Raw genomic sequence first — 72089 nt, forward strand, 5'->3', positions numbered from 1 at the left:
CTCAATCCAAGATAAAGCTGAAGAGAATGAAGAAGGCCAAGGCCACTATGACTCAGGTTCCTTCTAAATTTGAGAAGGATCCTGAGGACTCTATGCTGATATCAAAGTTAGCCCAATCCAAGAAGAGGCCAGCCGAGGCTGCAACTTCTAATGCCCTACCACTAAAGAAGCCGAGGTCCAATCGCCTAGAGGGTAGTAGCAGCTTCCCCCACAATCAGACCTGGGCGCCCGAGGTCATGGTTGGTGACTGACCTCTAACAGCCGGTGATAGCGCGATCGAAAACATAGAGGTTGGCGTTGCGCTATCAATGGCCGTGCTCTTTTCAGTTGACATGAATCATATGGTCGATCTTCATGAGTATAAGAACTTCAGCCTTATGATGTAGCACTCCGACTTGGTAAACTTCTTACTTATCCTTCAAAGCTTTCCAACACTTAGCCAAATTTTTACTAATATGTTCCGTTCCTTGCATGCCATCCAGCATGCACATTCGTATGCGGTCAAGACTGAGATGGTGAGGAAAGAGTTGGTAAAGAAAACCCAAGAAGCTGCCAAACTCCTTTCCTTACTAAACTATGCCGAGACCAACAATCGAAGTTTGCTGGATCAGGCCAAGGCTGCTCAAAACCAGGCCGAGGCTAAAGTCGAAGTGGCCAAGGCTAAAGCCGAAGTTACCGAGGCTACAGCTGAAGCTACCAAGGTTGACGTTGAGGCTACCAATACCAGGGCAGCAGACTCTAAGTCCAAGCTCAAGGAGGCCATCAAATCAAAGGAGGCCGAGGTCAAGGCAGCCAATGAAAAGGCATTTGAAGAAGGCCAAGTCGCCGTCCATGATCAATACAAAGAGCAAGTCAATCTAGCCTACAACAAAGACTACTACTTGGGCTGGGTGGTTGCTCTTAACAAACTGGTGGTGCCCTTTGACTCACCACTCAGAGATATTACTCAATTACAAGTTCCCTTCCCTCCTTCTCCATCTGAATCCAAGAAAAAAGGCAAAGAAGATGTCGAAACTGAAGAAGGGGTTGAGTTCGAGGTCACTACTGGGGCTAAATCCTCCACTCTGAATGATCAAGTCCTAGACTTGACTCAAGATGATGAGGACGGGGTTTCCAAAACTGTCTCTCCCAAAACAACTTCTGAGGCCAAGGTCGCTTTAGCTGAAAAGAGTCTAGATTAGACCCTCTTTGAAATCGATGCCGAGATTACGGCTAAAAAGTCTGCCCAGCCGTTGTCTGAGGTTGCAACAACTCTTACTGCCGAGGTCAAGTTGTCTGAGAAAAATACTAAAGATCTTAGTACTTAGGATTTTTCTTTTTTCTTTGTACTCTTTCCTTTGTAATCTTTTGTGCTTGACCAGTTTTTGCTTTTGGCCGATATGCCCTTGTGAATGAACAAGTTTATCTTTTATGAATACCAATCTTCCCTATTTCTTCTAAGTGTTGTATGTTTGTCTCTTTGTGCTTGATCCACCTTAACTGTTTTGTATGCTTCCATACTTAGGATATTTTTGCACTTCTCTTAAGTGCAACTTACTTATGTAATCATTTCAAGTTAGAACACCTCGGACCTGTATCACCATGATCCCATATTATCTCAGGTGCAACCTTAGTTGGTCACCTCGGACCAACATACCTCGGAATTTATTTTTTCCGTGATCTCGACTAGCTGGCACTTTATGAAAATTCTTTGAATAACTTTCAACGGGTGTTGTTTCCTTACTTGTACTTGATGTCTCTTGTCAAGACTTCACCCTTCCAACCCTTCCAAACTTGACAACTTGGTTGTTTATCTCGGGTAACAAGTACCTCGGGTATTCCCTTATCTGTTTACCTCGGTTGACTCCAGCTTGTAAAGTTTTCTAAAATTTTAACAAGTGTCAAGCCCATTCCTTATTCCTGCTCCCTACCCCCTAATATGAATCTAAGTACCACTTATGTTCACATTAAGCATGCATCTTTAATTTTTTCTGAAGTCTGATTCAAACAAATCATAGCCGAGGTTTTTTACCTCGATGTCTTTGTTAATTTGACTAGATCAAACTTAGTTCAACTCTGCCGTCATGGCAAGTCTAAGTTACTTATCATGTTTCATTATGAAACATTGCGAACTTAGTTCAACTCTACCATATGGCAAGTGTTAATTCAATTCTACCATGTGGCAAGTCTAAGTTACTCGTCATGTTTCATTCTGAAACATCGCTAACTTAGTTCAACTCTACCATATGGCAAATGTTAATTCAACTCTACCATATAGCAAGTCTAAATTACTCGTCATGTTTCATTCTGAAATATTGCCAACTTAGTTCAACTCTACCATATGGCAAGTGTTAATTCAACTCTACAATATGGCAAGTCTAAGTTACTCGTCATGTTCACCATGGGAACATCGCCATAAGACTGTCTTCTCTTCATCTGGGACATACATTGATGTCTGGTGGTAGCCTATCTATGTATCCAGGAAACTCATCCTTCCATGCCCTGAAGTGGCATATACTAATTGATCAATCTTGGGCACTGGAAAACTGTCCTTGGGGGTAAGCTTTATTCAGGCTGGTAAAGTCCACTTAAACCCTCCACTTGCCGTTCTTTTTTTTCACTACTACTGTGTTGGACAGCCAGGTAGGGTAGTTCACCTCCTGAATGGCCTGGGCTTCCAACAGCTTGTCCACTTCCTCCTCGACTACCTCCACATGTATCAATGTTGGCCTCTGTGCTCGCCGGATGACAGGTTTAGCCGACCTGTCCACATTGAGCCAATGACAAGTGACCTTGGGGTAGCTGACCTGTCGGCCTCTGTATGTTGTAGATGGATTTCATTGCTGCCATGGAGCAATTTTTCACTTGCACCTAATCCCCTCTAACCTCCTTAATCCTCTGTTCGGTTGGGAATCGCAACAGCTGGTACAGCATTGAGGGAACAACCCTCATTGCATGTAACCACAGTCTTCTCAAAATAATATTGTAGGGGGAGAGGGTGTTAATTATTGTAAACTTTGTGCTTACCTTCTTGGTGCCTATATGCACTTCCAAACTCGTGGCTCCTAGAGGCCATGTCGGCGTCCCATTGAATCCAACAATCAGGCTACCGGATTGTTTTAGATCATCTGGGTGAAGGCTGAGCTCCTTATAATATCTAACATACATGATGTCACAAGAACTGCCTTAATCAACCAATATGCACCTCACCTGACATTCTCCAATCTTCAATGTTATTACCAGGGCATCGTTGTGTGGATGCTGCACCATATCCAGGTCTGCCTTAGTAAAATAAACCATTGGTCCTTGGTACTCATTTGTCCTAGACTTCTTTTGCTGGAGCTGATACACGTGTTGTATGTGCCTTACTCTTTGGGTCTTCCCTCACACATCATTCTCATTAACCTTCGAGTGAATCACATTGATCACCCGAGATCTATCTGCTTGCTGTTGTGGCAGTGGTGGAAGTGGTGCTGTTAGTGCCTGGGGAAGCCTAGCATGCTGTCCTGACCTCATCTACTAGGTCTCTCAAGTGACCCTGTCTGACCAGATCCTCCAAGTGCGTCTTCAGAGCCCTGTACCCCTAAGTCAAGTGCCCATCCTCTTTATGGTAAGCACAGTGCTTCCCAATTCTCCTTCCCATAAACTTGCTAGAGATCTTCTCCGGCTCTCTGTAATACAGCTAGTTCCTGATCTTTTCCAGAACTTTGTAGATCAGGACCCTGAATACAGTGGTGATTGTCTATGCAGCCCTCAACCCTGTCTCCTACTTGTTTATACCGAAATTACCTCAACCTTGCTTCGGCAAGCCGCTTCTCTTCCCTTGCTTTGGTGTCTTCGTTCCTTGTGTGTCCTCTTCTGCTCTGGCATATTTTTGCCAACGATTTTCGAAGCGGGCATTCATCATTCAGGCTGTTCTTAAAAGATACGATCGACAGCTCCTAGTTGCAAGCTGGAATTCAGTTGAACACCTCGTAATATCTCTTAGCGTAAGCCCTCACCACTGCTGATGTTCAAAGCCAACAGAAAGTTTACCCTTAGTGGTTGCAACTTGTTCGTAACAAACCTAGCCACAAACATATCAGCCAGGCCTTCCCAACTCTTCACAGTTCCTCTCAGCAACTATGAAACTAATAAGATGCTATCTCACCAAAGGATAAAGGGAACACCTTGCACAACAGCTGCTCATTCCTGCTCCACAAAGCCATTGAATTTAAATACAAGCTGACACAAAAGTTCAGATTAGACTTACCGTCATAAATCTGGAACCTTAGCATGTGGAATCTCTTTGGGGCCTCAAACGAATCCAACTCTACTGAGAACGGCGTCTTCGGCTTGACGGGGGATGTGATCTCAGCGTTGTACTGCTTCCTCTGGAGGTAGTCTCTCAAATCCTTCTTCATTCGATTGGGAGCTCGGCTATCAACAGATTTCAACCATTTTAGCACGCTAGTCCCGGTGCAATTGTGCGTCCGTTTGGACTTCTCCTCATCCACTGCATCAAAACAAAGGCATTTCTCCTTGATGTGCCAAGGTTCTTTGACATAGGTCCCCTTGGTTCACGGTGTCTTTTGCGACTCACCTCTCACTAACTCTATTCACCCGACATCCCGTGACAGCCGGTGTGAATGTTCCTTTCCCTTTCTGTGTTGCGGAACTACTGGGATTGTCTTTTACCCCCCTTTCTAGGCATTGGTCTTGGCCGCTGGTGCCGGCTTGTCCTATAACGGGAATGGTGGTTGCATCACGTTGTTCTGTATCATGAAGTTGACAACCGACTGTAGGTCTGCCAACTTGTTTGACATTCCTTTCATCTTGCCATCCCTCTTCAGGCATCTATCCTTCCATATCCAGAGGCTGCTTTCGTTGTAATACTCATCTCAGCCACCCTTCTTCGGCACATTACCCTCTTTGCTGATGTCCTTCTCCCCAGGATTCAGATCCTGTGCTCCTTCATTACGATTTTCCTCCCCGACGTTAGGATCTACATGCTCACCACTTTCACTGTGGATTTCGTCCCCAATCTTTTCTTTCTGCCCGTTGTTGGCCATCTATTCTCATTAAGTTGCCACAGATAGTGCCAAATTGTGGGTGTTGATTTTTGGCCACACAATCAAACGGGAAACTCAGCTGGAGAGCATTGGCAGAATAGATTAAACCCAACAACCTGTAACAAGAAGATGAGAATACCGAGGTGATTCGTCCACTCGGGGGCACTCCGACGATCAAGTCAGTAATCTCTCAAAGATATCAATTCAAGTATTTAACTCACAAATTATTGCTAACAGTATATCACACATACCTGAGACCCATAGAGGTGCCCCATTTTTATAAACAACAGTGACTTGATCTCTTTAGAAGCCTCACTTCAGTAGACTTAGGCTCAATACTTATCCCTGGATCCTCAGCTGGATAGGGATAAACTCTTCTTGAGCTTTATCTTTATCCAGACTGAGATCATCCTTTTGTTCTAGGACTCTTGTTCCCTATCCACTTATCTCGGATTCCGGCATCTCCGTAGATAACCTCGGCCTAGTAGAGATTATGTCAACAACGTTACCAGGCCACGTGGCATCTCGACTGACACTTCGGCGTCACCTTGGCCACGTGCTGTTATTCACAAAATGCTTCCCCACACATAGGTATATATACATTACATATACAGTTATACATTACCAATGTAAATACTAATATAGCTAAATGAAATAGAATGAAAAAAACAAATTTTAAAATCGAATTAGCTTCATGGCTTTTAATGACAGTATTGGTAAATTTTATACAATCATGGTCATAGAATTGGGACCAAGTAAGTTCTAATAATATAAATGGTATGAATCAACACAAGTATTGGTGTGTTCATGATAGCTATTGGCTGTTGGATTTACTCCATATTGTAGATGCATTCTAATATACGATCATTTGTTATCAAAAACTTACAAAGTTTCAAACTACCTAAATTGCATAACTATCATTGGTGTGTATATAGATAAAATACTACATAATTATCATTAGTTTCTCTTCGACCTTGCTTAGAACCTTTTTGTAAAGTTCTGATTTCCTCACATCTTAATATTTTTGTGAATTTTCGGCCGACTTTTGGCATGTTTTTTTTATCCATATGCTTAGCATTAGCATATATAGATATGTGGAATTTCAAACTCATGGCCATGCTTAAACTACTGTTCTAACAACCTGCTTTTGTTGTTGATACAAGTACATTGGGCCTATTCAGAACACGGGAAATATATTACCCAACCTAGGGTTAATGAATTACTGATAAGAAAAAAGAAAATCGCATAAGAAGAAGAGTTTAAACTATTCCAACAGAAATTCAACCATCCTAAAATTCAAAGAAACATACCAGAAATATTCCACACCATATACAATTTTTTTTTTTTTGGATAAATTACCATACCATGTACGATACAATCTTGTGCACACCCAAGAATCTCAATTTTTCTTCGAATAAAACATATCTTTCACTTTCCACATATTCCATTGTCACGTATAACAATGGTTCATGAGCTAAATTAAATATTCTACCAAATCATCATAACATGTAAAATCTCTAAACATTTAAAATACATTTATTTTTGAAAGAATACATTTAACCCATTATGGGAGAACATATATAAACTTACTTTTAGAATTAGCACCAAATAGAGAAAAATAGAACAAATTAAACCTATTAAGAAAGAATTGACAAACAATCAGACACCCCCTTCCTGCAGTTATTTTTATTCATTCAACTTTTAACTGATTTCCATTTTTTCAATGGTCTTGATTAGTGGTGTGAGCGGGGTTAGGGTGGGTTGAGATGTTATCCAATCTCAGTTCAAGTTGTGCTGAAAGCTGTTCAGATCGCCTAAGTTCGAGTTGTAATTCAAGATTGTCTGTTTAAATCCGACCCAAGTTAAACTTGAATATTTTATTTCATTTTTTTCATACAAAATTGGTCTGAACACGTGATTGTTGTTATCCGATTGACTTGATATTTTATAAGAATGATGTACTTAATGAATTTTAAAATATGAATGGTTTGAATTATCGAAATGGACCAAAAAATAAGCCCAATAGGCCCGACAACAAGTCTTTAGTCCTTAATCGGACTGGAGAGAAACTCATTCGTTTTCCTAATAGGCACATTTTAAAAACAAAAGGACGTTTTTCAGAAAAATAAAAAGCAAAGAAATGTAAAAGTAAAAGGAAAAATTATAAAAATAAATAAAAAAAAATAAAAAACTCTAGGATCTGAGTCTAACAAAATAAATCCTGAATTCTCAATTTAAAGCATTTACCTATTTTTGTTAAGTAAAATCGGCAAAAAATAAGTATTTTTGTTATTAAAATCAATGTAGATATACCTATATCTAAAATACCCTTTTTTATTGAGTTTAATGGCTAAAATATCCATTTTTCAATCAATTTCACTTAAAAGAAATCTGCAAATTGTTTAAATTGAAAAAAAATAGTGTAAACTGACGAAATTAAAAAATCAAAACTTATTTTGTTAGAGGGATCAAACTCTTTTTTTTTTTTTTCTAAAATAAAATCAATTCAAATGGAAGGAAATATCATTCTGTCCCCCAAACTATTACGCGAAAGTCAATTTAAAATTGAGACTTATCATTATTTTAATTTTTCGCCTACAATCAAATGAAACTTGCTGACATGGTACCAAATTTTATTTGGAATTTCATTTTATCCCCCAAACTATACCTTAAAAATCAATTAGCCCCCCAAATATAAAAAAAAAAAATAATATTTAAATATTTAATAAATAATTTTTTTATCTCAATAATGAAAAAAATAAATTTTAAATAATATATTTTGCAAATATATATATATATATATATAATAGAAAAATCTGCATTTAGAATTTTCTATTTAAGTCTCAAATTATTTCAAGTCAATCATAAAGAAATTAATTGAGCCAAAAAACTCTTGGCTACTTTATGTGTGTGCGCGCGCGTCTAATTGTACCTAGTTTATTTCTCCAAATAAATTTCAATAGAATTGATCAACTAATAGTAATTTTAAAATTGAGTGGGTAAAAAAAAAAATTCAATTCAATTATTGTCTAAAGAATACTCAACATGACTAATACTTAATTTTTATTTAAAATTTAATTTATTTATTTTGAGATGAAAATTAATTAAATATTTAAATTTATTTTTTTAATATTTGTGGGGCTAATAGATTTTTAAGATGTAGTTTGGGGTAAAATAAAATTTTAAATGAAATTTGGTGTCACGTCAATAAGTTTTGTTTGATTGTAAATAGAAACAAATGGCATATGATAAATTAATCAAATTAAAATAATATGAAATCTATATGCTAAATTAATTTTCACATAATAATTTAAAGGACAAAATGATGTTTCGCTCTAAATGATTTACTTTTAAAATAACAACTGAAACGATGCCATGTAATAGTGCTGTTGTATAATAATGCAGTACTATAACGTACAGCAACATCCATCCCCTTAGAAAAAAAATATTGAAAGTTTTAAATTAATTGATGTATGACTCTCATGTAATGTGATGTTTTATAATAGTTTTAAAGGACGCCATCCATCCCCTTATATACACAATTAAAGAAGCTCCTGTACTAAATTTAATAAATTCCACAAAATGAGATATGCATTGAACCACAAAGTACCTACTTTTCCATGAGTAGTGGCAGGCCTAATATAATATAAATTGCTGACTTAAATGTATGATTTCTCAAGGTTCATATGATTCTAATATAATTTAGGTGATGACATATCTTTGATTAATTCTCAATTCTTTGAAAGGTCATCATAGTCTTGCGTATGCAGAGTTCATAGAATCCATATTGAATGTTAATATTTTTATACATTACTTAAAAAAATAAAATTAATTAAAATAAGTAATATTGTTGTTTTATATTTTAATCATTTATAAATGCATAAAGAAAACTACAGTTATAACATCAAAGAAAAATTGAACCAATTGTGCCACAATAAACATTATTATTCTTACATTTTTTGTTTCAAAATTAAACTAAGAGCTCTTTATTGAGATTTAATTAATTCTATTATATATATATATATATATATATTTCATATATGGATAAATAATTTCTATGTAGTATAATTAAATAAACAATCCAATATATTCACGAGTCAACAAGCAGCAATCTATTCAAATTCTAGAGATTTTAATTTTTAACTAAAGTTAACAAACAATTAAAGTAAAATTTAAAATGGGACAAAAGAATATCAAGACCTAAGGAGATTCAATTTCCAAAATGGTGAATTGAATTGAAGAGAAGTTTGGTAAAGTAAAATCATTGAGCCCTCCACTAATAAAAATATTTTATTTTGGGAATATTGTTAAAAGGACAAAAACAAATTTAATACTTTCAAACCCCCTAATAGATAGACTTATTGTTCAATAATTTTTATGATAATTAATGGCATTTTTTTTATCAAATACTATTAAAAAACGTCACCAATTGTTAATTTTTAGCAACAATTTAAAAATTTTGTCATAAAAAATGTCTTTAATTATAAGTTTTAGCCACAGTTTAAAAAAATCGTCACAAAAAAATTTCACTAATTTTTAACATCCAGCGATAGTTTAAAAAATTCGTCACAAAAGAAGTCATTAAATGTAAGTTTTAACGACAATTAATAAAAATCGTGATAAAAAAAAAAGTCATTAATTGTCAATTTTTAGGGACATGTAAAAAATCGTCACCAAAAAAATATTTTTAATGAAGATTTTACTATGACTTGTTTTCAATAAGACTTGATGAGAATTAAATCCAATTATTAAGACATTGATAATTTACCCTTGAAAAAAATTGTGTTAAATTTTATAAGAATTTTTTTTTCTAAATGGGGGCTGTGTTTTTTAGTCCAAATCTAGTGGGTCAAAGTGGCCGTTTTGCCGGCTTGCTCGTGAGCCGGCCATGCAATATACTTAGCATAAAAAGGCAGTTCACCAAAACACAGCCATACATTTTCTTTGCTCAATGGGGGCTTCCAAGCTTAAGGTTGAGCATGTCGTGGCTAGTTCACAATTTGCATATTCATCTAATACTCTTATCTTGTTTGACCATGTTCAACTCTGGCTTTACTGCTACTATATCCAGCTCCAGGCCAATGGGGAACGAGACCGACTGGCTTTCATTGCTGGCAATCAAGGCCAAAATAATTGAGGATCCACTGTATGTTTTGAGCTCCTGGAATGACTCTATCCACTTCTGTCAATGGCAGGGCGTTATGTGTAGCCGCAGGCATCAGAGGGTCACTGCCTTGGACTTACATTCCCGGGAACTGGTGGGATCGATATCACCACACCTCGGGAATTTAAGCTTTCTGAGGGAATTACTGATTCAGAACAATAGCTTTGGCGATGAAATTCCCCCAGAAATTGGCCGTTTGCCAAGGCTGCATATTTTGCAACTGAGCAACAATTTAATTGGTGGCCAAATTCCTATAAATATATCTCGTTGTGCTAACCTCATTTCCATCAATTTTTCTCACAATGGGTTGGTAGGAGAAGTTCCTGTGGAGCTGGGATCCTTGTCGAAGCTCGAAATAATAATTACAGAGGCCAACAATCTTAGAGGGAGTGTCTCTCATTTCGCGAATTTGTCATCTCTTCGCGACCTGTATTTAGATAACAACTACTTTGATGGCATCATTCCTGGCGGTTTTGATCGATTGAAGAATCTTCAGACACTAGCACTCGGCATAAACAGGTTGTCTGGCGTCATCCCTGCCTCACTGTTCAACCACTTTTCTCTCACAACTTTTGATGTCACTGTTAACCAAATTCAGGGAAGTCTTCCCTGGGACTTGGGAATCACTCTTCCCAATCTTGAACTCTTCGACATTAATGAAAATCAATTTACAGGGTCAATTCCGGTTTCAATATCGAATGCATCTAAACTCTATTCCCTAGAAATGGTTCAAAACAAACTTACTGGAAATGTTCCTAATTTATCGAGACTGCAAAACCTCGAGAGGCTACTCCTTGCAAACAATCAGCTTGGATCCGGGGTAGCTGATGACTTGAACTTTATCTCTTCTTTGATCAATGCCACCAATTTACATCGTTTGGAAGTGAACATCAACAATTTTGGCTGCAAGTTTCCAGAATACATTGGTAACCTCTCGAGAAACCTTGAATATTTGAATCTGGACCACAATCATATATTCGAAATCATTCCACCCGGGATACTAAATCTTGTTGGATTGCAGAGTTTGAATATGCAGTTTAACCAATTCACTGGTACTATTCCATGTGAGATTGGAATGCTTCAAAATCTACACAGATTGAATCTTGATGACAATTCATTGTCTGGTAACATTCCTTCTTCCCTAGGAAATCTGAGTTTCTTAAGTATACTTGCTTTATGAATCAATAATTTTCATGGAAGCATTCCTCCGAGCCTAGGGAATTGTAGTAATTTGCAAATTTTGATTCTTTCTCAAAACAACCTTACTGGTGCCATTCCAAAACAAGTTGTTTCTATCTCATCCTTATCTATATCGCTAGACCTATCCCAAAACCAATTGAGTGGTTTTCTTCCCACAGAAGTTGCAAATTTGATAAACCTTGGTTACTTGGATGTCTCGTACAACTTGTTATCCAGTGAAATTCCGAACACTCTAGGCAGCTGCACAAGCCTGGAAACACTGCATTTGGGGAACAACTTTTTCAACGGAACCATTCCTTCTTCTTTGAGTTTCTTGAGAGGCCTTGTAGAGTTGGGTCTCGCAAACAATAACTTGTGTGGTGAAATTCCTATGTACTTGGAGAACTTTATCTTGTTGCAAAATTTGAATTTGTCTTTTAATAATTTTGAAGGTGTAGTACCAACGCAAGGTGTATTCAGTAATGCAAGTGCAATATCAGTGGTGGGAAACGGTAAGCTCTGTGGGGGTGTAGCTGAATTGAAGCTACCTAAATGCAACTTGAAAGTGGATGAAAAGAGGAGATCAAATAGTGCCTTAGCTTTAGCACTCTCTATACCCTTTGGTTTTGTAGGACTAGCTCTCATGGGGTGTGTTCTATATCTTTGTTGGTTTAGAAAGAGAAGAAAAGATACTCCTTCATATTCATCAAAAAATTTACTCCCGAGGGTGTCTTACCAAACTCTTGTTAAAGCCACTGATGGCTTCTCATCATTCAATTTAATCGGTGTTGGTAGTTTCGGGTCTGTGTACAAAGGAGTTATTGATGGAAGAATTGTCGCTGTGAAGGTACTTAAAATTTTGCAACATAGAGCTTCGAAGAGTTTTGTATCAGAATGTGAGGCACTAAGAAACATCAGACATCGAAATCTTGTCAAGGTGCTAACGACATGTTCGACGATAGATTATCAGGGTCATGACTTCAAGGCCCTAGTTTATGAGTTCATGGTCAATGGGAACCTTGAAGAGTGGTTACATCAAAATTGCAATGAAGATTTGTCAATTGAAGAGTTTAAGAAGCTAAACCTTCTTCAAAGACTAAATATTATCATTGACGTTGCCTGTGCCCTGAATTATCTTCACAACCAGGCCTAATCCCTAATAGCCCACTGCGATCTTAAGCCAAGCAACATTCTTCTGGACAAAGATATGACTGGGCATGTTGGTGATTTTGGGTTAGCAAAATTCCTTGCTGACCATGCCACCGATGGCTTGTCTACAAATGAAACAAGCTCTATTGGCATAAGGGGAACAATAGGTTATACTGCTCCAGGTGAATATGCCTTCATTTATTCTTAATTGTTTTATGCATCAAAAAGTGTAAAGAAAATTGCACGTGTGATTTGGGCCACACATTATTTTTTCTGTGCACAGTTCTCTGACTTTTTCTGTTTGTGGAGCATTTTTGTCTTTTATATCTTATATTTTTTTTCTCCTTACAATTGCATTTTTGCTTGCAGAATATGGTATGGGATGTGAGGTCTCGGCATAGGGTGATATCTACAGTTTTGGCATCCTCGTGTTAGAAATGTTTACTGGGAAGAGACCCACTAATGAAATGTTTAAAGATGGGTTAAGCCTCCATGGCTTTGTGAAAGAGGCTTTGCCCTGCAGTGTATCACAGATTTCAGACCCAACACTTTTTAAGATCGAAGGGGAAGGAGAAGAAAGCTTCATAAGAGGTGAAAAGATTGTGAAGTGCTCGAGTTTGATACATGAAATTGGAGTCCTTTGTTCTTCAGAATTGCCTAGAGAAAGAATGGACATCAATGATGTTGCAGCTAACTTGCATTTCATCAAAGACACTCTTCTAGGATTTGAAATACATTGAAAGAGATGAATTTATGAGGGAATCAATTGGAATGTAATGCTTTTGTCCTAATAATCTCCCTCCCGGAAGAGATTACATGTTTAATAACAGCCTTACTTCCACATTGGTTGAGCCAACTCTACATTTGTACATTTAGTGAAAAGTAAAGTTACTTATTCAAAGAAAGTGTTAGAATTTGAAATGTGTTGATCTGATTTATTTTGGGTGTGATTCTCATTATATCAAATTTAAATGTACATCACAAATTCAAATCTTATATATGTTCCTTGCACGTGAATTTTTTTCCGTTCAAAATGTTAATAATACATGACGAAGGGAACGCATTTGTAACAAAATTCAAAGTATAGAGATCAAATAATTTAAATTAAAATTAGTAGGACCAAAATAAAATTTCACTTAAAATAGAGGGATCAATTGTATAAATTACCCCTTTTTTTTAACTACAATCCTTTTTTTTTGTTGGGGGGGGGGGGGGGGTAAGTAACTACAATCCTATTTTGATTTACCCTTGAACCCAAATCCCTAACCCTATATTGGTCTGGAGAAATCAATCTGTGAGTTCTTCATCTTCACACTTTTTTTTTTGTTTATCAAATTTTGATAATGGAAGACTATATTTGTTTTCTCTAATTTCTTTGCTATAATTTGTGAGCCTTAATTTATTTGAGGATATAATTGTTTGGCCCCAATTATCAGTTAGGGCAATAATTGTTCAAGTTACTTAGCACTGTTAATAATGGCTTTTCACTGTTTTGTTGCGCTCAGTTAGCCCTAATTATAGTTGTTGCCCTAATTTGTGTTGTGTTGTGTTGTTCTGTCCTTGAATTCAATTTATTGTTATATATGCTTATATGTGTAAATGCAATAAATCAATTCTAATTCTATGCTTGATACTATTTTTCATTGGTTTGGTGCTTCAATAGAAATCTCTAATCGTTGTTGTTCTCTAATTTATTAAAACATATTATTTGCGGATATCAATCATTGTGAATTTGTGTGGATTTTTTATTATATAGCCATGCCTCCTAGGAAGTATATTTTCAGATATTAAAAAGGAAAAAAGAAGCAAAAAGTAGAAAAATTCATTCAATCTTAATCGGGAGTGCTTACTAAATTTCTTGATAGCAAGAAACAAATAGAAGGGCCTCTCGAACTCCCTAGCCCGAACTCCTGAACACTAGTTTAAATGCACCTGCATTTGATTTTCACGGGTTCAATAGTAGCTTTCTCTTCTTATAAATATACATATACACCCTTATGTGAAACACACAAACTCATCTAAAAGGTAAATAAACTCAAATCACACAAGCACATTACATTATCTTTCACACATGGACTAAATAGGAAATAATCTGATAATAAAATTATTTATACACTTTGTGAGATATAGATTCCCAGTTTGAAGATAACATTACAAGCATAATCATCTTCCTTTTTGACGGAGTGTTTACCATTTATCACCACTTTGACAAGCATCAAGCTTCATTGTCCTGTAATTTAGTTACCAAAGAGCAAAAAAGAGGACAAAAATCAACTCAAAAATCAATTGAATAACATCTCAAAAAAATCCTCTTCAATGGAAGCATATCTTAGTCAACTCAAGACCATTTCAGATCAGTTGGCCCTTGCTTCTTTACCTACCAAATGAAGATCTAGTTCTCATTGCTCTCAATGGACTTCCTGTTAAGTACAATGCTTTGAAAACTACCATTTGTGCTCGAGTTGAACCTATCTCCAAAAAGAAGAAACATCGATTAAGAATGTCCCGAGAAGGCAAACAGCATGGTCATGGGAATGATGGAGGTGGATGGCAACCAGTGGTCCGTCGTCATGGTGGCAGGGGAGTGTGGAGCAGCAGGGCAGACGCAGCCATATACTTTGTTTTTGTGGATAATTTTCCAGAAGCTATGGAGACTAGAGGGTTATACAATATCTTCTCCAACTACGGGGTAGTCATGGATGCTTTTATTCCAAACAAGCGAAGAAAGATGACACGATCTCGTTTTGGCTTTGTACGTTACAATTGCTCTGTAGCAGCGGACATGGCAGTACAAAAAGCACATGGGCTTTGGTGTGATGACAGAGCATTGAAGGTCAAAATGGCGGAGTTTGAAAAGGTGTTTGGTCCGAAGTCCAGGTCGAGACAAGTACCACAGACAAGAATGGCTACAAATGACAGTCTCATGGTTACTACTGGATATCAAAGGACCAGGTCCTCTGCTGAGGCTGTGAGAGGAAGAGGTATCCAAACTGCTGCTATCCGAACTATTCATGCTGTTGAGGAAGGTAATGGTTGGTTGTACGAAAGCGTAGTAGCAAGATTAAAACCATCCTTATCAGTGGTTGAGTTTAAGGAGGAAATAGTAAGGCAAGGCTTTGGGGAGGTTAAGGTGAGACTGGGTGGGGGAAGAGATATGGTTCTAACCTTCACCTCAGTTGAAGATATGAACGTCAAATTTCAGGAAATGCAAGAGTGGCTTAACGCATGGTGTGAATCAGCTCATGTATGGCGGCATGGGCTGGTGCTTGAACAAGAATGACATGTCTGGCTAAGTTGTTATGGAGTTCCACTGAATTTGTGGAGTTTCTTTACATTTAGCAGCATTGGCAAGATCTGGGGTGCAGTGGATGCTATAGATGATGATACTCTTCGGCTCAACTCCTTTCACTGTGGTAAAGTGAGGATAGCCTGGAGTGCAAAGGTACACTATATCCTGTGCGAGTGTGTGAGGAACAAATTATAGTTTCTAAAACTTTGCAAGATCAATGTGTATGCCAATCTAATAAATGGAAGAATGGAGTGGGGTCACCTTCAGAGGCAAGTGCAGAGGCCCAGATCACGGACAAAAGCAGCAGGTATGAGGAAGAAGATGACGATGTGGAGGTCCAGATGGACAAGAAGTCAGATCTACGGGGTGATGTGGAGGTCCAGTTGGGCAAGAAGTCAGATTCACGGGGTGATGTGGCTGGAGTGGGTACTATTGTACCACCTATTCTTGCAGATGCACTGGACGGGGATGATAGACTGAGAGATGTCTCAGGGGTAGCTGAAACTGATATGATGAAGGAAATGTCAACGGAGGGTAGCGCACACGTAAATCAATTGGCAGAGGTAGGGACGAGCTGCAAGTAGTGTGATGATTGTGTCAGCCGTAGGGTAGATGGTGATGTATATACTCCTGGGTTCATTAGAAGTTTAAGTGGGTATGAAAGTAATAGGCCGGGTATTCACCTTGAAGTGGCTCTTGATGGGGCCCAAATGGCAGGTGGGTTGGTTGGGTCGGCCCAAAGAACTGAGGGGCTAGTTCAACTTGGTAAGTCTAACTTCCAAGACCCAATTACTTTTCCAGAGGGGCTTGATCAGTGTGTAAATCGTAACACAGTTGGTCCAAAGAGTTTTTTAGCCCATAATACAACAGCATCCGTCTGTCCAGCAAAGAAGGAAAAAATGAAAGGAAAAGCACTACCTGCTTCAACAAAACAGTTTCAGAAGCAGCAAATGAAAGGGAAATTTGATGTTTCCACGGGGTTGGGGGCATCTTCATTGAATTTGAGGAAAGGAGCAGTGTTCAGGTTAGCGGTAGCGGCCATCTCACTATCAATGGAAAGCGGAAATAATAGAGGAAGAAGATTATTGACAGAGGCGGAAACTTCAATTCAAATAGGCAAAGCCCTTGGCCTTGAGTGTGAATGCAAAGAAGAGGAGGTGCTTAGTAAATTGCATGATCTTGAAGCCCAAGACCAACAAAGAGCAAGGCCGGGTGAAGCGGATGCGAGTTAGATTAAAATGATCGGCTGGGTAGAGAGTTTTCATATGCTTATGAAGATACAATCCTGGAATGTGAGGGGAATTGGAAGGCCTGAAAAGAGGAGACAAATAAAGAAAAGTCTTGCAGAGAGAAAAGTGGATATTGTGCTACTACAAGAAACCAAGAAGGCAGTAGTTGATTCTACCTTGGTTAGGTCTATGTGGCCTGGGGATCAATTTGATTTCATGGCAGTAGATGCGATTGGTCAAGCTGGAGGGCTACTATGTATTTGGAACCCTGAGGTGTTTTTCCTGAAGGATTGCTGCAGTACCCAGAATTTCATCCTTTTATCAGGTACATTATTTTCCAGCTTTGATTGTGTAATTATTAACATCTATGGTTCTAACAAGGTGGCTAAAAGAAAAGAGACTTGGGATGTGTTAGTGAGGTTGAAATCCAATTTCTTGGGGCCATAGTGTATGGGGGGTGACTTCAATGAAATAAAGAACATCTCCGAAAGAATAGGGTGTTCGAGAAGGGATCGTGGGATGAGGGACTTTAATAATATGATTGAACAACTCGAGTTGATAGACATTCCTATGTTAGGGAGGAAGTTTACTTGGTACAATTCTCAAGCTAGGGAGAAATGGAGCAGAATTGATCGATTTCTTCTTAATTATGAGTGGGTGCAGAATTTTTCCTTCAAATTATGGGGGCTTCCTAGATTTTTGTCCGATCATTGTCCTATTATTCTGATGGAGGATGATAGGGATTGGGGCCCTAAGCCTTTTAGGTTCCTCAATGCCTGGCTTCTACATCCCAAATTTTTATCTTGTGTTCAACAAAGTTGGTCGGAATCTGCTGTGGATGGATGGGCAGGGTTTAAATGCCTTATGAAGTTTAAAGCACTGAAACAGGTCCTCAAACAGTGGAATGTTGCGGTGTTTGGGAAGATTGAATCAAAATTGAAAAGTGTAGAAGATGAGGCTCATGCTCTTGATTTGTTAGCTGAGGATCAACCATTACTTGATACAGAACTGTATAGAAGAAAGGAAGTGCGGGGTGAAGTGTGGAGGTTACATAAAATGTTGGAGTGGATTTGGTTACAAAAATCTCGAATGAATTGGGCATCTAAAGGGGATAAAAATACAAGGTTCTTCCATATTATGGCATGTAGCAGAAATAGTAGAAACTCTTTGTGTTCAATTGCTGTAAATGGTTCAATGTTAGAGGAGCCTTTGGCAATTAGGGAGGCCGTTAAGAATCATTTATGAAGCTTTTTTCAAAAAATTGGAAGGTCCGTCCCAAATTGTCTGGCCCTTTCAAGAACATAAGGGGTGCTCAAGTTGTGGCACAATTGGAGGCAGAGTTTACAGAGGAGGAGATTAAAAATGTTATCAAGTGTTGTGATGGTAATAAGGCACCTGGCCCTGATGGGTTTAATATGTCATTTTTCAAAAAGTGTTGGAAAATTGTGAGGGTTGATGTGCTAAATTTTATGAGCGATTTTCATCAGAATGCAAAGCTCGTTTGTGGGCTAAATAGCTCGTTTATAGCTCTGATCCCCAAAGTTTTAAGCCCTTCTTGTTTGAATGATTATAGGCCTATTAGCTTGATTGGCTCCTTGTATAAAATTGTTGCTAAAGTGCTAGCGAACAGAATGAAGCAGGTAATGCCCAAGATTATTGGTGAAGCTCAGTCAGCTTTTTTGGGGGGAAGAAATATATTAGATGGTATTTTGATAGCCAATGAAATAGTGGATGGTTGGAAAAGATCTAATAGAAAAGGCTTGGTGCTTAAATTGGATTTTGAAAAGGCTTATGACTCTATTAATTGGGAGTTTTTATTCGACATGTTAGCAAAGTTTGGATTTGGACCTCGTTGGTTACGATGGATGAAAACTTGTGTTTCCTCTGCTAAGATATCCGTTTTGGTGAATGGGTCACCAACATCTGAGTTTTGTCCACAAAGAGGCCTGAGGCAAGGAGACCCATTGTCACCATTCTTATTCAACATTGTAGCAGAAGGTCTTAATATTTTGCTGAACAGAGCTAGACAACTGGGTCTAATTCAAGGGGCTGGGGTGGGCTCTAGTGGGTTAAGAATCACGCCCTTGCAATTTGCGGATGATACGATTTTGTTCTGTAATGCGGATAAAGAGGAGGTGGGAAACATTAAAAGAATTCTAAGATGCTTTGAGATTGTATCAGGTCTGAGAATTAATTATCACAAGAGTGTCATCTGTGGGATTGGGGTAGATGAGGGATTGATGCTGGAGTTTGCTTCTTCATTAAATTGTCGCCACCATAAATTGCCTCTAAAATACTTGGGGCTTCCTTTGGGGGCTAATCCCAGTAGGAGGAGCACTTGGAAACCTGTTCTTGATAAGTTCAAACAAAAATTGTCCACATGGAAGAGAAGGTTGTTATCTTTTGCTGGGCGCTTAACTCTTATTAAATCGTTTATGTCTAATCTGCCCATCTATTATCTCTCACTGTTTAGAATCCCTGCTGGAGTGGCAAAGGAAATTGAGAGAATGCAATCTGCATTTCTTTGGGGTGGATCCGATCTTAGAAGGAAAATTCATATGGTCCGGTGGGAGGTGGTTTCTAAAAATAAGAAATTAGGTGGGTTAAGGTTGGGGAGGATAAAAAGTTTCAATCAATGTCTCTTGCTGAAATGGTGGTGGAGATTTGGTGTAGAGAATAAATCCCTTTGGAAGGAAGTGATTTGCTCCAAGTATGTGTCATTGGATGGAAGATGGACACCACAGTTAATAGGCAGAGAATCCAAGATCTGGTCGGATATTATTCAAGCTGTACTGTCCAATCCAGAGCTGCACCACTTTTATATTTCTAATTCTCAGATTGTTCTGGGGGATGGGAGGAGAGTTCGATTTTGGAGAGACAAGTGGGTGTGTAATGTATGCCTAATGGAGGAATTCCCAAGGCTCTTTTCCTTATCTAATGATAAAAATGGTGTGGTAAGAGTGTTTTTTGAAAAAAGGGAAGAGAATGGTGGCTGGAACATGGACTTCAGAAGACCTCTATTGGTATGGGAGGAGGAAGAAGTTAACAGACTTTTTCATTTGCTGAATTCTGCACCAATTCTGTGCAATTCCAGATCTGATGAGCTCATATGGGGTGCAGACCCATCTAATCTTTTCTCTGTTTCCTCAGTATATCTTTGGAGTGAATCACATCTGGGACCTATACTACCAGTGGCTGCTTCAATTTGGAATAATTTTGCTCCTCCAAAAGTTCAATGTTTTGGGTGGATGGCTTGGTTGGGTAAGATTAAAACTTCGAGTTTCCTCCATAGAATTGGAATTCTAACAGGGAATGTAAATCTGGTTTGTGTCTTCTGTCATAATGAGATTGAAACTGTGGAACATATTCTATTGTACTGTCATTTCGTTTGGTTGCTTTGGTCCAACATTGTCCGATGGTGGGGTGTGCAATGGGTGTTACCAGGTTCAGTGAATGGACTGTTGAATTGGTGGGATGGTTGTAGAATGAAGAAGCTGGAAAAGAAAATTTGGAAGGTTCTTCCTCTGGCTATCCTTTGGTCTACATGGAAGCATCGAAATGATTGCATCTTTAATGGCTCTCAACCAAACTTGGAAGACCTGTGTGAAATAGTGAAGGTTCGTGTAGCTATGTGGCTCAAAGCCTCACCAACTCAGGTGGAGCTTTCTATTAATGACCTGGTCTTTAACCTGCCACAGGTGAAGTTCTGCATTAGAAATGGAGGTTGAGTGAAAAAGTGTTTGTTTGGTTGGTTGGTTGTTGGTATGATTGGAGTTAGCTCCAAATAAAAATTGTGTATCATGCTGCTGCTGTAATATGCTTGATGCTGATCTGGGTTGAACAGAAGTGTCCTAGAGTCTAATATAGCAGGTGCTCCTTACTGAAGTGTTCAAGAATCTGCCTTGGACTATTGGGCATGTTGATCCTAATCTGCTGTAATGTAGAATGCTGCCTTGGTCTGCTGTTGTGTCCTACTGCCTAGCAGTCTTGCATTGCCGTGAGGTTATGTTCATCCTCTGCTGGTTAGCTGATATGGTTTGCTGATGGAAGCAAGGAAGAAGAGTTCATCCTCTGCTGGTTAGCTGATATGATATGGGCTGGTTATTTGATTACTTCTCTATCTCTCTTTGTCTTTGGTGTTTTGATTCTGAGAATGACTGCTGCTGGTGTCTACCAGATGATGTCTAGCAGCATAGCAGCATTGGTTTGGTGTTTTGTTCTGTCTCTCTCGTTGGTTCCTCACCAACTAGGGGGTGCTTGCAAATGATAGGATGGGCTTTGTGGTGCCAACCTAGTTGGGATCATTTAGCTCATTGTGATGCTCCTGCACTCCTATTTTCTTTATTGGTGTAATTTAATTTGTACCTTGTACTTGTTTTCATCAATAAAGTTTCTTTTTTGCTAATCAAAAAAAAAAAAAAAGAGCAAAAAAGAGGGCCTAAATATGAACTCATTCTAGATTGGTTTGGGGGTTAACATAATTCATGGAGTTCAAACACATAAAAGCATTATTAATTATTTAAATCACCATTAATCCAATTGAATCTTTTAGATTACCCACATAATGGCATAATGGACAATATTTTAATGCTAAACAAAGGGGAAAAAATGTAATGAATTTATTACAAAATGACATGACAAGGGTCGTGTATTATCTTCGACTTGAAGGCTAGCAATGAAAGGCGATTTGTCTCGTTACCACCAAAGGTACTAGCTGTAGTCGCTGCAGGGAGCATTCCAACATGTAGTAATGTCATGACCATGAGACATAACTGGAGCAGCTGGGAATTCATTCCTGAAATTTGAAATGTTATTTTTTAATTCTGTTTTGTATGCATAGTCAGCCTTAATTGGGTTGGTGACTAAACAACCTAAAGATTCCACAATGGCAGGGTTGTAATGCACGTGAATTAATTTGTCTTTTCTTTTTCTTTTTCTTTTTCTTTATTTTTTTTTTCTCTTCAATTTCACCAGAGTGGGGGATAACAAAATGGAAAATGTGCATTGTTTCCATTGCTCAACTTGCTTGCATAACTTGCCCACGATGTCCAGTCCTGGAATTGATAGCCCACCCTTTAGACTGTATGATGAGTGATAACATATTTTGTGGTTGCATAGAAGAAACTAATAATGCTTCCATCTATTTTTGGTGCATTAATTGCATATATACCTCTAACTCCAAAGTATGAGTTATTTGCTATTTTGGCATATTGAAACACTTTTTATACATTGGATGGTAGATTGACACAATTTAAAATTGAGGACCAAATTGAAACACTTTTATACATTGGAAATTAAATTGACACAATTTAGACATTGAGGACCAAAATGACATAAAGCTCGTACTTTAGGGACTAAAATTGACAAATCTATGAACCGCCAAGATATTGATTTGTGATTATGATTCAATTTGAAACAATGAACAACAATTCCAATCAAACAATCAACAACAAAATCGGGACAACGATTTAATGTGGAAAAAATCACAATTAGAGCACCTCCAATTATGATAAAAAAAATCAAAGGCCAAAGTCACAAAACAATCTACTAAGAAGACAAAAAAGAATTACAAACAAGAACTCTCAATTACCTAGCGAATTCACGCCCGAATTTAATCAAACCCGATGTGCCTCTTCCACCACCGTCTTCACATTGGAATTACTTTGCTCAACGTTGAATCCAAAACACTGATGTCGAATCCACGAGCCACTCTAGAATCCACCAAAGGTTTAGGCCCAAGTTTTCCGGAATCTATCGGTGAACCCATCTCTCTTTTTGTGAATGACAGAAGAAAAACAACGCTTGATGTTTGACAATATGTAATTCGTTGATCAATCAATCACCATCTATACATCAAGAAAACTCATATATAAACACCTTCCAATCTAGAACACTTTGTATTTTACTCATCTCTAAGAATCTGGACAAGTTCAACCCTAAAAACAATAAACGATGCACTTTATACTAAACAGAGTTGCGAATACCGCTCAAGTGCACATTTTGCCGCTCGAGCGGTGTGAGTAAAGGCGGTGCAAACATATACACCAATTGCTCGAGTGCAACATCTACCACTCAAGCAGTAAAACTTGCTTCTCAGAAGTTCAGAATACAGGTAGAGATACTGGATGATCTACTTCACCACTTGAGCGCACAAATGATCGCTCGAGCTGTCAAACAACTTTGACCCCGTCCTTCATCAGTGAAGTGGCAAATAAGAATGCTCAAGTCACGATACGGAATGTCAACACAAACTTCTCTAACACAGTCACGAGTCGGGTTGGATTCGCAACTAAATTCTCATAATTCACAGAAGCAATAGAGTGAATAAAAATACAACAATGGAGATTTGTCCAATGGAATTGTGCATTACAAAACCTAACAAAAACTATAATTAAATTACCTCTGATTATTATGACATTTTTGGGTACTGGCATTGTCATGAATTGCAGTAGGATCTTAATTAAGTTTTGGATGCTGACAAGAAATTTAGTTCCGAAGTGTAGTTCCTGTGTAATGCATTTATGCCGGTGCTTTGGTGGTAATTGTGACCTGGCTTCTTGCCAACTCCTATTGTTTTGTATTTTCTTAGGCTATTCTATGAAGTCTATTGACCTTTGTGGGGGTATATGTGATCCAATAAAAGCAATCTATTGACATTAGTGGGGGACATGTGAATTGAGTATATTGACTATAAAGAAAATTTCCTAACAAGTCTAATTTGGTCATGAAATTTCATTAAATGTATTATCACATGGACCATTTTTTTGAATATAGTGTTACTAGAATTCAATATAAATTTATATAATTTTTTTTTACTTATTTAATATTTTAAAAGGAAAATCTGTGATGCACACTTTTAAATTGGGGAGTTGATACTTTCATTGTTACAAGGATCTGCAGCTATACAAGATCTGAGTGTGTTTTCTTTGGAATGAATGGAAGTTTCAATTTTGCTCTTGGTGTTGTAATTTTAATGTTTTAGCCAAGGGTGGAGTGGACATGTGCCTAATGGCCTGCTAAGCTCACTCGAGTCTGCCCATGAATTATAGGACTTTGGATTATGATTTAGGCTCATGAGGTCAGGTTGGGAAAAATATTCTGGCCCAATTATGATATAGACCTGGGTTGGGAAGAGTGTTTCAAGCCAGCCCTATCCTACCAACAAATTATATATTATACGATATATTTTTAATGCCAAAGTATACAGATGGTAATGAGAAAAAAAAATAAAAAAATTACTAATTGTTCACATCAAACTTATTAAGGTTAAATGAACGGAAGAATTTCATTGTAATTTAACCTAAAGTATAAAAGGTGATTGTCACAATTAAAATTGAAAGGATCAAATCAAAATAAGATTTTGATTAAAAAATCGCTAAACATAATTAACCTGGTTTTTTTCATTAGATTTCGAGCAAAGATTTTATTTTAATTTTTAATTCTTTTTTTTTTTTTTTGAGTGTTTATGCAATTAACTAAAAAGTTCAAGATGGAGCCTGTGAGAGAAAAGGATTATCTTCACAGTAACCCATAACACACCCAAAAATCAATTAATTAATTAAAAATAATTTTTTTTAAAAAAAGACAATAATATTTATACTATAGTGAGAAACATGTAATCCCAAAGAGAAGCAACAGACATTTAACGACCAATTTTTATTATCGTGAGGATAGTCGATAAAAGGTCGTCTCGAAAAATAAAAATTAAGGTTTTTAGTGACAAAATTTTGAAAGTGCCACTAATAAATAGACTTTTAGAGACAAAATAATGTCGTCTCAAAATGGTTTATTTTTTGAGACAAAAAATTTGATCCCAAAAGAATAATAATTCATCACTAATGTTCAATTTTTATTGCTAAAAATATAATGACGACACTTTTCGCAATAAAAATATTTGGTCACAAAAAAATAATTTTGTCCCTCAATTTTGGTCTTTAAAACCTTAATTTTTTGTAGTGGGGTTCCAAGAAATTGCCAAAGGAATACATGGAAATCACTCAAAACAATGCTCACTTTTCCTCAGTTTGTCATTAATTTATGAAAAAGTCTAGAAATACATACACCAAATACAAAATCGGACAGAAGCATCTCTGAAAGTTAAATTGCATCATCACCTATGAAGTACGGGTACTTCGAAAAGTTGTCGTACTCGTACTGGGTACTAGTCTCTTCTTCTCCTCCTCGAAAGAGCATTGGATCTGCAACATCTGCCACTTGGTGAGGCAAAGCTAGCCTAACAAAGTTATGAAGGTTCAAACTATCTTTGAACATGTCATCAGTGGGTCTCTTTCCCGTGAACATTTCTAACAAGAGAATCCCATAGCTATACACATCTCCCTCTGTTGACTCCTTACTTCCCATAGCATAGTCTACAAGAAACAAATCATGCAATGAAATGGTCAAGACACTCAAATCCTTTTCTAAAAATCAGTTGTTTCATCGGAAAAGGCCATCAATGGTTTGAATTTTGAATAAGTTAACATCAACCTAAATTCTTATGAAGTAATCAACAAGTAATATTTTTTCCTTAAAAATCGAAAAACAGTAGTACGCTGTTATTTGTTTGACCAGATAAAGCACGCATCACAAACAAATTTCTCAGTATTAATTTGTCATACCAGTCAAATACCATCTCATGCCAATCCTAGGGGCCAATTTTAATAGAAACCACCAATACACATATTACTCACAGAACAATTAGGTTTTCAATTGTTTCAAATCGAAACAAGGACTAGCGAGAAAATGTCAAATGAAAAGTACGAGAATACTCCTAAGATAACTCTCCTTTTCCTCTCATTTGTTTTGGCATATGGGAATTGTATAGGCAATAGTAATCTTGTTCTTGTTATCTATTTCTCAAACTAATGCAAAAGAAAACACATTAGAAGTATTAAAAATGGAAGCAATTAATCAATTTTTTTAGGAAAGCAATTCTTCCACATCAAATAGTCATCATTCCGTGGCCTACTTTGATTGTGGTTGTAAGGCAAAATATAAGGAATTCCATTTTTTTCCCTCTACAGGTGTCGCAATTAAGATATCTGTGTGTGCCACTTAAATTCAATATGTGAAATACAAATTTATAATGGAATTCTCCTAAGAATGTAGAGGAAAAAGAGTATGAAAATTTAATCAATGAAAAGTGGGTGAAAGAATGTTTTCCTTGATTTGTGAGGAAGCTGTGAGTGGCTTCTAGTAAGAATCTTGCTTACCCAAAGTCACCTACATGGCCAGTCATGTCATTGTTCAGAAGAACATTGCTTGGCTTCAAACCACAGTGGACTATTGGTGTTGAGCATTGATGGTGAAGATAATCCAACGCACAAGCAACATCAATAGAAATATTTAATCTCTGATGAAGACTTAATTTCTTTGGTTCATTGTGCAATTCCTCTTCTCTGTTAACTGGATGCAACCACTCGTCCAGACTTCCATTTTCCATGAAATCATAAACTAGGGTCTTAAAATCATTACCTTGATAATCAACACCTGAACATGCAGTGAGTACCTTAACAAGGTTCCTATGTTTGATGTTCCTCAAGGCCTTACATTCGGCTATGAAACTTTTGGAAGCCCCATGACGTTGGAGGTTGAGTACCTTCACGGCAACAATTGTTGCACCATATTCAAGAGTTCCCCTATACACCGACCCAAAACTACCAACACCAATCAAATTTTCTAGAGAGAACCCACCAGTAGCATTGTTTGAAAAGACACTCTCAAGAGTGATTTTCTTAGTGAAACTGAAGAAAGATATTTTTTTGTCTTTCTATACCAACAAATATATAGAATGAACAACAAAAAAGAAAGCCCTAGAAGCCCACTACATATAGAAATTGCCAGTTTTGAAGCGAGAGTTAGTCTCTTCTTTTTGGACCGTATGGAGTTGCACACAGACAATTGCAATTCAGGAATACCTCCACAAAGTTTGCTATTTCCCTCAACTGAAATTGCACTTGCATTTGTGAAGATACCTTTTATTGGTACTGCACCCTCAAAATCATTGTTAGATAAATTCAAAATCTGCAAGAATTTAAAATTCTCAATACATTCTGGAATTCTTCCCGACAAATTGTTGCGAGAAAGATCTAACAATTGAATACCCCTCAAAAAATCCAAAGTAGAAGGAATGGTTCCTTGAAACAAGTTACCCTCCATAGATAGTATTTCCAATAATACACAGCTACCAAGAGTGTCAGGGATTTCACCATATAACATGTTCTCGCCAACATTTAAGTAACCAAGGTTCTTCAAATATCCAACTTCCACTAGAAGAGGACTTAACAAAGAGTTGTGAGGTAGGCCCAAATTTGATAATGAGGAGACTAATAACTGGTTGGGGTATTGGCCCAAATTAGATAAATTCAAAATCTGCAAGAGTTTAAAAGCCTGAAGATATTCTGGAATTCTTCCCAACAAATTGATGCGAGAGAGATCCAAAATTTGATTACTTCTCAAAGAAGTGAAAGTAGAAGGAATGGTTCCTTGAAACAAGTTACCCTCCATACATAGAGTGTTTCCAACATTACACAACTACAAGAGTACTAGGAATTGTTCGACAATCTTCATTGTAATTAAATTAATTAATTTTGTTTGTGTACTTAACAACAAAAAAAATACAAAAGAAATAAAGGAAAGGAAAGAAAAATGTTTGATTACAAAAATCAAACTAGAAATAGAATTAAATAAATAAAAAACAGATTTTATTTTGTTACCAAAACAAAATTAAAATCTGATTTAAATAAATAATAATAAAACAGAAAATAAATAAATAACTTACCTGATTAATATCTTGAATATTATTCTGATCAAGTCCAGTGTTTGACACTGTGTCCTTAAGACAGATTCGTCCTCTCCACGGTGCTTTCAGAATATGGACGTCTATCTCCCAAGATGAAATGATCAACAACAAATATATGCAACACTACAATATATTTGTACAACGAACACACTAAGTGTTTTATACTCTTTCTAACAAAAATTAAATGTAGCAAAATGAAGAATAAATTTGCAGAGGTGAAGTACGAAATTTCTCAATGAAACATAAAATAAGGGTTGTCCTATTTATAGATGGATTGGTGGCTGCAGGTTTTGAATTAAACAGGTGCAAACTTGTTTGGACAGGTATGAAACCTATTTGGTTTTGAATTAAACAGATTTAAATCTGTTGGGTTCAAAATTCAAACAGATAAAAACGGGAAGGGACCTGTTTGGGTGTACAGAAAAATCGGACCAGTTTATTTCCGGAATTAATTTGAATTCTGGATTTTATTTTGCAAAAAATAAAATTAAATTCAAATGTTTTTTACCCAAAAAGATAGGTATTGGGTTGGACAAGCCCAACCCAACCTCACACCACGCACTCGTGCCGAAGCCCAGCACGCCCGACCGGATGCAGTACGCGCGTGGTGATTTTTGAGTCCAATGGGTCTAGCCTATTTTGCCCATATCCTCCCTCTCTAAAACACTTGAGTACCCCTTGGGGCACACCCCAAGTTGCAATCCCATGCCTTATAAATCCATTCAAAACTTCCCACCAAATCAATATGGGACAAACCTTATTCAAACCTTTAAGGATTTTCCACCAAAACTCCATTTCCATGGAGCACACTTTGGCTTCAATTTCCCATTCACTCGGTAATGGTTTTGAGCAACCAAATATACCACGTGAATTACAACGCAACATAGAACGCGTTACTACTTTGACCCGCGAAAATCGACACACGGGGCCTACCTAAAAAATATACCAAACTTAGGAAAAAATTATGGTTTTACCCAGAATTTTCCAACCATTTCCAATAGGAATTTCACCAGGTAACATGTTCTCGGAAATATTCAAGTAAATAAGGGTCATCAAATTTCCAATTTCCACGAAAAGAGAACCTGTCAAAGAGTTTTGAGATAGTTCCAACTCTAAAAATCCCCGAAATATTAATTTGTGATTATATTTCAATTTAAAACAATAAATAACAATCTCAATCAAACAATTAAGACAAATCGGCACAACGATTTAATATGAAAAAAATCATAATTGGAGCACCTCCAATTACGATAAAAAATCATAGGCCAAAGCCACAAAACAATCCACTCAGAAGACAAAAACAGGAATTACACAAGAGTACTCTCAATTACCTAGTGAATCCACGCCCGAATTGAACCAGACCCAATGTGCCACTTCAACCACCGTCTTCACCTCGGAATTGTCTTACCCAACATTAAATCCACAATGCTGATGTCGAATCCACTACTATGAGCCACTCTAGAATCCATTAAAGCTTCAAACCCAAATTCGATAAAATCCACCGAATAACAACTCTCTCTTTTGTGAATAAAAGAAAACAAACAAACCCCTTGATAATGTTGGTACAAAGTTCACGGATCCATTGATCACTCTTAAATCATCAAATGGATCCTCTTAAATTGTCAGGGAAACACTCATAAAACACCCTCCAATATAAAACACTTTGTTTTTTCTTCCTCTCTTAAAATCTGGACACCACAAACCCTAAAACGAGCAAACAGCGCACTTTATAGTGAACTGGGTCGTGAAGACCGCTCGAGCGCACATTTCACCACTCAAGCGGTGCGAGTAAAGGCGGTGCAAAACATGACCACTCAAGTGCAACTTTCACCGCTCAAGTGGTAAAACTTTCTTCCTAGAAGTTTAGGCGCACTACAAAAGTACTGGATGATCCTTTTCTCCACTCGAGCAATCAAACAACCTCGAATGCATTTGCGTTGTCCCCTGGACCCCTGCGAGCTGATCGAGCAGCTCGATCCCCGTACATAGTCAGCGAAGTGGCAAACATGAAAGGATCAAGATCACAAACTTCTCTACATCAACACAATTTGGGTTGGATTCGCACCTAAACACTCGTAGCCTCATTGAAACAAAAGAGCAAATAAAATTACAACTAAAAGAAGTGTTGTCAAATAGGATTGCCAATTACAAAAATCTAACAAGACTAATAACTAGTTAGGGTAATGGCCCATTAAGGTTGTGCTGTGCAAGGCTTAGATGCAACAAATTTATGCAATTGCCTAGACTTGAAGGGATGCTACCTTGATGTGAGAACCCGAATATAAAAATTAAGTAAATAATTAAATAATAATAATATTACAATCTCAAATATTTTAGTGGTGAATCCTAAAGTGCAAATTAAATATTTGGAGGGTCTTTTAATTAATTTTTAAACTTAAAATAAATTTATGGTGAAAGTATTTAATTTAGAGACAAGATTTATTATTTTAAAAAAAAGAAAAAAAAAAGGGCAAGTTAGTAAGTATATTTTGTTATAATAATGGTTATATTTTATTTAAATTAATGGGTTAGAAAATATAATAATATAAAGAGGTAATAATTTAGAGCCTTTTGTTTAGATATATAATGTAACCCTAGGTTGCCTAATACAACATATAACAGTAGCAATAGCAGCCACGGGAGAGAGAGGTTGAGAGAAAAGAAAAAGAAAAAAAAGGGGTTGCAAACAAGGAAGAACTTTTGGGTGTGTGGTAAGAATTGGGATCCTCCCCTTGCACTCCCTCCTTGCAGGGCCTTCGAGCCCACTTTTAGGCCCAATTTTGATAATCCAAACCATTCATATTTTAAGATTTATTCAGTCTATCATACCTGTAAAAAATCACGTTGATCGGATATCAAAAAGTATGTGTTCGGAAAACTGTTTATTAAATTCTTTAAAAAAATAGTTTTTAGTTCGATTTTTCCGAACACATGCTTTCTGATATCCTATCAACTTGATTTTTTACAGATATGATATACTGAATAAATCTTAAAACATGAACGGTTCGAATTATCAAAATTGGGCCTAAAAGTGGGCCCGAAGGCCTTACAAGGAGGGAGTGCAAGGAGAGGATCTGTGCTCGTGTGGTAAGTCTCTATCTTTCTTCTTCTCTTTGTTTTTGTTCTTTATCTTTACTCTATTAGTATTTAGTTCATTGATGGAGAGGTTGTAGGTTTATGTATTTTGTATATATATATATATTGTTAAGAAATCTGAGGAGTTAAATTCATGTATAAAGAATGGGTGTAATTCTTAGTCCAAAAATTCTGCACAAAATCACAAACTTTAAAAATTAAGAAACTATATCAAATGGATGAATTTTAAATTGAAATTTTTACAGTAGATTAATTACATATTGAATTGCATATCCGAATTTTCTCATAATTTTTGGGAGTCAAAATCTATATTAACTGCTACGTTCAAATCTGTCCAGAAACTGGTTTTAAACAGTAAGTTCGAGAGTGTTGTTCGCTTTGGGTATAAATCCGAAAATTATCAAATTGGGGTCATTAGAACTGGTTATGAGTCTAGTTTCGTTCATTTTTGGCCTTGCGTTGATTGCTCATGTATACTAAGAGAACCATTAATTTCTTTAAAGTGCTGCAGAAAACAACTTGTTTAGATATAATTAATTGTAGATAATTATTTTGATAAGCAAATCAAGTGAAACCATTTGGGTTTGAAACTTAGGATATATTAGTTGATATCTTGAGGGTTTTAGAATTTTTCGAACAACGTGGCGTGGGTTTTTAATTTTCAAAGTTAGCGAATAGATTGAGAAAACTAGTTTAAAATTATGTTTTATCTTAAAGTTACTTTTAATTAAGTTTCGATTTGAACCCATGTCTTGGGTGATTTTAGACCTTGAAGAACATGAACTTAGGAAATATTTAAGAGTAACGGTGAGTTGGGTTGAGCCGTGTTAGTGCGCTTTAGTTTGGGTTTACTTAGTTCCTATTCTTTAGTATTTTTAAATTAGTAGTGACGTGTAGTTTTTATACTTGGTTCAGGGCACTAGTTGGACTTTCATACTCTATTCAAGGATTATATTATTTCGTTTTCAGGTGAGTAGTTTCATGCTACATATTTTTATAAATGTACCCCTACCCTGAACTGTTGGAAAATTAAATTGTTGTTTCAGAACTAAACTATTTTGATAAATTATTATATTATCAATGGAATCAAATTATTTCCGAAACATGTGTGAACTTGGCATACTGTAAACTATTTGTTCTGGTCTCATGTTTATAATGATGAACTGCCATGTTTTGCGAAACTGATGTGTATTGATTATTGGGACCATCTGTGTATTTTAGTCCAGGGAAATTATTCCACTATGTGTGGTGACTCTGGCCACTAGGGAACAGATCTGGGTTGGGCCGTGATGACTCTAGTGCTCAACGATTGTAAGGAAAATACCTAGGTTAAGCTAGGTGACCTTCGATCGGATCGTCTTCGAGAAAAGGCCCAGGTTGCCACCCTGAGGATGACTCTTAGTTCGATATTGGATCCAACGGGCTTATAGCCTTGAGAACTGTGTGGCATATTACTTGTTATTTTCTTGGTACCTAGAAAATTATTGGTGTTCAAGTTGTAATATGTTTTAAGTGGAAAATGTCGTTTATCATGTTCTTGAGAGACATGAGTTTTTAACTGTTGAACTGTGAAACCTTGTTTTTGAAACAGATTGTCTTCACCAAACTGTATGTTAATCTAGTTTATGTGATATATATCTTATTTTGGAATTGAACCCTGTTTTCAAAACTGTATTTACTATCCATGTTGCTAGTCATTGAGCTATCAGCTGACTTAGTTGTTTACTATTTCCAGGTGTTAGAAGGACTTAGAGTGGACTCATGACATAGCGGGGACTCGATTTGTAACAACCCTCACTTCAACTTAGCCATACTTGCATACATTTATGTATGATCTTGTTTTGTTATGTGCATTTGCAAATCCTGTCTTGTTTTGCTTGAGTGTTGCTGCATGCCTTATTCTTGCCTGGTGTGTTGCCGAGGTCATCTTAAGCCTAGACACCTTGGAACCTTTTCACACTTAGAACTATCTTGGAACCACTTCTGTTGGCCTCCATCTTCACCCTGGCATATTGGCCGAGATGTCATCACCTAGGCCGAGGTATGCGTCACCTAGGCCGAGATGTCATCATCTAGGCCGAGGTGTGCGTCACCTAGGCCGAGATGTGCATCATCTAGGCCGAGATGTTATTATCTAGGTGGTCTAGATCCTTGATCCTTGCACTTAGTGATATTGTTCCTGGAATGGTATGACCTAGGCCGAGGTGTGGCATATCTAGGCCAAGATGTGGCACAGCTTAGTCAAGTGTTGTCCTTCCAAGCCGATGTCGTTGTCACCCTACTTGCCGAAGCTTTGCCCTTAGCTGAGATCATCACTTGCCAGAGTGCTCTTGCCGTCCAGCTTGTTGAATACACTTTGTCATGGTCTTGTCTTGTCAGTCAGTCACCTTTTTTAGTAGAGCCAATCAGCCGATGCCACGTGTCCCAGCAGAGGGTTAAGTCAGTGACTGTCGAGAAAACATATCAATTTTGTATCAAATCTTGTCTTCTAGAGAGAGAGAGAGACTCTAGGAAGAAGAATGAGAAGCTTTTGAGTGAGAGAGTGGACCTCCAAGCTTGACCGTGGGAGTTTGAACCGTTAGATCCTAGTTTTGAGGTTAGAATCTTAAACTACTCTTGTTGTTCTTATTGATCGTCTAGCTGCATTACATGATCAAACCTGTTCTGCATGCCTTGCATCGATTTAAAGTTGGTTTAGTAAGAGAAGATAGTGTTCATGTGTTCTCGAAGAAAAGTCTTGTTTTGATCCGAAAGTTTGTATCAAGAACCATGTTTTTGTGTTTGTTCTCACAAGATCTTTGAGTATGGGTACCCAGGTCCATGTTTTCGAACTCATAGCACGAGATCTCAAACTTTGTAGTAACAAGTTATGATTTTAGCATGCATGTTCTTCATCTTCATCTTCTCCATCTTCATGTTCTTTAAAGGGAAACCCAGATTTTTCTAACTTCGCTTTTGAATGTGGCCGTCGGGACCACACCTCGGCGAGAAGGTGTGCGACCTCGGCCAAGACCTGGTTGATGCCCAGCATATTTTTCCCCGAGATGAAAAACAGTGTTTTGTTTTGATTTAACTTGGTTTTGATGAACGCCGAGATCATTCGGTTGCATGTGAATCTTGTTTGGAAGTACGTTCAATAGACTTTGTCGTGTGTTTATAGGACTTGGACTTTTGCCTTGACCTCGACGTTTGAAGAACTATGTGAGTGGTATTTTTAATAAAGCTATGTTATCAATGTTTTGATGAGCTTTGCTTTGCTTTGTTTTGAAAAGTATTTGTTAAGCATGAATGATTGTCCCTATTTTGTATATCAAGTATTATCTTGTTTTGATGACATTCTCAGAAAGTCCTTAGTGCCAGGGGACTATAATGCAACTGCACATCTTGTTTTGAGATTCCTTAGTGCCAGGGGACTATAATGCAACTGCACATCTTGTTTTAAGAGTCCTTTGTTCCAGGGGACTATAATGCAACTGCACCAATGTTCGAGATATCTCCCTTGCTTTGTCTTGTTTTGCCACTGACGGTTTACCGCGTGGGTTTGTTTGTCCGGAATGTCATCATTTGTAATATGTTGATGCTAGTAAGCACCCCTTGAAGCTTTGAAGATTTACTAGATGGACGGGGTCCATCCCTTGTTATATAAATTTTTGATATGTATCGTTTTGAAAAGACTTCGGCTATTATTCATGCAAAGCCTTTATTATTTATATCATTCACTAAGTATCCAAGCTCACCCTCTCTATATATATGTAGGTGATGAGCAAGAAGGCGGTGACGCCTAGATGTGATTCGCGAGCTTGTTTTGGATTTTTGTTATGTCGGCTTGACTTGTATTCATGTCGGCAGTCTTGAAAATTATGCTTCTCGACTTGTAATACTTGTATTTTGCACACGTCGGCTTGAGAAGCCTTTTGATCAAGATGTAATAAGTACTTTACTTCATTTGTACTAACTTGTAACCCTTGTGAAGATGTTTGCCATTTCATTTGACTTACGCACAGCTCTTATGGACTAATCTGATTTGTATGTATTGCTTCTGCACTTGTGAGCCCCATATATTTATACTCTGTTGTGTGTGGATTTTGAAAATTGGCCTTCGGTAATCTTGGATTACTGGCCATCACGGCACCATCCTACTAGGGGCGGTTTGGAGTCGTGACAGAATGGTATCAGAGCACAAGTTCCTTAGTATACGTTATTCACACACTTTGAGTCCTAAAGAGCATAGAATTTCCCCTTAGAAGGATGTTAGGATTGCATCATATTGTTTGCTGTTTGAATAAGGTGTGCATCGTCTCGGCATGCTTAATTGTTACTTGCCTACGTGTTTATTTGTTCATTTTGTTTTAAAGTCTCATTTTGCATACTCATAGCGTCATGAGGAGAGGTAGACCTCCAGTTGGTCGAGATCAGTCCGAGGACAGATTAGACAGACTGGAAAGGTTAGTTGAAGGTTTGGCCCACGAGTTAAGGCAGACAAGACAGCAGTACGCTAGCGCTACTTCAACTCAGGTAGAGCAGACAAACGGCCGAAATGCAGTTCCGCCTCCACCTCCTCCAGTACCACAAGTGCTCCCACAGCCAGCCTTATATGGGGACGACACGATAGCCTTGATTAGAGAGTTCAAGAAAATGAAGCCACCGAGATTCCAAGGGGGTATAGAGCCGATGAAAGCCGAAGCGTGGGTTTTGGAAATGGAGAAGCTGTTCGAGATCTTTCCCAGCACCGACACCCAGAAGGTGACATTGGCAGCCTTTACCCTAGATGACGACGCTCGCAGATGGTGGATGATGGTTCGAGAAGGCAATCCAGACTTGACCTGGACCCGATTTTTGGAGTTGTTTTACACCAAGAATTTTCCCCTAAGTGTTCGAGATCGCAAGACTACCGAATTTCAGACTTTGACGCAAGGCAGAAGAACAGTGGCTGAATATGACCGTGCCTTTACCGAGTTGGCGAGGTATGCACCCCACATGGTCAACGATGAATATATGAAGGCTAAGAAGTTTGAAAGTAGGCTGCGTGGACTGATACAAGACCGAGTTAACATGCTCAACATGCCGACTTACGCCGGAGTATTGGACAAAGCCATTCTGGCCGAAGCTAACTTGAATAGATACCAGAGTTCGGGAGAGAGCCAGAGGAAGAGACAGAATTATGACAATCGCCGAGCACAATTTGGTACGAAGAAGAAAGCGAATGTTGGCAGTTCGAGCAACCCAAGGTAGGAAAGTGGTACTAAGCCGACATGTTCTAGTTGTGGGAAGCCACATTTCGGGGTCTGTCGTCGGGCGTCTGGAGCCTGTTATGAGTGTGGTGAAATAGGTCATTATGTGAGGGATTGTCCTAAAACAAAGGCTAATGATAGTAAGAAGGATGAGAATACCTCGGGTTCCGTACAGAAAGGTAACGTGGGGAAAGGACAAATGAGGCAAGGCAGAGTCTTTGCACTAGTACCAGGAGACACTCAGAATGCTGAGACAGTGGTGTCAGGTATACTCCCAATTTGCTATCAAAATGCATATATATTGATTGATTCGGGTTCTACGCATTCATTCGTTTCTGCTAAGTTTGCCGAGAAGATTAATTGGAAACTAGAACCCCTTGATTATGTGTTATCTGTATCTACTCCATCTGGGAGATCTATGAATGTTGCATCCATCTATCGAGCATGTGTTATTGTGATTGGGAATGTTGAATTGTTAGCTGATTTAATGCCATTGGACATAACTCATTTTGATGTTATATTGGGGATGGATTGGTTAGTGACAAATCACGCATCCATAAATTGTGTTTCTAAAAGTGTCACGTTAAAACCCTCAAACCTAGCCGAGGTCACGTTTCAGGGTAAGGGAGTAGTATCCCCACCTTACTTAATCTCGTCCATGAAAGCCTATAGGTTGATCCAAAAAGGGTGTCAAGGTTATTTGTGTAGTGTACTAAGTAATCTGAATGGAAGTGTTGAGTTAGCCGACGTCCCAATTGTTAATGAATTCCCCGACGTCTTTCCAAATGATTTGCCTGGTCACTTAGTTGATAGAGAGGTAGAATTTACTGTTGACGTCATGCCGGGAACCCAGCCCATCTCTAAAACACCCTATAGGATGGCCCCCGCCGAGCTTAAGGAATTGAAACTCCAACTTCAAGAGTTGCTAGATAAGGGTTTTATTAGGCCGAGCACTTCACCTTGGGGAGCATCCGTCTTGTTTGTTAAGAAGAAGGATGGTACACTTCGTCTTTGTATTGATTACCGAGAACTGAATAAGGTAACCATTAAGAATAAGTACCTGTTACCGAGGATAGATGATTTATTTGATTAGTTACAAAGAGCACGAGTCTTTTCCAAAATTAACCTTAGGTCGGGTTATCATCAGCTTAAGGTTAAAGCCAAGGATGTTGAGAAGATCGCTTTTCGGACGAGGTATGGCCACTACGAGTTTTTAGTAATGCCTTTTGGAGTGACCAATGCCCCTGCGGCATTTATGGATTTGATGAACAGAGTCTTTAAGCCATATCTAGATGAGTTTGTGGTTGTCTTCATCGATGATATATTGATCTACTCTAAGAGTAAAACTGAACACGAGGATCATTTGAGACTTACCTTACGGACGTTGAGGGATCGGAAATTGTTTGTTAAGTTTAACAAGTGTGAGTTTTGGCTTTCCACTATTTCATTTTTGGGCCATGTAATTGATAACGATGGTATTTCGGTCGATCCTAGTAAAATTGAAGCCGTTGTGAATTGGCCGAGGCCGACTAATGTGTCCGAGATTCGTAGTTTTCTGGGATTGGCAGGTTATTACAGAAAGTTCGTGAAGGATTTCTCAAGGATTGCAATTCTGTTGACACAACTGACTAAGAAGGGAGCGGCTTACGAATGGACTGAGGATAGGGAAGCGGCTTTCCAGGAGTTGAAGACGAGGTTAGTCACAGCACCATTCTTGTACTGCCATCAGGTAATGAAGAGTTTCAAGTTTGTAGTGATGCTTCGCATAAGGGTTTGGGTTGTGTATTGTTAGGTTTTATTTCTTGGCAATCCCGTTTGACAAAACTCCTTTGAGTTGTAATTTTATTCGCATTTTTATTTCAGTGAGGCTATGAGTTGTTAGATGCGAATCCAACCCGAATCAAGCATTTCAGAGAAGTTTGTGATGATAAAGCTTTCAAGATTGCCACTTCGCTGATTATGACGGGGATCGAGCTGCCCGGTCAGCTCGCGGGGGTCCAGGGGGCAGCGCCCCTTGGCGGGTCCGGGGCAGCGCCACGGCGGGGTTGAGGGGCAGCGCCCCCGAAGCAAAATGCAAAAATGCATTCAAAGTTGCCTGTCCGATCATTTTCCAGTTTTTCCATTTTTTGGCCTTTCCGCTCGAGCGGGGCATCGGGCGCTCGAGCGGGGATTGGAAGCTCTCAGCATCTCTGCAGTCGCCTGTAAAAATACTGGAAGGTGTGATTTTACGCTCGAGCGGATTCTCCTACGCTCGAGCGCATCTCAGTTTGTTCGCACGCAGTTTTTGGTCAGTCCGCTCGAGCGGGCTGTGTTGAGCTCGAGCGGAGATCGCGGGACAGATTCTATAAATTCGCGTGTTGGGTCAGATTTTAGGATAACTGCTCCAGATCTTCTTTTTGGTTTCTAGGGTTTATATCTGGGGATACTTTGGGAGTTTTCTTTGATGTTTTTATTGAGTATTCAACTCATGATCTAAAGAGAGTACATCAAAGGTTTGTTTGTTATACACAAAAGAGAGAGTTATTCTTCAGTTGTGGATTCTGAAGAATTCGAGCCTGAAGCTTTGGTGGAATCCGGAGTGGCTCATCAGAAAGACAATTCCGTGGTGAAGATGGGGTTGGAAGAGGCACATAGAGGTTGGTTCAATTAGGCGTTGTGGATTCGCTAGGTAATTGAGAGTATACCTGTGTAATTCCTTTAATTCTTCTTAGTGGATTGTCTTGTGGCTGTTGCCCGTGGTTTTTTGATCACAGTTGGAGGTGTCCAATTGTGGTTTTTTCCACGTTAAATCGCTGTGTCTCTTTGTCTTGATTGTTTGATTGTTTGATTGGGATTGTTATATTCTGCTTAAAATTGATACATAATCACAAATCAACATCTAGGGGATTTCTAGATTTTTCATGTATTAATGAAAAAAGGTAAGGTCATAGCATATGCATCTCGTTAGTTGAAGCCACACGAAAAGAATTATCCTACCCATGATTTAGAACTAGCGGCCGTGGTATTTGCTTTAAAGATTTGGCATCACTACTTGTATGGAGCTTCTTGTTAGGTTTTTACAGACCATAAGAGTTTGAAGTACTTGTTCACTCAGAAAGAATTGAATATGTGACAGAGAAGATGGCTTGAGTTGTTGAAAGACTACGACATGCAAATTCAATATCACCCAGGTAAAGCTAACATCGTAGCCGACGCTTTGAGCAGAAATATGGTTCGAACTTTGGCATGTCTAACCACGACCTCAGTGGAGCCGACTATTGTTGAGGAAGTAAAGACAAGACAGATGGAGGATGAATTCTTCAAGAAGGTAGCTGATGAGATTATCACAAAGCCGAGATTAGGGTACACCATAGAAAATCAAGTGCTCAAGTTTGAAGGAAGATTGTGTGTGGCCGACATCCCAGAGTTGAAAAGAAAAATTTTGCAGGAAGCTCATGGTTCCAAGTTTGCTGTTCACCCAGGGACACCAAGATGTATCAAGATGTGAAGTAGACGTCTTGGTGGCCGAATATGAAAGGAGAAATAGCCGAGTTCGTGTCCCAGTGTCTGTATTGTCAACAAGTGAAAGCAGAACATCAAAGGCCAGCAGGACTTCTTCAACCTTTGCCGATTCCTGAATAGAAATGGGAACACATCTCCATGGACTTTGTGGTTGGTTTGCCGAAGACGCAAAAGGGTATGGATTTGATTTGGGTCATCGTGGATAGACTAACTAAGTCAGCGCACTTCTTGCCTGTTAAGACCACCTTCAACGCCGATAAACTTGCTTTGTTGTATACGAATGAGATTGTCAGACTTCATGGAGTGCCGATGTCAATTGTGTCGGATCGAGATCCGAAGTTTGTTTCCAGATTTTGGCAGAGCCTACAAAGAGCTTTTGGAGCCGAGTTGAGGCTTAGCACAGCTTTTCATCCCCAGACTGATGGGCGAACAGAGAGGACGATTCAGACACTTGAAGATATGCTTAGGCTATGTGTATTGGACCTCCAAGGAAGTTGGGGAGTGCATTTGCCATTGGTGGAATTTACCTACAACAACAGTTATCAAGCTAGCATTTGCATGGCGCCGTATGAAGCATTGTATGGAAGGAAGTGCAGGTCGCCGATATGTTGGACCGAGGTAGGAGACAAAGCTCTGCTTGGTCCCGAGTTAATTCAGGTAACAATCGAGAAGATTAAGCTCGTTCAGCAAAGAATCAAAACCGCTCAGAGTTGACAGAAGAGTTATGCCGATCAGAGAAGAGACTTGGAATTTGAAGTCGGGGACCATGTATTCCTGAAGATTTCGCCGATGAAAGGAGTTACAAGATTTGGGAAGAAGGATAAGTTAGCACCCCGTTACATTGGGCCTTTTGAAGTTCTTGAGAAAGTTAATCTCGCTGCCTACAGACTTGCTTTGCTGCCAGAATTGAGCCAAGTCCATAATGTGTTTCATATTTCGATGTTGAGGAAGTATATTCGAGATCCACTGCATGTGATCGACTATTTTGGGATTGTAATTAATGAGGGTTTAGGCTACTAGGAGAAGCCGATACGGATTATCGATAGGCAGGTGAAACAATTGAGAAGTAAGTCGATACCAATGGTGAAAGTTGACTGGAATGAGCATTACGGTGAGGATGCTACATGGGAAATGGAAGAGGAAATGAAAGTCCGACATCTAGAATTGTTTTTGGAACAAGGTAACTCAAGTTTGGGGACCAAACTTCTTTGAGGGGGGTAGGATGTAACAACCCTCACTTCAACTTAGTCATACTTGCATACATTTATGTATGATCTTGTTTTGTTATGTGCATTTGCAAATCCTGTCTTGTTTTGCTTGAGTGTTGCTGCATGCCTTATTCTTGCCTGGTGTGTTGCCAAGGTCATCTTAAGCCTAGACACCTTGGAACCTTTCCACACTTAGAACTATCTTGGAACCACTTCTGTTGGCCTCCATCTTCACCCTAGCATATTGACCGAGATGTCATCATCTAGGCCAAGGTGTGCGTCACCTAGGCCGAGATGTGCATCATCTAGGCCGAGATGTTATTATCTAGGTGGTCTAGACCCTTGATCCTTGCACTTAGTGATTTTGTTCCTGGAATGGTATGACCTAGGCCGAGGTGTGGCACATCTAGGCCAAGGTGTGGCACAGCTTAGTCAAGTGTTATCCTTCCAAGCCGATGTCGTTGTCACCCTACTTGCCGAAGCTTTGCCCTTAGCCGAGATCATCACTTGCCGGAGTGCTCTTGCCATCCAGCTTGTTGAATACACTTTGTCATGGTCTTGTCTTCTCAGTCAGTCACCTTTTTGAGTAGAGCCAATCAGTCGATGCCACGTGTCCCAGCAGAGGGTTAAGCCAGTGACTGTCGAGAAAACATATCATTTTTGTATCAAATCTTGTCTTCTAGAGAGAGAGAGACTCTAGAAAGAAGAAGGTGAAGCTTTTGAGTGAAAGAGTGGACCTCCAAGCTTGACCGTGGGAGCTTGAGCCGTTAGATCCTAGTTTCGAGGTTAAAATCTTAAACTACTCTTGTTGTTCTTATTGATCGTCTAGTTGCATTGCATGATCGAACCTGTTTTGCATGCCTTGCATCGATTTAAAGTTGGTTTAGTAAGAGAAGATAGTGTTCATGTGTTCTCGAAGAAAAGTCTTGTTTTGATCCGAAAGTTTGTATCAAGAACCATGTTTTTGTGTTTGTTCTCACAAGATCTTTGAGTATGGGTACCCAGGTCCATGTTTTCGAACTCATAGCACGAGATCTCAGACTTTGTAGTAACAAGTTATGATTTTAGCATGCATGTTCTTCATCTTCATCTTCTCCATCTTCATGTTCTTTAAAGGGAAACCTAGATTTTCGCGACTTCGCTTTTGAATGTGGCCGTCGGGACCACACCTTGGCGAGAAGGTGTGGGACCTCGGCCAAGACCTGGTTGATGCCCAGCATATTTTTCCCTGAGATGAAAAACAGTGTTTTGTTTTGATTTAACTTGGTTTTGATGAACGCCGAGATCATTCGGTTACATGTGAATCTTGTTTGGAAGTACGTTCAATAGACTTTGCCGTGTGTTTGTAGGACTCGGACTTTTGCCTTGACCCCGACGTTTGAAGAACTATGTGAGTGGTATTTTTAATAAAGCTATGTTATCAATGTTTTGATGAGCTTTGCTTTGCTTTGTTTTGAAAAGTATTTGTTAAGCATGAATGATTGTCCATATTTTGTATATCAAGTATTATCTTGTTTTGATAACATTCTCGGAAAGTCCTTAGTGCCAGGGGACTATAATGTAACTGCACATCTTGTTTTGAGAGTCCTTAGTGCCAGGGGACTATAATGCGACTGCACCATTGTTCGAGATATCTCCCTTGCTTTGTCTTGTTTTGCCACTGACGGTTTACCGCGTGGGTTTGTTTGTCCGGAATGCCATCATTTGTAATATGTTGATGCTAGTAAGCACCCCTTGAAGCTTTGAAGATTTACTAGATGGACGGGGTCAATCCCTTGTTATATAAAGTTTTGATATGTATCGTTTTGAAAAGACTTCGGCTATTATTCATGCAAACCCTTTATTATTTATATCATTTACTGAGTATCCAAGCTCACCCTCTCTATATATATGTAGGTGATGAGAAAGAAGGCGGTGACGCCTAGATGTGATTCGCGAGCTTGTTTTGGATTTTTGTTATGTCGGCTTGACTTGTATTCATGTCGGCAGTCTTGAAAATTATACTTCTCAACTTGTAATACTTGTATTTTGCACACGTCGACTTGAGAAGCCTTTTGATCAAGATGTAATAAGTACTTTACTTCATTTGTACTAAGTTGTAACCCTTGTGAAGATGTTTGCCATTTCATTTGACTTACGCACAGCTCTTATGGACTAATCTGATTTGTATGTATTGCTTCCGCACTTGTGAGCCCCATATATTTATACTCTGTTGTGTGTGGATTTTGAAAATTGGCCTTCGGTAATCTTGGATTACTGGCCATCACGGCACCATCCTACTAGGGGCGGTTTGGGGTCGTGACACGATTGCATGGACCTCTAGGACATTCATTTATTTTAGAGTGTTTTGTCAAGTTTGTGCATATTTATTTCTTTTATTTTTATTGGGGTTCATTTAGGATTATTTTGATATGTGGGCTGTTTATATTTCATAAGTTTGGATGGTTTTGATTACGGTTGATTTTGCCGTTTATAATTGTGGTATGTCACTGGATTGAGTTTTGGTTATTTATTATTGGACTATTGTTTAGTTGTTCAATGTGATTATGGATTCATATTTAGGCTTACGTGTGCCTTGGGCTAAGGCCCTGTGGGCCCCGGCCAATCATACCCGTGTTTGGGGTGTGACACATGAAGATTGTTTTGACTCAAATCAAGTAAATTTTGCAAATTTAAATTTCCTAGAGAGGATGGGATTAATCCCGATAGTTCATTTTCGTTGAAAGCCAACCTTTGAAGCTTCAAAATATCACATGGTATATTACCTGTAAATTGATTCTCATACAACCATAAACTTTCCAAGTTGATGAGATTTCCTATCCCAGATGGAATGCTATCTAATATCTTATTTTGATTAAAATACATGTTTTGAAGATTAGTTGACAGGTTGCCAATGGTTTCAATCAGCATTCCTCCAAAATTGTTACAGCGAAGATCAATTTCCACTAAACTAGTGGGATTGATCAAAGAGTACAAAAAGTCCAAGTCATCGCTATGACCGCTCCCAAGATTATTGAATGCAACTACAAACCACCAAAGTTTATGCAGCTTGTCCAATGCTGCAATAAGCTCATTCCATCCTATTTCAAGATTGAAAAGATTTGAATTATTGGCTATTGAAACTGGAATGGATCCCGTAAATTGATTATAGTCGATACTTAACCTTCAAAACTGTGGAGCTACAAAGAGTTTCATGGCAGAGTGTGAAACTTTGAGAAATATTTGACACCGAAACTTGGTCAGGATCATAACTTCTTTTTCTAGTGTTGATTTTCAAGGAAATGAGTTTAAACCTTCAGTTTATGAGTTCATGCCTAATGGGAGTCTAGAGGGATGGCTGCATTCAAGTCCAGAAACTAATAATGGGTAAAATGAGCACCGGAGACTCAACCTTCTAGAAAGAATAAACATTGCCATAGATGTGGCTTGTGCACTTGATTATCTTCATCATCAATGCCATACACTAATCATTCATTGTGAGTTGAAGCCGAGTAATATCCTTCTTGATCATGAAATGGTTGCCTTTGTTGGAGATTTTGGCCTAGCTAGATTTTTCCCAGAGCTTACCATTCCTAATCAAAGCAGTTTGATTGGAATAAGGGGATCCATTGGATATGTACCTCCAAGTAACAACTTCTCTTTTCCGTTCTTTTGCTTTGACATATGCCTATTCTAGGATTAAAATTTAAAGTTTCAAACAAAATATAAGTTAGCTATCATTGAAGGAATGTTAAATGGGTTTTGATCCATCCATCTCTCAAGTTGGAGAATTTGGCTCGGTTACCTTAAGGCCTGGTCCATAGTCAACCGTTAGTCATAACAGTAATGGCTATGTTTTCCATTGCCAAAACTGGGAATATGTATAATGTACTGCTTTCATATTATTATTATGACATTATCATATGCCAGATTTGATTGTTCCTTTTTTTTCTTTTATATTATGTTTGTTTTTAGGCAAACAAATCGTGAGGGGTTTTCAATGTGAATTATTTTAATGGCAGAGTATGGTCTTAGAAGTGAGATGTCAACTTATGGAGATGTCTACAGTTATGGGATCCTATTATTGGAGATAGTAATAGGGAAGAGACCCACTGATAGCATGTTTGAGGAAGGCCTTAATCTTCATAGCTTTGCTAGGATGGCCTTGCCTGACCATGTGATGGAGATTGCGGACCCGGTACTCCAAGAGAATGACAAAGAAGAGGAAGGAGCAATAGCAGCAGATACTGCTGTTGCTGCCAGTACTTGGGAATCAATTCAAGTGAACAATGGTGACAGAATGGTGAATGTCTAATTTCCATGCTCCATACTGGAGTGGCATGCTCTACAGAGTTTCCACAAGGTCGAATGAGCATTAGTAATATCCTCCATGAACTTCATTTGGTCAAGAACAAACTCCTTCAAGATGAACTTTCAACAAGGTACGAAATTGAAAAGGTCTTGCTCAATATTTTTAGCTTCTTTCTTCTATAGAATTACGCCTATAGTTCTATCGCATTGGCTTTGATTTTCCATGATTTGTCCTTGTTAACAGGAAGCCGCAAAGATAATTGGACAATGGTGGGAGCAAGCACGGCATGTTTTCTATTGTGAGATTTCAAATTAGTTTGTCCTTTCCCAGTCAAATAGAATTCATGACTATTGACCAAAATAGTATGACAATGACAGTTTTCAAAATCTAATCCATTTTGATTGACTTTTTGCTTTAAGTTAATAAAATCAACACTTGTCATGTCATTTTGTAGTAAATTGATTACATTTTTTTTCATTGTATAGTGTTACTCTAAAAATATTGGCTACCATGCCCTTTTGTGGGTATTCTAAGAGATTCAATTTGATTAATGGTGATTTAAATGATTAATAATGCTTTTAGGTGTTTGAACTGCATGAATTATGTTAACCGCCAAACCAATCTAGAATGAGTTTATATTTATGCCCTTAACATCTCATTTTTGCTCTTTGGTAACTAAATTTCAGGACAATATGAAGCTTTATGCTTGTCAAAGCTGTGTGAAATGGTAAACACTTGGTCAAAAAGGAAGAGGATTATGCCTGTACTTTTAACTTCAAACTGGGAACCTATATGTCACAAAGTGTATACATAATTTGATTATCAGATTATTTCCAATTTAGTCCATGTGAGAATGATAATGTAATATACTTGTGTGATTCAAGTTTATTTACCTTTTAATTGTTACCCAATAATATGAGTTTGTTTGTTTCACAAAGTGTATATATATTTGAAAAAAGAAAACTACTATTGAATCCATGAAAATGAAATGCAGGTGTATTCAAACTGGTGTCAAGGACTCAGGGCCGGCTTTGAGTTTTAAGGGGTCCTAGGCAAACTGTTAAGAGAGGCCCTTCTATTTGTTTCTTGCTTTCAATAAATTTAGCAAGCACTCTCAATTGAGATTGAATAATTTTTTTTACTTTTTGCTTCTTTTTCTTTTTTCCAATCCGAAAATATACTTCCTAGGAGGAATAGCTATATAATAAAAAAAATCCACACAAATTCACAATGACTGATATCTGCAAATAATATGTTTTCATAAATTAGAGCAGAACAAAAATTAGAGATTTCCATTGAAGCACCAAACCAATGGAAAAATAGCAACAAGTATAGAATTAAAATTGATTTATTGCATACCCATATAAGCACATGGACAAAACAACACTAATTAGGGCAACAACCATAATTGTGGCTAATTGAGGGCAACAACTACAACAGTGAAAATCCATTATTAACAGTGCTAAGTAACTTAAACAATTATAGCCCTAACTGATAATTAGGGCCAAACAATTATATCCAACAATAAATTAAGGATCACAAATTATGGCAAAGAAATTAGAGAAAACAACCGTAGTCTTTCATTATTATAATTTGATAAACAAATACAGAGAATGAAGACAAAGAACTCACAGATTAATTTCGCCGGACCAATACATGGTTAGGGATTTGTGTTGATGGGTAAATCAAAATAGAATTGTAGTTTTAAAAAAAAGGGTAATTTATAGAATTGATCCCTCTATTTTGAGCGAAATTTTATGTTGGTCCTACAAATTTTAATTTAAATAATTTGATCTCTATACTTTGAATTTTGTTACAACGTGATCCCTCTATCATGTATTATTAACATTTTGAACCGGAAAAAAAAAAATCACGTGCAAAGAACATATATAAATTTTGAATTTGTGATGTACATTTAAATTTGATGTAATGAGAATCACACCCAAAATAAATCCGATCAACACATTTCAAATTCTAACACTTTCTTTGAATAAGTAACATTCCTTTTCACTAAATGTACCAAACATAGAGTTGGCTCAACCAATGTAGAAGTAAGGCTGTTATTAAACATGTAATCTCTTCCAGAAAGGAGATTATTAAGACAAAAGCATGACATTCCAATTGATTCCCTCATAAATTCATCTCTAGGCAGAACCTAGAAGAGTGTCTTTGATGAAATGCAATTTAGCTGCAACATCATTAATGTTTGTTCTTTCTCCAGGCAGTTCTGAAGAACAATTGACTCCAATTTCAAGTATCATACTCAACCACTCCATAGTCTTTTCACTCATTATGAAGTTCTCTTCTTCTTCTCCTTCGGTCTGAAAAAGTATTGGGTCTAAAATCTCCAATACACTGCCAGGCAAAGCCTATTTCACAAAGCTGTGGAGGCTTAAACCATCTTTAAACATTTCATCGGTGGGTCTCTTCCCAGTAAGCATTTCTAACAGAAGGATGCCAAAACTGTAGATATCACCGTATGCCGAGACCTCACTTCCCATACCATATTCTGCAAGTGAAATGCATTTGTAAGGGAAAAAAATATATATTGGATATAAAAGACGGAAATGCTCCATAAAAAGCCAGAGAACTGTGCACAAAAAAAAAAATAAATAAATAATGTGTGGCCCAAATCACCCGTGCAATTTGCTATACACCTTTTGGTGCATGAAACAATTAAGAATAAATGAAATCATATTCACCTGGAGCAGTATAACCTATTGTTCCCCTTACGCCAACAGAGCTTGTTTCATTTGCAGACAAGTCATGGGTGGCATGGTCTGCAAGGAATTTTGCTAACCCAAAATCACCAACATGCCCCAACATATCTTTGTCCAGAATGTTGGGATCTGGAATCCCGCCCAAGACCTTGTAGAAATTATTCCATGCATAAAAACACACCCACACTCAAGGAGACACAATATTTAACGTGGTTCGGCCTCAATGCCTACGTCCACGGGAGAGTAGCCGGTTATCACTATAACAATGGAGATATTACAGAAAGATTACAATAGAGGAGGAGCTCACACTCTCCTCACTCACCCACTCACCCGTCTCCCTCGCTCACACCGAGGGAGACGGTCTCTCCGCCTCACATATCTCACTCTCTGTGGCTTGCTCTGCTCTCTCTCTCAAACCCTCCTCTTAGCCTCCATTTATACTCAATCAGAATGGAGATGGAGAGGCTGGCCTTGCATATGGCCAGCTATCTTGTGTGCTGGCTTCACATGGCCAGCTCATGCAGCACATGGAGGATCACCCCTCACATGGGGTGATGATATTCCACAAATCACCCCCTCAACCCATGTGAGGTGATCCACAACACACATTGCTACTAATCTTGTCACGCCCAAATTCAACATAGTTTGTATCTCCTCATTGAGACGCTGCATCCCTTGAAAGCTAGAGATAATACACCAAAGATACAAGAGGAGGAGGGAATCCTACATCCTCAACTCAACTCACACCACTCTCTGATTTGGAGAGAACCGCTGCTCCTATCTCCTACAGATCTCTTCCACGCTTCCTGTCTCGGATGTCTTCAGCATAGTCTGCATCTCCTCACTGAGATGCTTACACTCCCTGAAGCTGGAGATAATACACCAGAGATATAAGAGGAGGAGGGAATCCTACATCCTCAACTCAACTCACACCACTCTCTGATTTGGAGAGAGCCTCTACTCCTATCTCCCACAGAGATGAGATTCTTGGTTAGATCTAGTACATACCGTACATCTTCAAGAATTCTGATTGTTCCATCATGGATCTTCAGTTTAATTGTTCCAATCCCCTTTGTCTAGCAAGCTTGGTCGTTGCCCATCAGCACAACTCCTCCATCGAACTCTTGTAAGCTCGAGAACCACTGCTTGTTAGGACACATATGGAATGAACATCCGGAATCTATTATCCATTCATCCGACTGGCCATATGATGAAACTGTGAAGGCTCCTCCTTCATCATTATCTCCATCTCGTGCAATATTCACCTTCTCTTCTGTCTTGTCTTTATTTGGACAATCTTTTGCCCAATGTCCCTTCTCACGACAAGCTGCACACTCGTCTTTTGCAAGACGTCTTTTGTCTGAAGGTTTCCCCCTGGATTTTGAGCGAGACTTTCCTCGCCCTGTATTTCTTCTGTTATTTGTTCTGCCTCTGACTGTTAATGCCTCGGATGTTGAGTCCCTGTTTGCAGTCTTATCTTTCCTTCTGAACTCATTGTTCACCAAGGCGTTTGCAACATCAATATACTTGATCTTCTCTTTACCGTACAATAAAGTAGTAGTGAGATGATCATACGAGTCAGGCAAGGAATTTAACAATAACAGTGCTTTGTCTTCATCACCAACTTGATCATCCAAATTCTTCAAATCCGTAATAATTTTGTTGAAGTTATTTAGGTGTTCGTTCATCGAAATACCTTTAATGTAGTCGAAACGAAACAACCTCTTCCTCAAGTAGAGCCAGTTCTCAATGCTCTTTGTCATGAACTTATCTTCCAGCGCCTTCCAAAGCTTCTTCGCAATATCATATTCTGTAAAGGCATACTTCTCCTCTTTTGCAAGGCAAAGTCGGATGGAACTGCAGGCCAGGAGATTCACCTTCTCCCATTCTATCTCGTCCAGGTCATCTGGTTTGTCTCCCAGAGTGAAGTGCAGGTTCATTTGGACAAGCATATCCTTAACTTCGCATCTCCACATGCCGAAGTTGCTGTTTCCATCGAACTTCTCTACCTCGAACTTGGCATGGGACACCGGGGTCCAATGCCTAGAAGTGCTTGGACTGGCTGAATTACTTACGGACTCGGTTGATCTAGATTCTGCCATTTTTTTAGAAACTTCAATTCAAAAAATTGACCGTACAGATGTGTCCGGAATACTCCAAATAGTTGGGAAGCACTATTGGATCGTAAAAAACGGACTCCGAATGGCTCCGATATGGCAAAAACACTTTGGACGGGTCAGATCTGCAGAATCTGGTGCGCTGAGAAGCACCGGATAATTTCTCCGGTTTGGCTGGTGTCTGGCTGACGTCAGCGGCTCGGTCAGCAGCTCGGTCAGCGGCTCAGGCGTGGTCAACGCGGCTCCGGCTCAACAGCTCGGCTTCGATCGGTTGATGACGTCGGCTGGCGTGGGCGCGTGCGGCGCGTGTCTACGCGTGAACGCACGTGTCGTCTACTTCTGAAAGCGCGTGCGGCGCGTGCGTGAGACTGGGCCGACGCGCCGATTCTCTTCACGGCGCGTGGGGGCTCGTGCAGCGACTGGGCCTCACGCGCCAACTTCCAGAGGCGCGTGAGAGCGCGTCCGGCCTCCGTTGGGCTCTGTTTTTGCTGTTCTGGACTCCTCTCGGGGAGTTCTTCCTCCTGGTATGGTCAAAAGTGGATTTTGAGCACTTCAAAATCTGGGCACTTTCGGGAAAAATTCAATTTTTCGCAACCCGAGCTCTGATACCAAGACCTTGTAGAAATTATTCCATGCATAAAAACACACCCACACTCAAGGAGACACAATATTTAACGTGGTTCGGCCTCAATGCCTACGTCCACGGGAGAGTAGCCGGTTATCACTATAACAATGGAGATATTACAGAAAGATTACAATAGAGGAGGAGCTCACACTCTCCTCACTCACCCACTCACCCGTCTCCTTCGCTCACACCGAGGGAGACGGTCTCTCTGCCTCACATATCTCACTCTCTGTGGCTTGCTCTGCTCTCTCTCTCAAACCCTCCCCTTAGCCTCCATTTATACTCAATCAAAATGGAGATGGAGAGGCTGGCCTTGCATATGGCCAGCTATCTTGTGTGCTGGCTTCACATGGCCAGCTCATGCAGCACATGGAGGATCACCCCTCACATGGGGTGATGATATTCCACACAGAAGAATGTTGCTTGGCTTAAGATCGCAGTGGACTATTGGGGTTTGGCCCTGGTTGTGAAGATAATTCAGGGCACACGCAACATCAATGATAATATTTAGTCTCTGAAGAAGGTTTAGCTTCTTAAACTCTTCATTTGACAAATCTTCATTGCAATTTGGATGTAACCACTCTTCAAGGCTCCCATTGACCATGAACTCATAAACCAGGGCCTTGAAGTCATGACCCTGATAATCTATCGTCGAACATGCCGTTAGCACCTTGACAAGATTCTGATGTCTAATGTTTCTTAATGCCTCACATTCAAATACAAAACTCTTCGAAGCTCCATGTCGCAAAAGGTTAATTACCTTCACAGCGAAAATTCTTCCATCAATAACTCCTCTGTACACAGACCCAAAACTACCAACACCAATTAAATTGAATGATGAGAAGCCATCAGTGGCTTTAACAAGAGTTTGGTAAGACACCCTCAAGAGTAAATTTTTTGATGAATCTGAAGGAGTATCTTTTCTTCTCTTTCTAAACCAACAAAGATATAGAACATACCCCACGAGAGCTAGTCCTACAAAACCAAAGGGTATAGAGAGTGCTAAAGTTAAGACACTATTTGATCTCCTCTTTTCATCCACTTTCAAGTTGCATTTAGGTAGCTTCAATTCAGCTACACCCCCACAGAGCTTACTGTTTCCCACCACTGATATTGCACTTGCATTACTGAATACACCTTGTATTGGTACTACACCTTCAAAATTATTGAAAGACAGATTCAAATTTTGCAACAAGGTGAAGCTCTCCAAGTACATAGGAATTTCACCAGACAAGTTATTGCTTGCGAGACCCAACTCTACAAGGCCTCTCAAGAAACTCAAAGAAGAAGGAATGGTTCCGTTGAAAAAGTTGTTCCCCAAATGCAGTGTTTCTAGTCTTGTGCAGCTGCCTAGAGTGCTCGGAATTTCACCGGATAACAAGTTGTACGAGACATCCAAGTAACCAAGGTTTATCAAATTTGCAACTTCCGTGGGAAGAAAACCGCTCAATTGGTTTTGGGACAGGTCTAGCGATATAGATAAGGATGAGATAGAAACAACTTGTTTTGGTATGGCACCAGTAAGGTTGTTTTGAGAAAGAAGCAACATTTGCAAATTACTACAATTCCCTAGGCTCGGAGGAATGCTTCCATGAAATTTATTGACTCCTAAAAAAAGTTTACTTAACAAACTTAGATTTCTTAGGGAGGATGGAATGTTACCAGACAATGAATTGTAACCAAGCTTCAATTCATGTAAATTTTGAAGCTTTCCAATCCCACTTGGGATGTTACCGGTGAGTTGGTTAAACTGCATATCCAAACTCTGTAAGCCAACAAGATTTACAATTCCAGTTGGAATGCTTCCAAATATCTGATTGTTGTCTAGATACAAAACTTGAAGATTACTCGAGAGATTACCGATGGACTCTGGCAACTTGCAGCCAAAATAGTTAATGTTCACGCCCAAAAATTGTAAATTGGTGGCATTGATCAAAGAAGAGATAAAGTTCAAGTCTTCAGCTTCCTCAGATCCAAGTTGATTGTCTGTAAGGATTAGCCAATTGAGCTTTTGGAGCCCTGCTAAATTAGGAACCTTTCCAGTAAATTCGTTTTGAACCATTTCTAGGCGGAGGAGTTTAGATGCATTCGATATTGAAACTGGAATTGATCCAGTAAAATGGTTAATACCAATGTTGAAGTTTTTCAAGACTGGGAAGAGTGATGCCCAAGTCCCAGGGAAGACTTCCCTGAATTTGGTTCATAATGACATCAATCATTATGAGAGAAAAGTGGTTGAAGAGCGAAGGAGGGATGGTGCCAGACAAGTTGTTTGCGCCGAGTGCAAGCCGCTGAAGATTCTTCAATCGACCGAAACCATCAGGAATGCTGCCATGAAAGTGGTTGTAGCATAAAGACAATCCGCGAAGAGATGACAAATTCGCAAAAGGAGAGATACTCCCTGTAAGATTGTTCTTGTGTATTTTTACTATCACGAGCTTTGACAAGGATCCGAGCTCCACAGGAACTTCTCCAACCAGCCCATTCTCAGAAACATTGAGGAAAATATGGTTAGCGCAACGAGATATATTTACAGTAATTCGGCCACCAATTGAGTTGTTGTTCAGCTGCAAAATCTGCAGCCTTGACAAACGGCCAATTTCTGGGGGAATTTCATTGCCAAAGCTATTGTTCTGAAGCAGTAATTCCCTCAGAAAGCTTAAATTCCCAAGGTGTGGTGATATCGATCCCACCAGTTCCCGGGACTGTAAGTCCATGGCGGTGACCCTCTGTTGCCTGTGGCCACACGTAACGCCTTGCCATTGGCAGAAGTGGATAGAGTCATTCCAGGAGCTCAAAACATGCAGTGGATCCTCAACTATTTTGGCCTTAGTTGCTAGCAATGAAAGTCGGTCCGACTTGTTCCCCATTAGCCAGGAGCTGGATGTGGTAACAGTAAAGCCGGAGTTGAGAATGCTCAAACAACATAAGAGTACTAGATGAATATGCAAATTGTGTACTAGCCATGACATGCTCAAGCTTACGCTTGGAAGCCCCATTGAGCAAAGAAATGTATGGCTGTGTTTTGGTGAATTATTTTTTTTTTTTGCCAAGTATATTTCATGGCCGGCTCATGAGCATGCCGGCAAAACGGTCACTTTGACCCGCTAGATTTGGACTTTAAAAAAAGAACCATTTAGAAAAAAAAAAAAAAAAAATTCTTATAAAATTTAACCCAGTTTTTTTTTTTTTTTTTTAAGTTTTTTTTATTAGACCTCAATTAAATAGAGAGCCCAACACTAAACTCATAAAGAAAAGAGTTAATTACCTAAAAGTCCTGTTTACAAATGTTATGATAGCTAAAATTTTATTTAAGATTTTTTGAACCAATAAATCCTATTTAGTAAAATTAGAAATATTATCCGTTTTTCTAAAATTTTAATACCGGAACATTATCAATTTTGCATAGTAATGTTTCAGATAATTGTTTCACTAACTGATGAAAAAATAAAGAGAATGAGATTAAACATTTTTGTCATTGTACTTATTGGTTTGATTCAATTATACAATAAAATCAAGAATATTATCAATTTTTTTTTCAATTTTAAAATTGCGAACATTATCAGTTTTTTCATTTTTAAACTTTTTTTTTTAAGTTTTGCACATCAACGTTCCATATCATGTTTCTTTACAGACACAAAATTTTCAGTTTTGTTCCACAAAAAAATAATTCAATTTTTTCAAAACACAATTTTTTTTTTTTGAAGTTTTTTTTTTCACTTTAAAAGTTGATCTTTTAAAGTTTTGAAAATCAAAATAAATGTCAAATCATCATATTCTTTTATAGATAATCATAATTGATGAATAATCATTGTTTGAAGTGCAATTATGATTATTAAAAATTTAATGGGACTTGAAGGTCCAAAAAATCTTAGTTATAATTTAATGGAGTATAAATTCATAAATTAAGACTTGTATATAAATGTCCTTAAAAAAATTTAGGTGATTTTCTGTGCTGAAAGTAAATGTCTAGTTTGATTTATGTTTAAATGTTTTTTAGACTTCGAATTTTTCTTCTTCTAAGTTTTAAGCCAAAGACTGAGAAGTCTTGTAGCCCTGTGAATGTGACGCCCTAGTCTTTAATAATTTTCCTCGAAGGAGCTCTCCAATTAAAGCGCTCTTAAGCCTGAGATGTAAAACACCCAGCTGAGTCGGACTGGGCCTTTTTTTTAAACTATGCCCTGTTTATTTGATTTTCACACGTTTTTGCAGTTTGGTATAACAGAAAACATTTACTGAAATTATAATGACAAAAAAGAATGAAATTTTTTTAAGGAGATTTTATGTTGAAAACAAACTCCACCAAATTTCTGTGGTGAAATAAATGTCTAAACGAAATGGGTTTTTAATCCCTTGAATCATAGAGAGTGTTCTCAATCACTCATTAGTTCATTGCTTCTTTTTTTTCTTTTTTTTTAATTTTTAAATTACACTATTAGTCTTTATAGTTTAAATGAGATGTCATTTTAATCTCTATAGTTTCAATTTAAACAATTTGATTCTACATTTTCAATTTGTTGCAATGTGGTCCCTCTGTCACTTACCATTAGAATTTGGATTAGAAAAAAATTCATGTGTAAAACTCCCAGACTAAAGAGACTAAAATAAAATTCAAAACATACTAGACAACTGGTGTAATAATATATATTCATTACATCAGTGGTCTCAATAGTTTGTTTTGAATTCAATTTTGGTTCCTCTACTTTTGCATGTGACATTTTTCAATTCAAAATGTTAACTACACGTGATAGATAGTTTAGTTGCAACAAAATTAAAAGTATAAAGACCAAATTGTTCAAATTAATTAAATTAAGAGGACCAAAGTAAAATTTTACCCAAACTAGAGGAACTAATGGTGTATTTTATATCTTTTTTTATTTATTAGACTTCGATTATTCCAATTTGAATTGTTTGTATGTATTCTCTGCTTTAAAATTTTTGGGACAATTATATAAAAAAAAGCTCAAGGTTTGAGTTTTGTAATAAAATAAATCTTAAATTTAAAATTTTGCCAATTTAAATTCTAATCATTTGATTTCTTTTCAATTAAACAATTTGTCTATTTTTGTTAAATAAAATCGACAAAAAAAAAAATTAATCATTAAACTCAATGTAGGTATTCATAAAATGTCTAAAATATACTTTTCATTGAGTTTAATGATTAAAATTTCTATTTTTTTATCGATTTTACTTAATGGAAATAGGCAAATGGTTTAGGAGGACTTATATGTAGGTCCCAATAGATAGACTTATTATCTAATAGATTCCATGATAATTAATAGTGTTTTCCATTAAACATTATTAAAAAATGTCACTAATTGTTAATTTTCAGTAACAGTTTGAAAATTATCACAAAAAATGTTATTAATTATAAGTTTTAGCATCAGTTTTAAAAAATCGTGACAAAAAAAGTCACTAATTTTTAACTTCCAGCGAAAGTTTAAAAAATTCGACACAGAAAAACGTCACTAATTATAAGTTTTAGTAACAATTTATAAAAAAAAAAAAAAAGAGTGATAAAAAAGGTCCCTAATTGTCAATTTCTAGCAACATATACAAAAAATCGTCACAAAAAATTATTTTCATCGACGATTTTATTAGAACGTAATGGGAATTAAGTTCAACTGTTAGGACCTATTGATAATTTATCCAATGGTTAGATTGAAAATAAATCAAAAATTTAGATAGCGTTTGGTAACGTTTACATTTTTGCTTATGTTTACAAAAATTTTATAAACTGATTTTTGTTTATTTTTAGAAAAACATAAATTACAAACGTGTTCGATTTGAACAAAATATTTGAAAAATTATAAAAACATAAACTAAAAAATATGTTTGTTTAGGTCTAAAATATTTATATTTATTATTTATTATTTATGACAATGGGATCATACATCTTATAATTGAAAAAAAAATAATTAAAAAAATTAATTGAAAAAAAAAATTATTAGTCAAATTTTTAAATTTCTGTTTAAAAACCAATATAAACTCATTTTTTGAGTTTACGTTTTTTCCCCAAATTTATAAACTAAGACAACCATTTATAAACCAAAAAAATTATCAAACAAATTTTTATGGCAGTTTTTAAAATTTTTGTAAATATAAACTGAAAGCGAAATAGTTACCAAATAGGCCTAGTATAAAAATTAATAAATTTCAAAATTCAAAATTTATTTTATTATAAGACTCAAATTCTGGGAGTTTTGTGTAATTTTCCCAAAAGAATTTTAGCCAACGAAGTCAAGTATTCTAATAGAGACAATGGCCCTGTGAATGTGATGCCCAAGTTTTCAATAATTTTCCTCTGAGAAAATGCTATGAAAGGAAGGATGATGGAGACTGATGTAAAAATCACCCACTGGCCCCGATGGGGGACATTTTTAAAACCAACAGTGATGCACAAATAAAAAATTTATATAGAAAAATAATATGATAAATGTTGATTTGATCTTTTTGAAGCAAGCAATGGTGTTAGAAATCCAGAAATTTTCACCACAAATTTAGTCAAAAACATAAATAAGGAGGGGCAAACTTCACTTTACCCCTTATGGTTTGGGTCATGTCTAGTTTACCTCTTAACGTTTGGAAATAATCACATAATTTTTTTGTAGTCTGTGGACTGAAGTGTACCGTTAATATTCTGTCTAACTTAACAGTAAATGTGAAATACTTGGCACACATAAAGAGGTTATACGCTTACTTTCAAATTTGAAAGAGATAAATCACGCATGGAATAAAACATTGGGGGTTAAAATGCACTTTGTTTTTCAGATAAATGACAAAAATACAAGGATATTTTAGTCTTTTTCGATAAATTGTTAATGAACTTAACGGTCCACTTCAGTAAATGTCTGGTTTGATTTCTGTTTAAATGTTTTTTAGACTTCGAATTTTTTTCTTCGAAGTTTTAAGCCAAAGACTGAGAAGTCTTGTGGCCCTGTGAATGTGACGCCCTAGTCTTTAATAATTTTCCTGGAAGGAGCTCTCCAATTAAAGCGCTCTGAAGCCTAAGATGTAAAACACCCAGCTGAGTCGGACTGGGGCATTTTTTTAAACTATCCTCTGTTTATTTGATTTTCACATGTTTTTGCTGTTTGGTATAACAGAAAACATTTATTGAAATTATAATGCAAACAAGAATGAAATTTTTTAAAGTAGATTTTATGCTGAAAACAAACGCAACCAAATTTCTTTGGTGAAGTAAATGTCTAAACTGAATGGTTTTTTAATCCCTTGAATCATGGAGTGTTCTCAATCACTCATTAGTTGATTTTTTTTATTTTTTTTTTTATTTTAAATTACACTATTAGTTCTTATAGTTTAAATGAGATGTAATTTGAATCTCCATTATTTTAATTTGAACAATTTAGTCTTATACTTTCAATTTGTTGTAATGCGGTCCCTCTGTCACTTACCGTTAGAATTTGGAACAGGAAAAAAAATCATATGTAAAACTAAAGAGATTAAAGTAAAATTCAAAACAAACTAGACCACCGATATAATATATTCATTACATCAGTGATCCTAATAATTTGTTTTGAATTCAATTTTGATCTCTCTAATTTTGTATGTGACACTTTTCAATTCAAAATGTTACCTGCACGTGACAGACAGATTACATTACAACAGAATTAAATTATAAAAACTAAATTGTTCAAATTAAAATTATGAGGACCAAAGTAAAATTTTACCTAAACTAAAGGGACTAGTGGTGTATTTTATTTCTTTTTTTATTTATTAAACTTCGATTATTCCAATTTCAATGGTTTGTATGTATTCTCTGCTTTAAAATTTTTGCGTCAATTATATAAAAAAAAAAAGTCATAAGGTTTGAGTTTTATAATAAAATAAATTTTTAATTTTCAATTTTGTTAATTTAGACCCTAATCTTTTGATTTCTTTTCAATTTAACTATTTGTCTATTTTTGTTAAGTAAAATCGACGGAAAAAGAGTATTTTAATCATTAAACTAGATATAGGTATCATAAAATGTCTAAAATATACTTTTTATTGAGTTTAATAACTAAAATCCCTATATTTTCATCTCTTTTACTTAATGAAAATAGACAAATGGTTTCGAGATTGAAAATAAATCAAAAATTTAATATTTAAGTTGATAAAATTAAAAATTTATTTTGTTATAAAACTCAAACTTTAGGATTTTTTTTTTTTTTTTTTTTTTTTGTAATTTCTCGAAAAGAATTTTAGCCAACGAAGTCGAAGTTTCTAATAGAGCCAATGACCCTGTGAATGTGATGCCCAAGTCTTAAACAATTTTCCTCCGTGAAAATGCTACGAAAGGAAGGATGATGAAGACTGATATAAAACTCACCCACTGGCCCGGATGGGGGACATTTTTAAAACCGACAGTGATGTACGAATAGAAAACTTACATAGAAAAATAATGTGATAAATTTTGATTTGATCTTTTTGAAGCAAGTAATGGTGCTAGAAATCTAGAATTTTCCTCCATAAATTTAGACAAACATAATAAAGAGGGGCAAACTTCATTTTACCTCATTATGGTTTGAGTCATGTGCGATTTATCTCCTTAACGCTTGAAAATGACCATATAATTCTTTTGTGATTTGTGGACTGAAATATACCGTTAACATTCCGTTTAACTTAATAGCAAGTGTATAATACGTGGCATACATAAAGGGATTATATGTTCATTTTCAAAATTCAAAGGGAGTAAATCGCGCATAAAATAAAATACAGGAGTATTTTAGTCTTTTTCACTAAATCATTATTGGGTTTAACGGTGCATTTTAGTTCACAAATTACAAGAGATTAGGTAATCATTTCTAAATGTTAGAGGGTAAACCGCATATAAATCAAACCACAGGAATAAAGTGAAGTTTGCCCTATAAAGAGTCTAGATACATTACAACGTCATTCTGGGTAAAAATTTTGGTTTAATTTTTCTAGGTTCATAAGTTTACTATAAAGCAAAAGCCATGACAACGGTGGTGGTATTTTCTAAAAAATACCACCATCGTTGCCATGGCCATGGCCATCTACCCACCATCACTACCACCACCGTCTATCACTGACCACCACCACCTTCGCCAGCTACTACCACCACCATCGTTCACCAAACATCTCTACCGTCGCCGATCTATACTTCACCAACTCCGATTCACTGCCATTGTTTACCAACCACCTTCGCCATCGCCGATCTATACTTCGTCCTAGATCTACATTGATCTAGTGTTTCTACTGTGAAATCAACTTCAAACAACTACAAGCAACATTGATTATCTAAATCTCACCTCTCTCTCCCTCCCTTCCTCCCTCCCCCTCTCTTTATTTCTCTCAAACCAAATTTGTTGCAAACAAGGGTTTAATATATCAATGATAAATTTATCACTAATATATGTCTTTGAATCTTGTGTTAATTTGTTACGATGATGATGAGATTTTCTTTTTGTAATTTTTTAACAAATAGTCAGTGAGAAACTTATCAATGAATGTGTCTATCAGTGATAAATTTATCACTGAATATGTCTTTTAATCTTTATGTTGATTTGTAATGATGATGACAAGATTTTCTTTTTACAATTTTTTAACAAACAGTCAGTGAGAAATTTATGTGAATGTGTCTATTAGTGATAAATTTATCACTGAATATGTCTTTGAATCTTTGTGTTGATTTGTGACGATGATGACGAAATTTTCTTTTTATAATTTTTTAACAAACAGTTAGTAAGAAATTTATCAGTGAATGTGTCTATCAGTGATAAATTTAACATTGAATATATCTTTGAATCTTGTGTTGATTTGTGACAATGATGACGAGATTTTCTTTTTATAATTTTTTAACAAACAATCAATGATAAATTTATCACTGAATATGTTTTTGAATCTTATATTGATTTGTGACGATAATGATGAATTTTGTAATTTTTAACAAGTAGACAGTGGTTAAATTTATCACTGAATGTGTCAATCATAAATTTTTTTACTAGATTTGTCTTTGATTCTTTGTGTTAATCTACGAATGTGAATAATTGTTTTCTGGTAAGGATTCCTCATCTCTCTCCTTCATTTTCTTCATCCTTATTCTTCTCTTTTTCTCTTGTTGCCACCTTGTTTGAGGAGGTATTGGCGGTATATATTGACATGGTGGAGATGGAAAATGGCCACACAAAAAAATATTGTCAAAGTTCGGAGGTAGTTGTTGGAGGTCAGTAATGGCTACCGAAAGTCAAAGATGAAGGCCAAAGGAGTCATCGGAGGTCGATGATGGTCGCCGGCAGTCAGAAGTGGTCTTCGGTGGCCGGTTAAGAGAGAGAGATTTTAACAGTTGTGATAGAGAAAGAGTAGAACGGTTGAGTGATTTCTTTATTTGGACTGAATGTCAAAGGTAAAATGGGAAGATGTGCTAAATCTTTTTGAGTCAAAACCTCATAGGAATTAAGTCCGGTCCAAAGGACCGGCCCGTAACTCCCCCTAAAACAATTCGACCTAAACCCATCCATTTACTAGATGGGTTTAAACGGGTTGGGTTAAATTGGGTGCGGATTGGACAAATCAACTTGACTAACCCTTTTACTTTAATGAACTTATTTTCTAAGTGTTTGGGTGTGCAACCCTTGCAACTTAGCATAAGTTTTCACAAAGATATGTAAGTTACATCACAAAATTACGTAACTTAAACACAAATTTATGTAAATTAATCCATAAAAATTTGAGAAATCACAACTTGATATAAGTTCACAAACATATGTAAAACACTTTACAAAATCACATAACTTCAACACAAATTCACATAAGTTAGTATATAAAATTTGAAAAATCACAACTTGGCGCAAGTTCTCACAAACATATATGTAAGTCACTTCATAAAATTGTGTAACTTAAACAAAAATTCACGTAAGTTAACCTATAAAAGTTTGAGAAATCACAACTTGGCATAAGTTCTCACAAACATATATGTAAGTCACTTTACAAAATCGCATAATTTTATACAAAATCACGTAAGTTAACATATAAAACGTGTCGTAAATTATCACAAAAGTGTATAACTTCAAGTCACAAAAATAAATAAGTAAATGACATACCGTATGCGTTGTGCACTCGACAATTTTCCATCATGTAGACGTGCATAAGCATGTGTATATTTATAGATGCATGCAAATAGAGCTGGAAAGTAGTTGAAAAAAACAATTCAAGAATCCAAGTTAGAGAGAGAGAGAAATGTGCAACTTATGTAATTGTTTAGTTTTAATTTTAGAATTAATTTTTAAAATATTTTTTAAAAAACATTAAAATTTATTTGATAAAATTGAAATAAAAAAATATATTTTTATCTCCTAAAAAAGTAAAATCATATGAAAATCATAAGTGGTGTTAATTATATTTTTTCACTAAATTAGCATTTAGTTTTCTCCAAAAATTTATAAGTAAAAAAAGACAAACAGATTTTAAAAATATATCAAACAGATATGTGTTGGAGTTTATTATAAAGCTAATTTAAGTAACTTCCCTTGAGATTCTTCACAATTACACTAGTTTCTCCTCCTTTTTCTAAGATTATACTGACATCTCCTGTGACTAACGGTGCTAATTGGAGCATTAGTTTAGTAATTTTAACATGAGAGATATTTTATTGATAACCATTAAATGTGTGATTATTATTTTAGTTATACCTTATGTGGTATATGGTTATGACTCATTTTTCTAGTTATAATTGAAGAAAAAATTAATTATGATATTTATGGTAATCAACACCACAAACGTTATAATTTGTATATAGTACACATAAAATTGTGTGTCTTCTAGAATAACCTATTGTTATGACAAAGGTGATGATGAAATAAATTAAAACATTAATTACATAAATATAAGAGAAATTATTTGGTAATTTTTAATCAATACTTGACATTATAGAGTTTAGTTGCTGTAAAAAATTAAAAAAACATAAATAAATAAAAAAAGGAAAAAAATGATGCGTCTCACTATATAAACTAATAAAAATCAAATTGAAACATCACATATATTTCTAAATACTAACATGGTTGGACTATAAATATATATATATAGAGAAATTTTACTATACACACCCCTTAAAAGGGGTGTAGTATATGCAATTCTACTTATGCTATTTTATTATTTAATTATAACAAATTTTTTTTTTAGTTATGACAATATTTTAGTTATGACACATGGGATCTTTCATCATGTCTCAGTTAGTGTTTTATTATGATTTTTTTTTTTAGTTCTGATTCAAAAAATATGGAGTTATGACATTTTCTTCTTTAGTTATAATGTGCATATGGTACACACCTTGAGTGTGTACCATAGTTTTTCTCATACATATATAATTTATTGCATTACATGCATACAAGTTCTTATATTTCTCATTTAGCTTCAATAATTCATGCTAATTTGTTTAGCTAAAAAAATGATTAATTGATTTCTTTTATTTTTAATTTACAAATAATCACTTTAAATGTATACAAAACAAACTGAAATTTGCTATGTGCTAATCACTGCATTACGCTTAAAAAAAATAAAAAATAAAAACTGTTAATCAAACTGACGATCAACTAACAGAAATGAGAAATCTGTAAATAAAAAATAAACTTCAAGAGAGGTCATTATAACTTTTAAAAAAAAAAACAAAAGAAAAATAACAAAGAGGGAATACCAGTATAATTGTCACAAACCTCAAGAGAGGTGAGTATAATTTACCCTTTTTATAAATATTAAATATATTAAAATATTAGTGTCAATTTCATAATATTTTAATTTTATGCAGTGGTTTTTATATTATAACACTATAATTATAAATAAATAATGTGTTGATATTTGACAAGATTTGGCAGAAGGTGAATAGGCTGTAGGGGTGTAATGGCTCAACTCGGGCTCGGACTGGCCAGTGCGGGCCTCGTGGGCTCTAGGAATGGCAACGGGGCGGGGTGGGGCCGGGGATCACCCACCCCGTCCCCGATCCCCGATGGTGAAAATTACCCCGTCCCCGGCCCCGATCCCCGACGGGGGACCCATCATCGTCCCCGCCCCCGTCCCCTAGCGGGGATCGATTTTCCCTGACCCCGGACATTCCCCGGGCAAAAAAAAAAAAAACAGCAGCAACAATAATAATCTTGTTAGATCTGAGATGAACAACAATGCACAACAATAATAATCTAACAATGATCCTCTGTTTCTTCTTCGTCAACAACAACAACAACAACAATGAGATATATATATATATATATTCTGAATCAAAAAAAATCTGAATAAAAAAAAAATATATATATATATATAGAGAGAGAGAGAGAGTGATTCACGATATAGAGAATGATTCAAAATATATATATATAGACAGAGAGTGATTCAAAATATATATATATATATATCTCTGAATAAAAAAAAAAAAAGAGATCTAAGGGCTGATTCACGATTTGTTGGCGATCACGATCCAAGGGCTGATTCACGACCTGTTTCCGAGAGTGATTCACGATCTGAGATCTGTTGGCTGATTCACGATCTGATTCCGAGAGTGATTCACGATCTGTGGCTGATTCCGAGCGTGAGACCAAGAGGGACAGAAGAACCATTCTCTGATTCACGATCTGTTGGCTGATTCCGAGAGTGATTCCGAGCGTGAGACCGAGAGGGACAGAAGAGAAGAGAGAAGAGAGTGGTTCTTCCATTGACGATTGGTGGTGGTCGATGACAAGGCAGCAACAGAGGTGAGGAGAAGAGAGAAAGAGGGGGCTTAGGGTGTGAGACGAAGACCAAGATGAAAACTAGATTAGGGTGTGTGTGTGTGTGAGAGAGAGAGAGAGAGATGGAGAGAGAGAGTAGTGTGGAGGAGAATGGATTTTGTGAAATCAGTGAATAGAGAAATGAGGGTAGATGAGTGAATAGGAAAGTATATATATACGGGGATAAGTTCGGGGATAAACCGGGCCGGGGAACGGGGACGGAGTCGGGCCGGGTACGGGGCTGGAACACTTATTCCCGTCCCCGGCCCGAATATGTTCGGGGATTAATTTTTAAATACCGTCCCCGTCCCTGTGGGGGTATTTTTCAGGGAAAACCCGCTCAATTCGGGGTCGGGGGGTCGGGTCCCCATCGGGCCGGTTTCAAATTGCCATCCCTAGTGGGCTCCTTTTTTTTTGGCAAGCTGGGTCGGGCCAGGTCAGCCCGTGGGCTGAAAAGTGGGGCCCAGGCCCACTCGTAATAGGGCCTAGGGCCTAGGCTCGGGCCGAACTTGCGCGGGCCTTTTTTTCTTTTTTGGAAAAATGAACGATAAATTTATTATCTATGTAGATTATTTATTAGGGATAAAAAAAAGAAAAATTGTACTACAGTATTTTAGTTAAGATTAATGAGATCTGTGATTATGTTTCATGTGTGGTGGTATTTAAATTTAATTATGTATAACTTATGTTTTTTTGGTTATGAACTTATAACTAAAAAGTATGAAATGATGTAATTTTCTTCTTTTGAAATGAATAATTTTGTATTTATGAAAATGAAACTTTCAATATTACAATCATTAAATTAATTATATAATATTTATTGAATGAATAATTTTTATTTCCAAATGAAATAAAATATTACAAAAATTTATATCATTAAATAAAATAGGTGTAGATTATTGATGATGGTAGAACAGTTGTATCACTATAGGTCAAGTACATCTCAACTAGGTTGACACCTACTAGCCTGCCAATCATTTGTATTATACTCCACCTCAATAATCTAATACAAAAAAATAACGAAATGAAATAGTGAAAAATAAATTGTTGATTAATCAATGGAAGAGACGGACAATTCAGTCACGTTGCTCGAGAATATGCCATCCAAATCATTTTGAATTCTCTCATTTTCACTATAATTTTGTCTTCTTATACGTGTATGCATATGATCTCTGGGTATCATTAGTGTCTCAACCATTTGGGATAAAAGCTTGTTACGGTAATCGCCCAGCACCCATCCACCTGCACTAAAAGTTGCTTTCGAAGCAATTGCAGAAATATGAACGATTAGTATATCACGAGCCATTTATGAAACCACGGGCCACATAGTTTCATTTTGTTTCCACTAATCCAAAATGTCAAAATCATCGAAATCATTCACTGATGAGCTTTCCAAATAACGTTGTAGTTCAGAACTATTTACGCTTGTATGTTGAGCTATTCTTCTACTTTTTATTGCTGAAAAAACACTTAATCTCCCACCTCGAGATGAGACTGCTAGTGTAGTGTGTGTAAGTGTATTTGCAGATGCAACTGTCCTGTATTCTTCAGATAATGTTTGGAATGTTTGCATAATAGGGGCAGAGTGTTTTTTATCAGCGAAAATACGTTCTAAAATTTTTTGTAAACCAATTTCTTTACACCTACGATCAATTATTATGACTAAACCTAAAAGATGAGGCAATGGATCAAAATATTTATCAAATTTTGTTTTCATTGAAGTGATATTCATTACACATATATTTTAGGAAAACTTTAATTATTTCTACTAACATATGTAAAATAAATGGTGAAGTAGGAATATATATATATAAATAATTTTGTTGAAGTATCAAAAACTTTTAAAAAATCTTTATACAAGGCTACTTGGCGCCAACTTAGCGCCAGTTAAGTTTTGTGGGAGTCAGTACTTTTCCTATTGATGTTGCTGCAAAAATAAATCTATTATTTTTCTTTGTTTACAAGCACTTTTTAACGTATTATATGTTGAATTCCACCTACTGTGTACATCTAAAATTAATTTTTTAAATGGCATACCTGTAGACACCCCATTTTTGACCATCCTCAAGATTTGGACATCACCGTTTGAACACTCGGTGATCATCCATGTTTGTGTTCGTCTTGAGTTCTCGGAGGCCTCGGCCATGTGCCTTGCCTCAAGACCTCTCGACTTGCCTGTTTTGTGTTTGGTTTTGCACCAAACACTTATTGTTTTGCTCCTGAGGGCAAGGAATGGCTTGTTAGCCATCCCCACACCTCACCGGCCATGACTTGAGGCCACTGGCCATGTTTTGTTGCCATCGGCCAAATGTTTGGCCGGTCGGCACTCTTTTTGGTCGGCTGACCATTGTTTTGGTCAATTTGTCATTTTTGGCTGGCCGATCACTGTTCATCTGCTTTTGGCAGATATTTTATGTCAGTTGTGATAGCTGGCATCCACTTTGCACCCCCTCCATACACGTGTATGGAGGGATTTCACTCTTGCTTAGCTTGTTTTGTAAGCTTTGCAAGAGTGAACCTCTATAAATGGAGGGCTTCTCCTCCCTCCTCAAGGGTTCCAAAAAAATTTCCAGACCTCTGAGGTTAGGGTTAGAGGATTTTGTATCTATTCTATCTCTATATCTCTTTCTCCTTCCATTTTGTGTGTGTTTAAGGTGTTTTTGTTCATAGTTTTGCATACAAACACCTAGTGCTACACTTTCCTTTAGCTACTGAGGTACTAAGGAGTTATTTTCAGAGTTCTTGAGTTGATCTAAGCTTGGAGAGGCTGCTGGAGCATTGTTCTTGAAAGAGGTCTTCAAGGGTAAGAACTTTACCCCTTTATTCCCCATTTTTGCATAGGCTTTTAGCCATCCTTGCATCTATTTTTAAGCTTAGTGTATAACTAGTAAAAGTTCTGTTTTTACTTGCTTTTGATAGTTGTTTAAGGTCTCTTTGAGGTTTGGGGTTGTTTGACCCCTCTTAGGCCTTGTTTGGCCTCGTTTTTGTGCACTTTTGGTGAGCTCCGGGACCACCTTGTGTTGGCCTCCTCACCACTGAAATCCGGTGTTTTGAGGTCCTAAGAAGGAGAGGGCCATCTCCTCTCCTTGTTGTCTTCAATACTTGCCATTTTAGCCTCATGTGTGAGCACCTTTCTTGAGTTCATGCTGGCCATGTCTTAAGTAGTATTTGTGCTTATTTTGCCATGATATAGCACTGTTTTTAGTTGGTTTAGACACACCATGTATGCTTTGCATACTTGTGTTGTAATGCCATGAAATTGCCTTAACATGCTTTGTGCTTCGAGCCTTGTTTTTAGCATGATTTTGGTTTAGCTTTGTGAAGCTTTTATGCATGTTTTGATGTGCTTGAGGTCAGATTTTGGTCATTTGGGTCATCCATGACTTGCTTTGTATAGCTACCATGCAATCCCCCTTTGTAGGCTTTGGGTGTTAGATCCTCTAGCATGCTCTACTTGCATCATTTCAATGGTTTGGCACCATTAGTTATGCCATTTCAGTCCATATAGTATGCTTGTATACTTGCATTTATGGCTTCTTTGATGTTTCAAGAGGTTTGTGTTTTATGCTCCATGTTTGGGTCATCATGCATGCCTTTAGACTTAGGCCATTTAGATGCCATCTAGGTGCGTCTTTGACCTTGTTTTGGTCTGCTTTAGGACTGTTTTGAGTCCTTTTGTCCCTTTGAGGCTTGCCTTGTACGGCCATGGTTTAAGCCCCTTTGATAGCTTTGAGCCTTGAATCTTGCTTGCATGCTTTGATTGTTTTGTTTAGTTGGTTTGGCACCATCCTCAACATAATTTCCAGAGTTTATCATGCTTTCCATTTGGCCATGTTTGTCCCCTTTTAAGTGTGCTTAAAAGTTATTCCTTCATGCTCAAGTTTTGGACCATGTGTGCATGAATGCTTGTGTGTACATTTGCCTTGCATGTTGTCACATACTCGGTCTATTGGCACGTTGTTGCATGTTCAAGTGGTGTTGCATTTGGCATGCATCTTGTGTTAAGTTGCTTTACATGTTCCTATGCTAAGTCCCCTTCACATGTTGTTGCATGTTGGTCATTAGCATTATTGTTACATGTCTAGCATGCTTGTTTGCTTAGGTTGTGTGACTAGTGCTCATTACTTGCTTGCACGCTCATATTGCATACTTAGCTTGCATGCTTAGGTTGCATTTTGCATGCATGCCTTGCCTCTTGAGTTGATTGTGATAGAGGTTAGGCCCATTGTTTGTTTTGGTTTACATTTCATTTGACACCAAAATGTACAACTTGATTTCTTGGGCCATCATGCATCGGAATGCGTGATTGGTGGCCCAAGGGTCGAGGGCCATCTTCCTTTGAGTCATGAACATGATAAGGAGTGTGGTGGTGCAAACATTTGCTTTGAAATGCATTGGCATGTCTTGTTTGCCCTCTACTGCTGTCAAAATAGGATTCTGCTGGAAGATATGGTCGACTGACCATTCTCAGTGCCGGTCGACTAAATATCTTTGGCCGAGAGCCATACCAATGGTCGATGACCAGTTTCCCCTGGCTGGTGGTGTTTCCTCTTGGTCGGTGACCTTCCACAGTGATCAGGAAGTGACTCTGGAGCATCATTGAGACTTGCACAATTTTCAGAGGCATAAAGCAGGGTAAACAGAGGCAGCTTGTGCATGGTGGTGGATTTCCGAGCGAAGCCGAGCACGCATGCATTAGACCCTCTTCCCAAGGCTGTTTTACAGCTTTATTAGCTTAGTTAATTTGCTTAACTAGCTAAGTGGTCTGTAACTATTTAATTAGCTTGTTAGTTAGTTAAATTTGTATTATTCTTTTGGTCCCTCCGAGAGAGGGCGAATTGTGTAATAAGTGTGCGTGTGTGTGATGCATGTCTTCCAACCCCAACTTCTTTCTCCCTTTTACTTACCTGCTTTTGATGGTTAGTATTAGGGCATATTTCAATTAGCATCCTTATGTTATGCATGTGTGCATTCATTCATTTGTCTTGCATGCACCAGGCTCTGTGCATCATACTAATTGCATAGCATTTCAATTCCGAGTTGAATAAATGTTAAGTGTTGCATTTCACATGCCATTGTAGGATAGCCGAGCCTATCTTAGTTGCATTTTGCATGCGTTGCATTAGCCATCTTAACATGAACTAGGATCATGCATGATTACTAACTAGTTTCTTGTTTTCGCTCGGAGTACACAGTGTTTATGCTTTAGCATCTCGCATGAGTGTGAATGTTAACATGACAGCATGCTTTCCATGAGGCTAATTGCTTAGGTGATGTAACTGCCTGAATGCCTGTGGGTGAAGGTTGGATTGCTTGAATTGAGATAATTCATTGAAATCCGTGTTTTATCCTACTTATGAGTAGCAAACTTCAAATCATTTTCCAAACAAATGGATATGCGATGCTTTGTTCCAAATTAGGCGATCTAGTCTATACTTGTGTGTTGTGCGCATCATGTAGTAATTCTAGGCTAATAAACAGGAATAAGAGCACATAATGTTTTCAAAACTCGAAATCATGGTTAGTAGAGGCTGATCTTTGATTGGGCGAGCGGGGGTGCTCACGAAGTGACCTTCCCCAATCGTACCCAAGTTTCCGAGCCGAGGCAACTTTGGTGATGACGGACACGTGGCCTTAGGCAACGGGTCAGGGTTTCCTAAATTCCCCCAAAATAAATATTAAGGTGGCGACTCTGTATCTGGAAAAGCAGTCTATGTTTGGCACTTCTTTCTAAAAAAATCTGTTTTCCAAAAATGATTTACCAGATTTGGACTCTTTGGTGATTTATCAGTCTTGCATTGCACTTCGCAAGATCAGATTAAGAACCGTGACAATTTGAGTCCGAACTGTAGTGAGCCCCAAATGAGCGAAACGGGATTCCCTCCTGGGACATTCGGGGACGTTACCCTCTCGTTGACAAATGTTTATATATTCCGAAATTCGATTAGCAGAAGACATAATAGTAACAATTACATTTTTTATTACAAGTACAGAAGTCTCATATACATACATAGCTTTTTTAATAATCAAGTTTAAAATATGGGCACAACAACGAACATGAAATAAATCATCATCAACAAGTAATTGTAAAGTTGATTTTAAATGGGCTACAGTCTTATTGTAATATGTTGCATTATCTAAACTAATGGTAAATATTTTATTTTGCAAAGCCCACTCATATAATACATTTCTTATTTCTACACCAAGCAAATGACATGTGTATGGAAGTTCAACTAATCTAAATGAAATAATTCTTTTATTTAATTTCCAATCATTATCAATAAAATGTGTTGTGATACATTGATATTTTAAACTATTATTTGACCACATATCAGATGTTAAACATACTCTTCTATTCAATTTTTTAAAGATGTCAAATAATTCACTTTTAATATTCTCAAAATTTTTTAAAATCCTATTTCTAGTAGTATTTCTTGAAAAACTTTAATATTGCGGTGCAAAACTTTCATGAATCATTTGGGTAAAATCGGAGCATTTACCAGTAGTAAAATATTGTTCTTTTTTAATAATATAATCAATTATAGAATTTTGTGCATGTATAGGATCATATGAAAATGTTTGTAAATTACCAATTGATGAAGCCCCTAATTGCATTTGACTTTTAATATCATGTTGTTGACTTTATAAATGTTTGTTAGCATGCCCTTTTAGATGTCTAGTACCCCCTGTAGATGCAACACTATGTAAATATGCACAATATTTACATTTTTCTTTAAATGTAATTGTACCATCCGGATTATTTGTAGATATTTTTCCAAAATGTTCCCAAACGCCACTTGTTGTGCCCCTAGATGATGATCCAACTATTGGAAGAGAGATATTAGAAGGAGAATCAACAGATTCATGTTGTGTAGTATACGCATCAATATCAACATAAACATTAGGAATATTAGGATCCGTAGTAATGTAAGTAAAATAATATATAAGAACTAACAATTAATTTAAATAATGAGTAAACAATAACAATTAATATATGTTTAGAAATAATTAATGCAAAAAAATGAGTAGCTAATAAATTTATTTAAACTAATTAATGTTACCGACTGACACATGCGATACAAAAATTAGTTTCTTCTGATAAAAGTTTCTTCTTGCACAATTTTAATTGCCACTTAGGGATTAGACTTCAAAATTAATTGAGAGTTGAGAGAGATTGAGAGAGAGAATTGTTTGTGAGATTTATTTTGGAAGAGGGGGGATATTTATAGGAGTTTGGAAGGTTGAGGTTAATTTGTAAATAATAAAAATAAATAAAAATGGGCAGTTGTGTTAAACGGTCATGTGACCGTCAAATTATTATTATTATTATTATTATTATTATTATTATTATTATTATTATTATTATTATTATTATTATTATTTTCTTTTAGTCTACTCCTCTGCAGACATTTAAAATACTTTTTGCATTCATTGAAATTTGAATCATTGCCATTGCAGGCAATGGCATGTGGCAGGGCAGTGCAGGCATCAATCCTGCCAATGAAAAGACCTTTTTTTTTTTTTTTTTTGTGAAATTGGACCATTGGTGATGGCATTGGCAGGTAGACAATTTGCTAGAAATGAAGGGGGCTCCAAAATTTTTTTGGGCCAAGTCGAGGCAACAGGCCTAGCCGGGCTTCAAAATGAAGGCCCAAGCCCAGGGTCCTGGGCTGGGCTCAAGCCCAGGCAGCCCATGGGCCTCGGACCATTTTTACACCCCTAATTGGCTGGTAGGTAGGCC

The 72089-nt window shown here is 37.2% G+C and overlaps 2 protein-coding genes, 1 long non-coding RNA gene and 1 other non-coding gene across 4 annotated transcripts; 2 read left to right on the top strand and 2 right to left on the bottom strand.

Moving 5' to 3' along the window:
* Positions 1-10111: 10111 nt before the first annotated feature.
* On the top strand, positions 10112-12526 carry LOC114302202 (uncharacterized). The gene is made up of 2 exons (XM_082875671.1): positions 10112-11313; positions 11395-12526. The coding sequence occupies exons 1-2, from the start codon at positions 10112-10114 to the stop codon at positions 12524-12526; spliced, it is 2334 nt and encodes a 777-aa protein (XP_082731797.1).
* Positions 12527-25137: 12611 nt separating this feature from the next.
* Positions 25138-27546, bottom strand: LOC114302204 (putative LRR receptor-like serine/threonine-protein kinase At3g47570). Its single transcript, XM_082875790.1, has 3 exons — positions 26881-27546; positions 26263-26809; positions 25138-25409 (listed from the first exon to the last, which is right to left on the bottom strand). The coding sequence occupies exons 1-3, from the start codon at positions 27544-27546 to the stop codon at positions 25138-25140; spliced, it is 1485 nt and encodes a 494-aa protein (XP_082731916.1).
* Positions 27547-45399: 17853 nt separating this feature from the next.
* Positions 45400-46060, top strand: LOC114302201 (uncharacterized). The gene is made up of 2 exons (XR_003643336.2): positions 45400-45466; positions 45855-46060. It is a non-coding gene; the product is annotated as an uncharacterized LOC114302201 (long non-coding RNA).
* Positions 46061-47118: 1058 nt separating this feature from the next.
* Positions 47119-59226, bottom strand: LOC114302200 (uncharacterized). The gene is made up of 2 exons (XR_014327869.1): positions 59147-59226; positions 47119-47677 (listed from the first exon to the last, which is right to left on the bottom strand). It is a non-coding gene; the product is annotated as an uncharacterized LOC114302200 (transcript).
* Between the last annotated feature and the right edge of the window lie 12863 nt (positions 59227-72089).

This window comes from Camellia sinensis, chromosome 1 (genome assembly GCF_055761805.1).
Source record: "Camellia sinensis isolate YWXY chromosome 1, ASM5576180v1, whole genome shotgun sequence".
Classification (NCBI taxonomy): Eukaryota; Viridiplantae; Streptophyta; class Magnoliopsida; order Ericales; family Theaceae; genus Camellia; species Camellia sinensis.

What these genes read in the sequence shown, in the direction of transcription:
- LOC114302202 (XM_082875671.1), top strand. Translation starts at nt 10,112, where the DNA reads ATGGGGAACGAGACCGACTGGCTTTCATTGCTGGCAATCAAGGCCAAA. An exon ending in AATCTTGATGACAATTCATT is followed by an intron (nt 11,314 to 11,394) that starts GTCTGGTAACAT and finishes TTTTCATGGAAG; the next exon opens with CATTCCTCCGAGCCTAGGGA.
- LOC114302204 (XM_082875790.1), bottom strand. Translation starts at nt 27,546, where the DNA reads ATGGAGGGTAACTTGTTTCAAGGAACCATTCCTTCTACTTTCACTTCT. An exon ending in TAACTCTCGCTTCAAAACTG is followed by an intron (nt 26,810 to 26,880) that starts GCAATTTCTATA and finishes TTGTTGGTATAG; the next exon opens with AAAGACAAAAAAATATCTTT. An exon ending in TGACATGACTGGCCATGTAG is followed by an intron (nt 25,410 to 26,262) that starts GTGACTTTGGGT and finishes TGTTTCTTGTAG; the next exon opens with ACTATGCTATGGGAAGTAAG.